The sequence below is a fragment of the Ascaphus truei genome, chromosome 10 (assembly GCF_040206685.1).
Source record: "Ascaphus truei isolate aAscTru1 chromosome 10, aAscTru1.hap1, whole genome shotgun sequence".
Lineage (NCBI taxonomy): Eukaryota > Metazoa > Chordata > Amphibia > Anura > Ascaphidae > Ascaphus > Ascaphus truei.
The window spans coordinates 56,723,631-56,795,719 of record NC_134492.1 but is presented as its reverse complement, the minus strand read 5'-3'; the positions used below and the strand labels follow the sequence as shown (position 1 = coordinate 56,795,719).

Below are 72,089 nucleotides of genomic sequence, written 5' to 3'. Positions count from 1 at the left end.
TGTATTAATGCACAGGTGTACATGTGTTATATGGGAAGGGCTCTGTGTATTAATGCACAGGTGTACATGTGTTATATGGGAAGGGATCTGTGTATTAATGCACAGGTGTACATGTGTTATATGGGAAGGGATCTGTGTATTAATGCACAGGTGTACATGTGTTATATGGGAAGGGATCTGTGTATTAATGCACAGGTGTACATGTGTTATATGGGAAGGGATCTGTGTATTAATGCACAGGTGTACATGTGTTATATGGGAAGGGCTCTGTGTATTAATGCACAGGTGTACATGTGTTATATGGGAAGGGCTCTGTGTATTAATGCACAGGTGTACATGTGTTATATGGGAAGGGATCTGTGTATTAATGCACAGGTGTACATGTGTTATATGGGAAGGGATCTGTGTATTAATGCACAGGTGTACATGTGTTATATGGGAAGGGCTCTGTGTATTAATGCACAGGTGTACATGTGTTATATGGGAAGGGCTCTGTGTATTAATGCACAGGTGTACATGTGTTATATGGGAAGGGATCTGTGTATTAATGCACAGGTGTACATGTGTTATATGGGAAGGGATCTGTGTATTAATGCACAGGTGTACATGTGTTATATGGGAAGGGCTCTGTGTATTAATGCACAGGTGTACATGTGTTATATGGGAAGGGCTCTGTGTATTAATGCACAGGTGTACATGTGTTATATGGGAAGGGGTCTGTGTATTAATGCACAGGTGTACATGTGTTATATGGGAAGGGCTCTGTGTATTAATGCACAGGTGTACATGTGTTATATGGGAAGGGATCTGTGTATTAATGCACAGGTGTACATGTTATATGGGAAGGGCTCTGTGTATTAATGCACAGGTGTACATGTGTTATATGGGAAGGGCTCTGTGTATTAATGCACAGGTGTACATGTGTTATATGGGAAGGGCTCTGTGTATTAATGCACAGGTGTACATGTGTTATATGGGAAGGGCTCTGTGTATTAATGCACAGGTGTACATGTGTTATATGGGAAGGGATCTGTGTATTAATGCACAGGTGTACATGTGTTATATGGGAAGGGATCTGTGTATTAATGCACAGGTGTACATGTGTTATATGGGAAGGGATCTGTGTATTAATGCACAGGTGTACATGTGTTATATGGGAAGGGATCTGTGTATTAATGCACAGGTGTACATGTGTTATATGGGAAGGGGTCTGTGTATTAATGCACAGGTGTACATGTGTTATATGGGAAGGGCTCTGTGTATTAATGCACAGGTGTACATGTGTTATATGGGAAGGGATCTGTGTATTAATGCACAGGTGTACATGTGTTATATGGGAAGGGCTCTGTGTATTAATGCACAGGTGTACATGTGTTATATGGGAAGGGATCTGTGTATTAATGCACAGGTGTACATGTGTTATATGGGAAGGGCTCTGTGTATTAATGCACAGGTGTACATGTGTTATATGGGAAGGGATCTGTGTATTAATGCACAGGTGTACATGTGTTATATGGGAAGGGATCTGTGTATTAATGCACAGGTGTACATGTGTTATATGGGAAGGGCTCTGTGTATTAATGCACAGGTGTACATGTGTTATATGGGAAGGGATCTGTGTATTAATGCACAGGTGTACATGTGTTATATGGGAAGGGCTCTGTGTATTAATGCACAGGTGTACATGTGTTATATGGGAAGGGCTCTGTGTATTAATGCACAGGTGTACATGTGTTATATGGGAAGGGATCTGTGTATTAATGCACAGGTGTACATGTGTTATATGGGAAGGGCTCTGTGTATTAATGCACAGGTGTACATGTGTTATATGGGAAGGGATCTGTGTATTAATGCACAGGTGTACATGTGTTATATGGGAAGGGATCTGTGTATTAATGCACAGGTGTACATGTGTTATATGGGAAGGGCTCTGTGTATTAATGCACAGGTGTACATGTGTTATATGGGAAGGGCTCTGTGTATTAATGCACAGGTGTACATGTGTTATATGGGAAGGGCTCTGTGTATTAATGCACAGGTGTACATGTGTTATATGGGAAGGGCTCTGTGTATTAATGCACAGGTGTACATGTGTTATATGGGAAGGGCTCTGTGTATTAATGCACAGGTGTACATGTGTTATATGGGAAGGGCTCTGTGTATTAATGCACAGGTGTACATGTTATATGGGAAGGGATCTGTGTATTAATGCACAGGTGTACATGTGTTATATGGGAAGGGATCTGTGTATTAATGATGCACAGGTGTACATGTGTTATATGGGAAGGGATCTGTGTATTAATGCACAGGTGTACATGTGTTATATGGGAAGGGCTCTGTGTATTAATGCACAGGTGTACATGTTATATGGGAAGGGCTCTGTGTATTAATGCACAGGTGTACATGTGTTATATGGAAGGGATCTGTGTATTAATGCACAGGTGTACATGTGTTATATGGGAAGGGCTCTGTGTATTAATGCACAGGTGTACATGTGTTATATGGGAAGGGATCTGTGTATTAATGCACAGGTGTACATGTGTTATATGGGAAGGGCTCTGTGTATTAATGCACAGGTGTACATGTGTTATATGGGAAGGGATCTGTGTATTAATGCACAGGTGTACATGTGTTATATGGGAAGGGATCTGTGTATTAATGCACAGGTGTACATGTGTTATATGGGAAGGGATCTGTGTATTAATGCACAGGTGTACATGTGTTATATGGGAAGGGCTCTGTGTATTAATGCACAGGTGTACATGTGTTATATGGGAAGGGCTCTGTGTATTAATGCACAGGTGTACATGTGTTATATGGGAAGGGCTCTGTGTATTAATGCACAGGTGTACATGTGTTATATGGGAAGGGCTCTGTGTATTAATGCACATGTGTACATGTGTTATATGGGAAGGGATCTGTGTATTAATGCACAGGTGTACATGTGTTATATGGGAAGGGCTCTGTGTATTAATGCACAGGTGTACATGTTATATGGGAAGGGATCTGTGTATTAATGCACAGGTGTACATGTTATATGGGAAGGGATCTGTGTATTAATGCACAGGTGTACATGTGTTATATGGGAAGGGATCTGTGTATTAATGCACAGGTGTACATGTGTTATATGGGAAGGGCTCTGTGTATTAATGCACAGGTGTACATGTTATATGGAAGGGCTCTGTGTATTAATGCACAGGTGTACATGTGTTATATGGGAAGGGATCTGTGTATTAATGCACAGGTGTACATGTGTTATATGGGAAGGGCTCTGTGTATTAATGCACAGGTGTACATGTGTTATATGGGAAGGGATCTGTGTATTAATGCACAGGTGTACATGTGTTATATGGGAAGGGCTCTGTGTATTAATGCACAGGTGTACATGTGTTATATGGGAAGGGATCTGTGTATTAATGCACAGGTGTACATGTGTTATATGGGAAGGGATCTGTGTATTAATGCACAGGTGTACATGTGTTATATGGGAAGGGCTCTGTGTATTAATGCACAGGTGTACATGTGTTATATGGGAAGGGCTCTGTGTATTAATGCACAGGTGTACATGTGTTATATGGGAAGGGCTCTGTGTATTAATGCACAGGTGTACATGTGTTATATGGGAAGGGCTCTGTGTATTAATGCACATGTGTACATGTGTTATATGGGAAGGGATCTGTGTATTAATGCACAGGTGTACATGTGTTATATGGGAAGGGCTCTGTGTATTAATGCACAGGTGTACATGTTATATGGGAAGGGATCTGTGTATTAATGCACAGGTGTACATGTTATATGGGAAGGGATCTGTGTATTAATGCACAGGTGTACATGTGTTATATGGGAAGGGATCTGTGTATTAATGCACAGGTGTACATGTGTTATATGGGAAGGGCTCTGTGTATTAATGCACAGGTGTACATGTTATATGGGAAGGGCTCTGTGTATTAATGCACAGGTGTACATGTGTTATATGGGAAGGGGTCTGTGTATTAATGCACAGGTTTACATGTGTTATATGGGAAGGGCTCTGTGTATTAATGCACAGGTGTACATGTTATATGGGAAGGGCTCTGTGTATTAATGCACAGGTGTACATGTGTTATATGGGAAGGGGTCTGTGTATTAATGCACAGGTGTACATGTGTTATATGGGAAGGGCTCTGTGTATTAATGCACAGGTTTACATGTGTTATATGGGAAGGGCTCTGTGTATTAATGCACAGGTGTACATGTGTTATATGGGAAGGGCTCTGTGTATTAATGCACAGGTGTACATGTGTTATATGGGAAGGGCTCTGTGTATTAATGCACATGTGTACATGTGTTATATGGGAAGGGATCTGTGTATTAATGCACAGGTGTACATGTGTTATATGGGAAGGGCTCTGTGTATTAATGCACAGGTGTACATGTTATATGGGAAGGGATCTGTGTATTAATGCACAGGTGTACATGTTATATGGGAAGGGATCTGTGTATTAATGCACAGGTGTACATGTGTTATATGGGAAGGGATCTGTGTATTAATGCACAGGTGTACATGTGTTATATGGGAAGGGCTCTGTGTATTAATGCACAGGTGTACATGTTATATGGGAAGGGCTCTGTGTATTAATGCACAGGTGTACATGTGTTATATGGGAAGGGATCTGTGTATTAATGCACAGGTGTACATGTGTTATATGGGAAGGGCTCTGTGTATTAATGCACAGGTGTACATGTGTTATATGGGAAGGGATCTGTGTATTAATGCACAGGTGTACATGTGTTATATGGGAAGGGCTCTGTGTATTAATGCACAGGTGTACATGTGTTATATGGGAAGGGATCTGTGTATTAATGCACAGGTGTACATGTGTTATATGGGAAGGGATCTGTGTATTAATGCACAGGTGTACATGTGTTATATGGGAAGGGCTCTGTGTATTAATGCACAGGTGTACATGTGTTATATGGGAAGGGCTCTGTGTATTAATGCACAGGTGTACATGTGTTATATGGGAAGGGCTCTGTGTATTAATGCACAGGTGTACATGTGTTATATGGGAAGGGCTCTGTGTATTAATGCACATGTGTACATGTGTTATATGGGAAGGGATCTGTGTATTAATGCACAGGTGTACATGTGTTATATGGGAAGGGCTCTGTGTATTAATGCACAGGTGTACATGTTATATGGGAAGGGATCTGTGTATTAATGCACAGGTGTACATGTTATATGGGAAGGGATCTGTGTATTAATGCACAGGTGTACATGTGTTATATGGGAAGGGATCTGTGTATTAATGCACAGGTGTACATGTGTTATATGGAAGGGCTCTGTGTATTAATGCACAGGTGTACATGTTATATGGGAAGGGCTCTGTGTATTAATGCACAGGTGTACATGTGTTATATGGGAAGGGGTCTGTGTATTAATGCACAGGTTTACATGTGTTATATGGGAAGGGCTCTGTGTATTAATGCACAGGTGTACATGTTATATGGGAAGGGCTCTGTGTATTAATGCACAGGTGTACATGTGTTATATGGGAAGGGGTCTGTGTATTAATGCACAGGTGTACATGTGTTATATGGGAAGGGCTCTGTGTATTAATGCACAGGTTTACATGTGTTATATGGGAAGGGCTCTGTGTATTAATGCACAGGTGTACATGTGTTATATGGGAAGGGCTCTGTGTATTAATGCACAGGTGTACATGTGTTATATGGGAAGGGATCTGTGTATTAATGCACAGGTGTACATGTTATATGGGAAGGGCTCTGTGTATTAATGCACAGGTGTACATGTGTTATATGGGAAGGGATCTGTGTATTAATGCACAGGTGTACATGTTATATGGGAAGGGATCTGTGTATTAATGCACAGGTGTACATGTGTTATATGGGAAGGGATCTGTGTATTAATGCACAGGTGTACATGTGTTATATGGGAAGGGATATGTGTATTAATGCACAGGTGTACATGTGTTATATGGGAAGGGATCTGTGTATTAATGCACAGGTGTACATGTGTTATATGGGAAGGGATCTGTGTATTAATGCACAGGTGTACATGTGTTATATGGGAAGGGCTCTGTGTATTAATGCACAGGTGTACATGTGTAATATGGGAAGGGCTCTGTGTATTAATGCACAGGTGTACATGTGTTATATGGGAAGGGATCTGTGTATTAATGTACAGGTGTACATGTGTTATATGGGAAGGGCTCTGTGTATTAATGCACAGGTGTACATGTTATATGGGAAGGGATCTGTGTATTAATGCACAGGTGTACATGTGTTATATGGGAAGGGCTCTGTGTATTAATGCACAGGTGTACATGTTATATGGGAAGGGCTCTGTGTATTAAAGCACAGGTGTACATGTGTTATATGGGAAGGGCTCTGTGTATTAATGCACAGGTTTACATGTTATATGGGAAGGGATCTGTGTATTAATGCACAGGTGTACATGTGTTATATGGGAAGGGCTCTGTGTATTAATGCACAGGTGTACATGTGTTATATGGGAAGGTATCTGTGTATTAATGCACAGGTGTACATGTTATATGGGAAGGGCTCTGTGTATTAAAGCACAGGTGTACATGTGTTATATGGGAAGGGCTCTGTGTATTAATGCACAGGTTTACATGTTATATGGGAAGGGATCTGTGTATTAATGCACAGGTGTACATGTGTTATATGGGAAGGGCTCTGTGTATTAATGCACAGGTGTACATGTGTTATATGGGAAGGGATCTGTGTATTAATGCACAGGTGTACATGTGTTATATGGGAAGGGCTCTGTGTATTAATGCACAAGTGTACATGTGTTATATGGGAAGGGGTCTGTGTATTAATGCACAGGTGTACATGTGTTATATGGGAAGGGCTCTGTGTATTAATGCACAAGTGTACATGTGTTATATGGGAAGGGATCTGTGTATTAATGCACAGGTGTACATGTGTTATATGGGAAGGGATCTGTGTATTAATGCACAGGTGTACATGTGTTATATGGGAAGGGCTCTGTGTATTAATGCACAAGTGTACATGTGTTATATGGGAAGGGATCTGTGTATTAATGCACAGGTGTACATGTGTTATATGGGAAGGGCTCTGTGTATTAATGCACAGGTTTACATGTTATATGGGAAGGGATCTGTGTATTAATGCACAGGTGTACATGTGTTATATGGGAAGGGCTCTGTGTATTAATGCACAGGTGTACATGTGTTATATGGGAAGGGATCTGTGTATTAATGCACAGGTGTACATGTGTTATATGGGAAGGGCTCTGTGTATTAATGCACAGGTGTACATGTGTTATATGGGAAGGGCTCTGTGTATTAATGCACAGGTGTACATGTGTTATATGGGAAGGGCTCTGTGTATTAATGCACAGGTTTACATGTTATATGGGAAGGGATCTGTGTATTAATGCACAGGTGTACATGTGTTGTATGGGAAGGGATCTGTGTATTAATGCACAGGTGTACATGTGTTATATGGGAAGGGCTCTGTGTATTAATGCACAGGTGTACATGTGTTATATGGGAAGGGGTCTGTGTATTAATGCACAGGTGTACATGTGTTATATGGGAAGGGCTCTGTGTATTAATGCACAGGTGTACATGTGTTATATGGGAAGGGATCTGTGTATTAATGCACAGGTGTACATGTTATATGGGAAGGGCTCTGTGTATTAATGCACAGGTGTACATGTGTTATATGGGAAGGGCTCTGTGTATTAATGCACAGGTGTACATGTGTTATATGGGAAGGGCTCTGTGTATTAATGCACAGGTGTACATGTGTTATATGGGAAGGGCTCTGTGTATTAATGCACAGGTGTACATGTGTTATATGGGAAGGGATCTGTGTATTAATGCACAGGTGTACATGTGTTATATGGGAAGGGATCTGTGTATTGATGCACAGGTGTACATGTGTTATATGGGAAGGGATCTGTGTATTGATGCACAGGTGTACATGTGTTATATGGGAAGGGATCTGTGTATTAATGCACAGGTGTACATGTGTTATATGGGAAGGGCTCTGTGTATTAATGCACAGGTGTACATGTGTTATATGGGAAGGGCTCTGTGTATTAATGCACAGGTGTACATGTGTTATATGGGAAGGGCTCTGTGTATTAATGCACAGGTGTACATGTGTTATATGGGAAGGGATCTGTGTATTAATGCACAGGTGTACATGTGTTATATGGGAAGGGCTCTGTGTATTAATGCACAGGTGTACATGTGTTATATGGGAAGGGCTCTGTGTATTAATGCACAGGTGTACATGTGTTATATGGGAAGGGCTCTGTGTATTAATGCACAGGTTTACATGTTATATGGGAAGGGATCTGTGTATTAATGCACAGGTGTACATGTGTTGTATGGGAAGGGATCTGTGTATTAATGCACAGGTGTACATGTGTTATATGGGAAGGGCTCTGTGTATTAATGCACAGGTGTACATGTGTTATATGGGAAGGGGTCTGTGTATTAATGCACAGGTGTACATGTGTTATATGGGAAGGGCTCTGTGTATTAATGCACAGGTGTACATGTGTTATATGGGAAGGGATCTGTGTATTAATGCACAGGTGTACATGTTATATGGGAAGGGCTCTGTGTATTAATGCACAGGTGTACATGTGTTATATGGGAAGGGCTCTGTGTATTAATGCACAGGTGTACATGTGTTATATGGGAAGGGCTCTGTGTATTAATGCACAGGTGTACATGTGTTATATGGGAAGGGCTCTGTGTATTAATGCACAGGTGTACATGTGTTATATGGGAAGGGATCTGTGTATTAATGCACAGGTGTACATGTGTTATATGGGAAGGGATCTGTGTATTAATGCACAGGTGTACATGTGTTATATGGGAAGGGATCTGTGTATTAATGCACAGGTGTACATGTGTTATATGGGAAGGGATCTGTGTATTAATGCACAGGTGTACATGTGTTATATGGGAAGGGCTCTGTGTATTAATGCACAGGTGTACATGTGTTATATGGGAAGGGATCTGTGTATTAATGCACAGGTGTACATGTGTTATATGGGAAGGGATCTGTGTATTAATGCACAGGTGTACATGTGTTATATGGGAAGGGCTCTGTGTATTAATGCACAGGTGTACATGTGTTATATGGGAAGGGCTCTGTGTATTAATGCACAGGTGTACATGTGTTATATGGGAAGGGCTCTGTGTATTAATGCACAGGTGTACATGTGTTATATGGGAAGGGCTCTGTGTATTAATGCACATGTGTACATGTGTTATATGGGAAGGGATCTGTGTATTAATGCACAGGTGTACATGTGTTATATGGGAAGGGCTCTGTGTATTAATGCACAGGTGTACATGTTATATGGGAAGGGATCTGTGTATTAATGCACAGGTGTACATGTTATATGGGAAGGGATCTGTGTATTAATGCACAGGTGTACATGTGTTATATGGGAAGGGATCTGTGTATTAATGCACAGGTGTACATGTGTTATATGGGAAGGGCTCTGTGTATTAATGCACAGGTGTACATGTTATATGGGAAGGGCTCTGTGTATTAATGCACAGGTGTACATGTGTTATATGGGAAGGGGTCTGTGTATTAATGCACAGGTTTACATGTGTTATATGGGAAGGGCTCTGTGTATTAATGCACAGGTGTACATGTTATATGGGAAGGGCTCTGTGTATTAATGCACAGGTGTACATGTGTTATATGGGAAGGGGTCTGTGTATTAATGCACAGGTGTACATGTGTTATATGGGAAGGGCTCTGTGTATTAATGCACAGGTTTACATGTGTTATATGGGAAGGGCTCTGTGTATTAATGCACAGGTGTACATGTGTTATATGGGAAGGGCTCTGTGTATTAATGCACAGGTGTACATGTGTTATATGGGAAGGGCTCTGTGTATTAATGCACATGTGTACATGTGTTATATGGGAAGGGATCTGTGTATTAATGCACAGGTGTACATGTGTTATATGGGAAGGGCTCTGTGTATTAATGCACAGGTGTACATGTTATATGGGAAGGGATCTGTGTATTAATGCACAGGTGTACATGTTATATGGGAAGGGATCTGTGTATTAATGCACAGGTGTACATGTGTTATATGGGAAGGGATCTGTGTATTAATGCACAGGTGTACATGTGTTATATGGGAAGGGCTCTGTGTATTAATGCACAGGTGTACATGTTATATGGGAAGGGCTCTGTGTATTAATGCACAGGTGTACATGTGTTATATGGGAAGGGATCTGTGTATTAATGCACAGGTGTACATGTGTTATATGGGAAGGGCTCTGTGTATTAATGCACAGGTGTACATGTGTTATATGGGAAGGGATCTGTGTATTAATGCACAGGTGTACATGTGTTATATGGGAAGGGCTCTGTGTATTAATGCACAGGTGTACATGTGTTATATGGGAAGGGATCTGTGTATTAATGCACAGGTGTACATGTGTTATATGGGAAGGGATCTGTGTATTAATGCACAGGTGTACATGTGTTATATGGGAAGGGCTCTGTGTATTAATGCACAGGTGTACATGTGTTATATGGGAAGGGCTCTGTGTATTAATGCACAGGTGTACATGTGTTATATGGGAAGGGCTCTGTGTATTAATGCACAGGTGTACATGTGTTATATGGGAAGGGCTCTGTGTATTAATGCACATGTGTACATGTGTTATATGGGAAGGGATCTGTGTATTAATGCACAGGTGTACATGTGTTATATGGGAAGGGCTCTGTGTATTAATGCACAGGTGTACATGTTATATGGGAAGGGATCTGTGTATTAATGCACAGGTGTACATGTTATATGGGAAGGGATCTGTGTATTAATGCACAGGTGTACATGTGTTATATGGGAAGGGATCTGTGTATTAATGCACAGGTGTACATGTGTTATATGGGAAGGGCTCTGTGTATTAATGCACAGGTGTACATGTTATATGGGAAGGGCTCTGTGTATTAATGCACAGGTGTACATGTGTTATATGGGAAGGGGTCTGTGTATTAATGCACAGGTTTACATGTGTTATATGGGAAGGGCTCTGTGTATTAATGCACAGGTGTACATGTTATATGGGAAGGGCTCTGTGTATTAATGCACAGGTGTACATGTGTTATATGGGAAGGGGTCTGTGTATTAATGCACAGGTGTACATGTGTTATATGGGAAGGGCTCTGTGTATTAATGCACAGGTTTACATGTGTTATATGGGAAGGGCTCTGTGTATTAATGCACAGGTGTACATGTGTTATATGGGAAGGGCTCTGTGTATTAATGCACAGGTGTACATGTGTTATATGGGAAGGGATCTGTGTATTAATGCACAGGTGTACATGTTATATGGGAAGGGCTCTGTGTATTAATGCACAGGTGTACATGTGTTATATGGGAAGGGATCTGTGTATTAATGCACAGGTGTACATGTTATATGGGAAGGGATCTGTGTATTAATGCACAGGTGTACATGTGTTATATGGGAAGGGATCTGTGTATTAATGCACAGGTGTACATGTGTTATATGGGAAGGGATATGTGTATTAATGCACAGGTGTACATGTGTTATATGGGAAGGGATCTGTGTATTAATGCACAGGTGTACATGTGTTATATGGGAAGGGATCTGTGTATTAATGCACAGGTGTACATGTGTTATATGGGAAGGGCTCTGTGTATTAATGCACAGGTGTACATGTGTAATATGGGAAGGGCTCTGTGTATTAATGCACAGGTGTACATGTGTTATATGGGAAGGGATCTGTGTATTAATGTACAGGTGTACATGTGTTATATGGGAAGGGCTCTGTGTATTAATGCACAGGTGTACATGTTATATGGGAAGGGATCTGTGTATTAATGCACAGGTGTACATGTGTTATATGGGAAGGGCTCTGTGTATTAATGCACAGGTGTACATGTTATATGGGAAGGGCTCTGTGTATTAAAGCACAGGTGTACATGTGTTATATGGGAAGGGCTCTGTGTATTAATGCACAGGTTTACATGTTATATGGGAAGGGATCTGTGTATTAATGCACAGGTGTACATGTGTTATATGGGAAGGGCTCTGTGTATTAATGCACAGGTGTACATGTGTTATATGGGAAGGTATCTGTGTATTAATGCACAGGTGTACATGTTATATGGGAAGGGCTCTGTGTATTAAAGCACAGGTGTACATGTGTTATATGGGAAGGGCTCTGTGTATTAATGCACAGGTTTACATGTTATATGGGAAGGGATCTGTGTATTAATGCACAGGTGTACATGTGTTATATGGGAAGGGCTCTGTGTATTAATGCACAGGTGTACATGTGTTATATGGGAAGGGATCTGTGTATTAATGCACAGGTGTACATGTGTTATATGGGAAGGGCTCTGTGTATTAATGCACAAGTGTACATGTGTTATATGGGAAGGGGTCTGTGTATTAATGCACAGGTGTACATGTGTTATATGGGAAGGGCTCTGTGTATTAATGCACAAGTGTACATGTGTTATATGGGAAGGGATCTGTGTATTAATGCACAGGTGTACATGTGTTATATGGGAAGGGATCTGTGTATTAATGCACAGGTGTACATGTGTTATATGGGAAGGGCTCTGTGTATTAATGCACAAGTGTACATGTGTTATATGGGAAGGGATCTGTGTATTAATGCACAGGTGTACATGTGTTATATGGGAAGGGCTCTGTGTATTAATGCACAGGTTTACATGTTATATGGGAAGGGATCTGTGTATTAATGCACAGGTGTACATGTGTTATATGGGAAGGGCTCTGTGTATTAATGCACAGGTGTACATGTGTTATATGGGAAGGGATCTGTGTATTAATGCACAGGTGTACATGTGTTATATGGGAAGGGCTCTGTGTATTAATGCACAGGTGTACATGTGTTATATGGGAAGGGCTCTGTGTATTAATGCACAGGTGTACATGTGTTATATGGGAAGGGCTCTGTGTATTAATGCACAGGTTTACATGTTATATGGGAAGGGATCTGTGTATTAATGCACAGGTGTACATGTGTTGTATGGGAAGGGATCTGTGTATTAATGCACAGGTGTACATGTGTTATATGGGAAGGGCTCTGTGTATTAATGCACAGGTGTACATGTGTTATATGGGAAGGGGTCTGTGTATTAATGCACAGGTGTACATGTGTTATATGGGAAGGGCTCTGTGTATTAATGCACAGGTGTACATGTGTTATATGGGAAGGGATCTGTGTATTAATGCACAGGTGTACATGTTATATGGGAAGGGCTCTGTGTATTAATGCACAGGTGTACATGTGTTATATGGGAAGGGCTCTGTGTATTAATGCACAGGTGTACATGTGTTATATGGGAAGGGCTCTGTGTATTAATGCACAGGTGTACATGTGTTATATGGGAAGGGCTCTGTGTATTAATGCACAGGTGTACATGTGTTATATGGGAAGGGATCTGTGTATTAATGCACAGGTGTACATGTGTTATATGGGAAGGGATCTGTGTATTGATGCACAGGTGTACATGTGTTATATGGGAAGGGATCTGTGTATTGATGCACAGGTGTACATGTGTTATATGGGAAGGGATCTGTGTATTAATGCACAGGTGTACATGTGTTATATGGGAAGGGCTCTGTGTATTAATGCACAGGTGTACATGTGTTATATGGGAAGGGCTCTGTGTATTAATGCACAGGTGTACATGTGTTATATGGGAAGGGCTCTGTGTATTAATGCACAGGTGTACATGTGTTATATGGGAAGGGATCTGTGTATTAATGCACAGGTGTACATGTGTTATATGGGAAGGGCTCTGTGTATTAATGCACAGGTGTACATGTGTTATATGGGAAGGGCTCTGTGTATTAATGCACAGGTGTACATGTGTTATATGGGAAGGGCTCTGTGTATTAATGCACAGGTTTACATGTTATATGGGAAGGGATCTGTGTATTAATGCACAGGTGTACATGTGTTGTATGGGAAGGGATCTGTGTATTAATGCACAGGTGTACATGTGTTATATGGGAAGGGCTCTGTGTATTAATGCACAGGTGTACATGTGTTATATGGGAAGGGGTCTGTGTATTAATGCACAGGTGTACATGTGTTATATGGGAAGGGCTCTGTGTATTAATGCACAGGTGTACATGTGTTATATGGGAAGGGATCTGTGTATTAATGCACAGGTGTACATGTTATATGGGAAGGGCTCTGTGTATTAATGCACAGGTGTACATGTGTTATATGGGAAGGGCTCTGTGTATTAATGCACAGGTGTACATGTGTTATATGGGAAGGGCTCTGTGTATTAATGCACAGGTGTACATGTGTTATATGGGAAGGGCTCTGTGTATTAATGCACAGGTGTACATGTGTTATATGGGAAGGGATCTGTGTATTAATGCACAGGTGTACATGTGTTATATGGGAAGGGATCTGTGTATTAATGCACAGGTGTACATGTGTTATATGGGAAGGGATCTGTGTATTAATGCACAGGTGTACATGTGTTATATGGGAAGGGATCTGTGTATTAATGCACAGGTGTACATGTGTTATATGGGAAGGGGTCTGTGTATTAATGCACAGGTGTACATGTGTTATATGGGAAGGGCTCTGTGTATTAATGCACAGGTGTACATGTGTTATATGGGAAGGGATCTGTGTATTAATGCACAGGTGTACATGTGTTATATGGGAAGGGCTCTGTGTATTAATGCACAGGTGTACATGTGTTATATGGGAAGGGATCTGTGTATTAATGCACAGGTGTACATGTGTTATATGGGAAGGGATCTGTGTACTAATGCACAGGTGTACATGTGTTATATGGGAAGGGATCTGTGTATTAATGCACAGGTGTACATGTTATATGGGAAGGGATCTGTGTATTAATGCACAGGTGTACATGTGTTATATGGGAAGGGCTCTGTGTATTAATGCACAGGTGTACATGTGTTATATGGGAAGGGCTCTGTTTATTAATGCACAGGTGTACATGTGTTATATGGGAAGGGATCTGTGTATTAATGCACAGGTGTACATGTGTTATATGGGAAGGGATCTGTGTATTAATGCACAGGTGTACATGTGTTATATGGGAAGGGCTCTGTGTATTAATGCACAGGTGTACATGTGTTATATGGGAAGGGATCTGTGTATTAATGCACAGGTGTACATGTGTTATATGGGAAGGGCTCTGTGTATTAATGCACAGGTGTACATGTGTTATATGGGAAGGGATCTGTGTATTAATGCACAGGTGTACATGTTATATGGGAAGGGCTCTGTGTATTAAAGCACAGGTGTACATGTGTTATATGGGAAGGGCTCTGTGTATTAATGCACAGGTTTACATGTTATATGGGAAGGGATCTGTGTATTAATGCACAGGTGTACATGTGTTATATGGGAAGGGATCTGTGTATTAATGCACAGGTGTACATGTGTTATATGGGAAGGGATATGTGTATTAATGCACAGGTGTACATGTGTTATATGGGAAGGGCTCTGTGTATTAATGCACAGGTGTACATGTGTTATATGGGAAGGGCTCTGTGTATTAATGCACAGGTGTACATGTGTTATATGGGAAGGGCTCTGTGTATTAATGCACAGGTGTACATGTGTTATATGGGAAGGGCTCTGTGTATTAATGCACAGGTGTACATGTGTTATATGGGAAGGGCTCTGTGTATTAATGCACAGGTGTACATGTGTTATATGGGAAGGGATCTGTGTATTAATGCACAGGTGTACATGTGTTATATGGGAAGGGATCTGTGTATTAATGCACAGGTGTACATGTTATATGGGAAGGGATCTGTGTATTAATGCACAGGTGTACATGTGTTATATGGGAAGGGCTCTGTGTATTAATGCACAGGTGTACATGTGTTGTATGGGAAGGGCTTGGTGTATTAATGCACAGGTGTACATGTGTTATATGGGAAGGGCTCTGTGTATTAATGCACAGGTGTACATGTGTTATATGGGAAGGGCTCTGTGTATTAATGCACAGGTGTACATGTGTTATATGGGAAGGGCTCTGTGTATTAATGCACAGGTGTACATGTGTTATATGGGAAGGGCTCTGTGTATTAATGCACAGGTGTACATGTGTTATATGGGAAGGGATCTGTGTATTAATGCACAGGTGTACATGTTATATGGGAAGGGATCTGTGTATTAATGCACAGGTTTACATGTGTTATATGGGAAGGGATCTGTGTATTAATGCACAGGTGTACATGTTATATGTGAAGGGATCTGTGTACTAATGCACAGGTGTACATGTGTTGTATGGGAAGGGCTCTGTGTATTAATGCACAGGTGTACATGTGTTGTATGGGAAGGGCTCTGTGTATTAATGCACAGGTGTACATGTTATATGGGAAGGGCTCTGTGTATGAATGCACAGGTGTACATGTGTTATATGGGAAGGGATCTGTGTATTAATGCACAGGTGTACATGTGTTATATGGGAAGGGATCTGTGTATTAATGCACAGGTGTACGTACATGTGTTATATGGGAAGGGGTCTGTGTATTAATGCACAGGTGTACATGTGTTATATGGGAAGGGCTCTGTGTATTAATGCACAGGTGTACATGTGTTATATGGGAAGGGATATGTGTATTAATGCACAGGTGTACATGTGTTATATGGGAAGGGCTCTGTGTATTAATGCACAGGTGTACATGTGTTATATGGGAAGGGATCTGTGTATTAATGCACAGGTGTACATGTGTTATATGGGAAGGGATATGTGTATTAATGCACAGGTGTACATGTGTTATATGGGAAGGGCTCTGTGTATTAATGCACAGGTGTACATGTGTTATATGGGAAGGGCTCCTTGTATTAATGCTCTGATAGCAGTGCTCTCTCCAGCAGTCTGATAGCAGCGCCCTCTCCAGCACTCTGATAGCAGCGCCCTCTCCAGCAGTCTGATAGCAGCGCCCTCTCCAGCACTCTGATAGCAGCGTCCTCTCCAGCAGTCTGATAGCAGCGCCTCTCCAGCACTCTGATAGCAGCGCCCTCTCCAGCAGTCTGATAGCAGCGCCCTCTCCAGCACTCTGATAGCAGCGCCCTGTCCAGCACTCTGATAGCAGCGCTCTCTCCAGCAGTCTGATAGCAGCGCCCTCTCCAGCACTCTGATAGCAGCGCCCTCTCCAGCACTCTGATAGCAGCGCCCTCTCCAGCACTCTGATAGCAGCGCCCTCTCCAGCACTCTGATAGCAGCGCCCTCTCCAGCACTCTGATAGCAGCGCCCTCTCCAGCACTCTGATAGCAGCGCCCTCTCCAGCACTCTGATAGCAGCGCCCTCTCCAGCACTCTGATAGCAGCGCCCTCTCCAGCACTCTGATAGCAGCGCCCTCTCCAGCACTCTGCTAGCAGCGCCCTCTCCAGCACTCTGATAGCAGCGCACTCTCCAGCACTCTGATAGCAGCGCCCTCTCCAGCACTCTGATAGCAGCGCCCTCTCCAGCACTCTGATAGCAGCGCCCTCTCCAGCAGTCTGATAGCAGCGCCCTCTCCAGCAGTCTGATAGCAGCGCTCTCTCCAGCAGTCTGATAGCAGCGCCCTCTCCAGCAGTCTGATAGCAGCACTCTCTCCAGCAGTCTGATAGCAGCGCCCTCTCCAGCAGTCTGATAGCAGCGCCCTCTCCAGCAGTCTGATAGCAGCGCCCTCTCCAGCAGTCTGATAGCAGCGCCCTCTCCAGCAGTCTGATAGCAGCGCCCTCTCCAGCAGTCTGATAGCAGCACTCTCTCCAGCAGTCTGATAGCAGCGCCCTCTCCAGCAGTCTGATAGCAGCGCCCTCTCCAGCAGTCTGATAGCAGCGCCCTCTCCAGCAGTCTGATAGCAGCGCCCTCTCCAGCAGTCTGGCTTATATTAGTTATGTGCCCCCCTCCCCCGCCCCCAATTCCTTCACTATATATATAATAATAATGTCGTTTTTCGTGAAAAGTACAGCGTGACCTCGTCGCGCGGGTGACATCACTGTCACGTGAGAAACATGTCCCTATTACCGCACTCCCTGCTACTGTATCTGCATGGTCTCCCCACTTAGATTGTAAGCTCTTCAGGGCAGGGACTGCTTATCCTATTGTTACTTTTATGTCTGACGCGCTTATTCCCGGTATGTGCTATATTATGATGTCACGTGTGCAGCTGCTGCAAAGCGCCGTAGAAATAAAGCCATACATACATTACAAACAAGTGACATTTCCTTTTTCTCTTCCCGTAGGGTCCCCCCGGCCCGTCGGGAGAAGCGGGTCCCCCGGGTCCTCCTGGAAAGCGGGTGAGTGGACATTGAATCTGCGCAGGTTTTTCCGTGTCTCTGGTCTCGGTGACAGCGCCACACGTGGTGCCGACACGTACGCCTCTGCATTGCCATTTGGGAGCGCAGAACGCATATTTAATGCGATCATCACGTTCTGTAAGTAAATACAGCGGGACAGAAGCAGAGATTGTAAGGTCAACAAGAAACAAACGTTGCTCCTCTCCCGGAGCATGATTTAAACGCCCGCCGCGGTGCGCAGTGTGCCCGCGAGATGAGTCATTATTGCAGTGGGGTAATGGGATATTGATTCAGTTTGACTTAGCGCAGGAAATGGACACGATAGGAACAACGGCAGGGAACGGACATATGAGCAAAGACACGCGTGTGTCACCTGGGAGCATTGTGTACCAGGGTACGTGTGGGTCTGTATGCGTGTGAGTGTCTGTGTATAGCCTTACACATGGAAGGGTGTCTGGGTTTAGACTTTGTGTATCAGGGTGTGTGTTACAGTGTGGACATCGGTGTGTCTGTATGTGCGTTTGTGTGTATACTAAACTACTATGTGTGTCTGTGTGTGCAACAGTGTGTGCAACAGTGTGTCTGTATGTGTGTCAGGGTATTAATTTTTTTCTGTATGTGTGTTTGTGTGTGCATCAGTGTGTTAATTTGTGTGTAATGTGTGCGTATGCGTATCAGTCTCTGATACACACTCAAATTAACACACTGACACAGACACTGATACGCATACAGACACATACATACTAATTAACACACGGACACTTAGAAACACTCTGTTTCAATATGTGTGTCTAGTCTTTGTGTGTTATTTTGAGTATGTTTGTATGTATCTGTATGCATATCAGAGTGCTAATTTTAGTGTCTGTGTGTATCAGTGTATGTTAATGTGTGCATTATGTGTTAAATTGTGTGTAATGTGTACGTCTGTGTATGTATTAGTGTCTGTGTGTCAGTGTGTTGATTGGTTTGTGTATCAGTGTGTTATTGTGTCAATGTGGACATTTTTCTGTGTGTACAGTATATTTATGTTTGTCAGTGTGTCTGTATGTGTGTCAGTGTGTCAGAGTGTGTATCAGGCACTGGGGGAGTTACTAAGGAGGTGTTACCTGCCTCTCATAGGATAAAGAAGGGACCTCATATTCTGGGATTCATCTTCTGTTCCATCAACACCACAAGCCCGCTGCAGTGTTTCACATCACAGGAGGCAGATAATAATAGCAAACATGTGTATGTTTAACAGTCCCATGCCGTCACCACCACACGCCCGCTGCAGTGTTTCACATCACAGGAGGCAGATAATAATAGTAATAATGTGTATACATGTGTACGTTTAACAGTCCCATGCCGTCACTGTGACGCTGTATTTAGCGATAACTGTATGTATGTTTCCACCTTCTCTCAGGGACCACCTGGAGCTGCCGGGGCAGAAGGAAGGCAGGGAGAGAAAGGCACCAAGGTAAGAGTTCGGGGGTCGTAGTCTGGGGTCCACAAACCATCTCAACATCTCGTTCCCACAGGAAGTGCCTCGAATTAAGTCCTGTGCGCTTGGTTTCAGGGAGAGTCTGGGTCGGAAGGACCTCCAGGAAAGACTGGTCCGGTTGGAGCGCAAGGCCCCGCAGGGAAGCAGGGTCCAGAAGGGTTGAGAGGAATTCCAGGTCCCGTGGTGAGTGAACAAGAACCTTGCACCACCCTAAACCTGCTGTCCATAAATAGGTTTCATCCCTTGGCATTTTAGCGTAGGCCTGTGTCCATGTGTTCAATGGGAATATTCCTTGAAGATGTCTTGCTGCTGTGTAGAAGAGTGCAGAGTATCTTGTTACATTTACCATCCTTTGGCAATCTGTAAAATGTTTCATATGTAGGCGGGTCAGAGTTGCCATCCGTTTTCTTTAGGGACCAATAACAGACATTATATAGCGATAGTGACATTCCTATTCATGGGGCTGAATACGGACTCGGGAGAAGCCTTTTCTAGAAGACTTCTTTTACCGGAAGTGAAATTATTGATGGTGATTTTCAATGTCTTTGCTCAGGCTTCCAATGGCTTCTTTTCATTCCAAAAAGACCTGGTTATGACTTAACTTTCTGATATTAGTTTCATAATGATACACCAATCCTCCGACCGCTCTCTCATGGGGGCCCAGAATTACAGTCTTGACCTGGACCCAACAAATTGTAGGTGATGGGGGGGTGGGTGTTCTTAACCCGGCACCCCCCTCGACCGGCGACCCCGATCCTTGTTTTATTGTAAAATGCATCTGGGAATTCTCTGGCCAGTGAGATGGAATTGCGATCAATTCTTGTGTTTGTCAAAATAAAATGAACAATCGGCCTACGTGAAATGACCCCAGAACATTGCTGGGAACTGGACTAGAAAATCAGCGGGACGTTTGTGCGACTCCATCCCGAATTCCGTAGATGAACATACCAGAAATCACCATGGATGCCGAAAATGTAGAAGGAAGTCCCAAATGGGCACGTGTTTCTCGGGTCTCGTAGAGAAGCAGCGATGGACGTTGGAGGGCTGCGTGTATCTCATTCTAATTTTCTGATTTGTAGGGAGAACAAGGGCTTCCAGGAGCTCCGGGGCAAGATGGTCCACCAGGTCCTATGGTGAGTGGATAATATACATGATGTACAACAGTAATATCACTAGATCCAATGTCTTCATCGAGCAATGCGTTGCTTGCCTGTATGGCAGTGAGGGGTTGATGGTTCACATAGCTCATGTTTGTTAGGTATGAGTTCTTTGCATGTGAAAGTTGCAGCTAAAGGCAAATCTCTCTTGATACTTGTATTTATTTTTAGGGGTACGTTAATTCTGTGTTTGTGTCTTTCATTTGTAGGGCCCACCAGGCCTGCCAGGGCTGAAGGGAGATCCGGGTACCAAGGGTGAAAAGGTAATGTTACACACGGACGCCAAATAAATCTCGAGATACTTTGTACATGGTGCTCTATGGTGAGAAGTAATTGGGTGGGAGTTATAGGGAGCGGTTATATGGGGTAATAGGAGGAGTTATAGGGAGCGGTTATATGGGGTAATAGGAGGAGTTATAGGGAGCTGTTATATGGGGTAATAGGAGGAGTTATAGGGAGAGGTTATATGGGGTAATAGGAGGAGTTATAGGGAGCTGTTATATGGGGTAATAGGAGGAGTTATATGGGGTAATAGAAGGAGTTATAGGGAGCGGTTATATGGGGCAATAGGAGGAGTTATAGGGAGGGGTTATATGGGGTAATAGGAGGAGTTATATGGAGCGGTTATATGGGGTAAAAGGAGGCGTTTTAGGGAGCTGTTATATGGGGTAATGGAGTTATAGGGAGCGGGTATATGGGGTAATAGGAGGAGTTATAGGCAGCGGTTATATGGGGTAATAGGAGGAGTTATAGGGAGCGGTTATATTTGGTAATAGGAGGAGTTATAGGGAGCGGTTATATTTATTTATTTATAAAATGTTTTACCAGGAAGTAATACATTGAGAGTTACCTCTCGTTTTCAAGTATGTCCTGGGCATAGAGTAAGACAAATAATACATGGTTACAAATACAGTTGCATAAATGAACAGGGTAAACATTATATACAAGACATTGCATGCACAGTTAAAGAAAATATATATTATGGGCGTATGAAACAGTTACAGACCAGATTAAAATGTGAGACAGCCTTAGATTTGAAAGAATTTAAACTGGTGGTGGATGTGAGAGTCTCTGGTAGGTTGTTCCAGTATTGGGGTGCACGGTAAGAGAAGGAGGAACAGCCGGATACTTTGTTGAGCCTTGGGACCATGAACAGTCTTTTGGAGTCTGATCTCAGGTGATAGGTGCTGCTTGTGGTAGGCGTGAGGAGCTTGTTCAGATAGGCGGGTAGCTTGCCCATAAAGAATTTAAAGGCAAGACAGGAAAGGTGAACTTTGCGCCTAGACTCTAGTGATGACCAATCTAGTTTGAGCATTTCGCAGTGATGTGTGTTGTAGTTGCATTGGAGAACAAAACGACAAATTGAATTGTAGAGGGTATCAAGTTTGCTAAGGTGGGTTTGAGGTGCCAAGCCATATACTATGTCTCCATAGTCAATAATTGGCATTGTATTGTATTGTATGTCTTTATTTATATAGCGCTATTAATGTACATAGCGCTTCACAGCAGTAATACATGGGGTAATCAAATAAATAACAGATAATATAAATAACAGATCATGGGAATAAGTGCTTTAGACATTAAGGAAGAGGAGTCCCTGCTCCGAGGAGCTTACAGTCTAATTGGTAGGTAGGGAGAACGTACAGAGAAGGTAGGAGGGAGTTCTGGTAAGTGCATCTGCAGGGGGCCAAGCTTTATGTGCCATGTGTTCAGAATAGCCACAGTGCTATTCATATGCTTCTTTAAGCAAGTGTGTCTTAAGGTGGGTCTTAAAGGTGGATAGAGAGGGTGCTAGTCGGGTACTGAGGGGAAGGGCATTCCAGAGGTGAGGGGCAGTCAATCAAAAAGGTTTAAGGCGGGAGAGGGCTTTAGATACAAAGGGGGTAGAAAGAAGACATCCTTGAGAAGAACGCAAGAGTCTGGATGGTGCATAACGAGAAATTAGGGCTGAGATGTAAGGAGGGGCAGAAGAGTGTAAAGCTTTAAAAGTGAGGAGAAGAATGGAGTGTGAGATGCGGGATTTGATCGGAAGCCAGGAGAGGGATTTCATGAGGGGAGATGCTGAGACAGATCTAGGAAAGAGTACAGTGATTCTGGCAGCAGCGTTAAGGATAGATTGTAGGGGAGACAGGTGAGAGGCAGGAAGGCCGGACAGCAGGAGGTTACAGTAATCAAGACGGGAGAGAATGAGGGCCTGAGTCAGAGTTTTAGCAGTCGAGCAACAGAGGAAAGGGCGTATCTTTGTTATATTGCGAAGGAAAAAGCAACAGGTTTTAGAAATGTTTTGAATGTGAGGGGCAAATGTGAGAGAGGAGTCGAGTGTGACCCCAAGGCAGCGTGCTTGGGCTACTGGGTGAATAATCGTAGTTCCAACAGTAATGTGGAAGGAGGTAGTAGGGCCAGGTTTGGGAGGAAGTATGAGGAGCTCTGTTTTAGCCATGTTGAGTTTAAGGCGGTGGAGGGCCATCCAGGATTGATATAGCAGAGAGACATTCAGAAACTTTGGTTTGTACAGCAGGTGTAAGGTCGGGTGTTGAGAAATATATTTGTGTGTCATCAGCATAGAGGTGATAATTAAACACAAAAGATGTTATTAGGTCACCTAGAGAGAGTGTATACAGAGAAAATAGAAGCGGTCCCAGGACAGAGCCCTGGGGTACCCCCACAGAGAGATCAATAGAGGAGGAGGAGGTATTAGCAGAAGAGACAATGAAAGTACGATGGGAGAGGTAGGATGAGATCCAGGATAGAGCTTTGTTCCGAATGCCAAGAGTATGGAGAATGTGAAGGAGAAGAGGGTGGTCCACGGTGTCAAATGCTGCAGAGAGGTCGAGTAATATGAGCAGAGTGTAATGACCTCTGTCTTTGGCAGCATGGAGGTCGTCAGTTATTTTAGTGAGGGCTGTTTCGGTGGAGTGAGCAGTGCGGAAGCCAGATTGTAGAGGGTCTAGCATCTGCTGTGCGATACGCTTTCTGACCAGGAGATTTAGGGAGGATTTGTTCCTATAAAGTACCCCTAGTTTGGCATAGGTCTTGGTTGTCAGGGTATCAATGTGCATCCCGAATGTTAAGTGGGAGTGAAACCTTAAGGCCAGGTATTTAAAACTAGTGACCGGGGTTAGGGTGGTGTTAGCGTTGGTTCTAATCAGGAGCTCAGTTTCTGGAAGCTTTAAAAATTTAGTCTTGGTCCCAAATACCATTGTTAGTCTTGTCAGTGTTTAAAAACAGTTTGTTTTGGGAAATCCAGTTTTCGAGTCTCAAAAAGTCAGACTGAAGTATGTGTTGAAGGTCAGAGCGGCTATGGCTGTGTGCATATAGGATTGTGTCATCTGCATACATGTGTATTGAGGCTTTCTTACAAGCTGTGGGAAGATCATTAATGAACACTGAGAAGAGTAGGGGCCCCAGAACAGAGCCTTGCGGGACACCACAGGTGATATCCAGGGGGTTGGTGTTAGAGCCTGAGATGGACACATGTTGGGATCTTCCTGATAGGTAGGACTGAAACCAGTTTAAAGCATGCTTCCCTATTCCAGAGCTCTGGAGTTTGTTCAGCAGGATAGCATGATCAACAGTATCAAAAGCCTTTGCAAAATCTAGGAATACTGCACCAGTGAGATGTCCCCGTTCCATTCCACACTGGATTTCATTGCAAACTTTTAGCAGGGTAGTTATGGTGGCGTGTTTGGGACGAAAGCCAGATTGGAATTGTCTTGGTATAGTAATCGCTTAATTGGGAGTGGACACATTTTTCCATGACTTTGGATAGAATTGGGAGAAGTGAGATTGGCCTGTAGTTTGAGACAGTGTTTTTGTCCACACTTTTGAAGATTGGGACAACACTGGCAGATTTCCAGGTCTTAGGGATATGGCCTGCAGACAGGATAGAATTGACTATGGAAGCAATTGGTTTGGCAATGGCTGGGGCACCAAGTCGTAGGAACCTAGATTGTAGTAAGTCAGGTCCGCATTGGCTGCTTAGTTTTAGTTTGAGGAGCGCTTGTGTAATCTCCTCTTCAGATACTGAGCCAAATTGAAAATCGTGGGCAGTGTTGGGAGTGGGTGGGGCTATATGGGTACTCTCAGGATGAGATTCAGGTTTGTGGTTTGGGCTGCGTTTCGCTAATAAGTTAGTAGCACACCCCACAAAGTAATCATTGAATGCATTTGCAATGTCAGTGGGGTTTGTCAGAGTAATATCCCCCTTAGTGATATTACTTGGTTGTTGATGGTTAGGAGGCTGGAATATATTGTTGATAACCTTCCAGAAGTTAGCTGGGTTTGATGTATTTTGGTGGAGATTGTCAGAGTAATTTAGTGCTTTTGCGTGCCTTGTTTGCCTTGTGCACATGTTCCGCAGGCATCTGTAGTGATTGAGATCCTTGGTAGTGCCAGTTACTTTGTAGCTTTTCCACAAGGTATCCCTGAGCTGGTAGAGCGCTATAAGGTCAGTTGTAACCCATGGAAGGTGGGCCCCCCGTACCCTTATTTTGCGTAGTGGAGCATGGGTATCGCAGAGTTTTAAGAACTCGGATTGGAAATAGTCGAGCGCAGAATCAGGGTCGGGAATTACATCGATTCTGTGCCATGGGCAGTTAGTAAAGTCATCCAGAAACTGTTGTGGGTTAAAGTTTTTAATTGTTCTAGTGAGGAGAACTTTAGGGCTTGAATGGGCGGTTTAATTTTCCTTACACAGTACACTATTGCATGGTCACTGAAAATATCAGGAAGGATGCCAGAGGATTGGATTCTGCTGGGGTTTGAGGAGAGAATCCAGTCTAGCAAGGAATGGTTATGCGATTTCAGGTTTGTCCGTGTGGGTTGGGAAATTAGTTGCGATAGGTTAAGTGACTTGAGTTGTATCTGGATTTTGTGGTTTTTAGGGTCAAGCCAATTGAAGTTGAAATCCCCAAGAACTAGCAGCTCACTCTTCTCATTCAGAGAGGAAATGGAGCCAAGAAACTGGGTGATATCAGTCAGGGATTGTAGAGGGGCTTTAGGGGGGCAGTAGATGCCAGCGAGCAAGATGGGCTTAGAAAAGGGGAGGCAGATTTTGCCAACTAGAATTTCAAAAGTGGGTGGGCTTGTGGGGCAATTTAACAGTGTAAATTGTAATGTGTCTGCAATATAAAATAACACCCCTCCTCCTCTCTTTGACCTATCTCTCCTAAAAATGGAGTATCCCTGAATGGCAATATTTGCATCAGCGGTTTTAGGGGTTAGCCATGTTTCTGTAAGAATGATGGCTTTGGGTTTATGCATAAGGCACCATGCCCTTATTTCGTCCAGTTTGGGCAGCAGGCTCCGGATATTTATATGGGCGACAGTAGCCCTTTTTGGAATTTAAAGGTGGAATTCTCAGGGGCATGGGACAGAGCTGAAATGGGAGGACCTGGGTTAAGTTCAATATCACCTGCTAAAGAGAGTAATAGTATGAGTAGAAATGTGGGTAGTTGTTTGCAAGTTGTAAATTTGTGGTGTTTGCCATTAGAGTGAGAAGTGGTTGGTGTGCTGGTTTTTAGAGTTCTCCACCAACATTCAGTAGATAGTGCAAGGCTTTTGAGTAGTCCAGGGTGTATGGTGATGTTGGGTGTGGGCCAGGATGGAGGAGTTTGGAGTGTATAGAGAGAGTAACATCTCCATGAGGCCAGGAGAAAGAAAAAAGTTAAGATACATAGCAGGTTCATTATGCCAGAGGTAGGCAGTGCTGCATGGAGCTGTTGTGAGCTAGTGAGTGTGTGCAGACTAAACAGCAGGGGTGTGCCTGTTCCTTGTCAAATGTTTTGCTGCATTGCAATGCTAGAGTCAATTCAGGGTTTCAGTGGGCTGAGTGGGTGTGGGAGATATTTTGTGCAGTCAGTTTTGGGAGAGGCTGCAGTGAAATAAGTTGTAAAGGGGTGGGGGTTAAAATATGCAGGTTAACAAGCATGGGATCAAAGTGTGGTCATATAAGCTCACTTTTTGTTGCCTTGAGTAAGAGAGTTTGCAGAAAGATGCAGTCATCAGTCACCTCTAGTCAAACTATAGTCTAACTATATATTGTCACTTAAAATGATCACTGACTATACAGTATATTGTCACTTAAAATGAACATTGACTATATATTGTCACTTAAAATGATCACTAACTATATATTATCACTTAAAATGATCACTAACTATATATTGTCACTTAAAATGATCACTAACTATATATTGTCACTTAAAATGATCACTAACTATATATTGTCACTTAAAATGATCACTAACTATATATTGTCACTTAAAATGATCACTAACTATATATTGTCACTTAAAATGATCACTAACTATATATTGTCACTTAAAATGATCACTCTTAAGATGCCAATGCTACCCTGCCAATGCAGGGGGGATATTTGTTTTATACTGTACATCTAAAGCAGTCACATGACCCTCCTCCCACGCCCTAATAAATCAGCTTGTTCCAGTTGGTCAATTAGCAGCACAGAGTTAACAGGGAGGGGGGGGGGAAATCCACCTTTTGATATACAAGCATACCAAGAGAGATCAATAGTACAAGCCGGGAGGGTAATTCTTTTAAAACAGGACATATATATCCTATTATATGGGGTAATAGGATAAGTTATAGGGAGCGGTTATATGGGACAATAGGAGGAGTTATAGGGAGGGGTTATGTGGAGTAATAGGAGGAGTTACAGGGAACGTTTATGTGGGGTAATAGGATGAGTTATAGTGAGTATTTATATGAATTAATGGAATTACCATGTTATAGTTTGATTACATAGTAATAATACAGTGAGGGTTAGCTAATACCTTGAAGAAATCCCCATTATATATCATGATATTGGATGATAATGATATATTAACAATACACTGGCATGGAATAGGAGACCTGTATGAATTCTCTGTGTCCCGGGATTAATACGTCCGTTATTTCCTTCTGTCACTGATCATAGGGTCACCCAGGTCTGATCGGGCTCATCGGTCCCCCCGGAGAGCAGGGTGAGAAGGGAGACAGGGGACTTCCAGGCCTGCAGGGAGTACCCGGGTCCAAGGGTGATGGGGTGAGTAACCTAAGACTGTCCCGTCCTGGTTCAGCACGGCTCACCGTGGGCACATGTGTGGCGGTCCTGCACGTCTCTCCACGATCACGTGTGTGGCGATCCTGCATGGCTCTCCACGATCATGTGTGTGGCGGTCCTGCATGGCTCTCCACGATCATGTGTGTGGCGGTCCTGCATGGCTCTCCGCGGCCATGTGTGTGGCGGTCCTGCATGGCTCTCCACGATCATGTGTGTGGCGGTCCTGCATGGCTCTCCACGGTCATGTGTGTGACGGTCCTGCATGGCTCTCCACGATCATGTGTGTGGCGGTCCTGCATGGCTCTCCACGGTCATGTGTGTGACGGTCCTCCATGGCTCTCCACGATCATGTGTGTGGCGGTCCTGCATGGCTCTCCATGATCATGTGTGTGACGGTCCTCCATGGCTCTCCACGATCATGTGTGTGACGGTCCTGCATGGCTCTCCACGATCACGTGTGTGGCGGTCCTGCATGGCTCTCCGCGGTCGCATTTGTTATGGATAATATAGGTATTTTTTATATAATATATAACACAGGTACTGATATAGAATGTTGTATATAATGTACAGTAGGTATTTTTATATAATACATGATATACAGTAGGTATGATATGAATATGTATAATATGTGTAGTTATATATAATATTATTAAACACACAATATCCCAGCAACCTCAAGAACCCCAAAACCCACCACATCATTTATAAAGCATATATATTATGTCAAACAGGAGAGCTACTGAGCGTGGCCAGATGCATACAACAAAATACCAGAATGCCCAACGCTACATCCAATGTGACAAAATACACACTGCAATACTTCAGTGCTGATATTCTCGTGAGCAAGGGTCATTTAGTTAAACCCTTTGGCCAAAGCGTCCAAGTTGCAGTTTTTTTCATGTTCCTGGTATGACAGACCCAATGTGGTTATTCTCCCTCACAGAGAGGCACATGAGGATTTTACCAGGTAGTGTTAGGACCTGCATACTGGTCATGCCGTGACGTGGCTGCAGACTGGTCATGCCGTGATGTGGCTGCAGGCTTATAACGCTTTGGCCAAAGGGATTAACTAGATGACCCTTACTCATGAGAATATCAGCACTGAAGTATTGCAGTACAGTATGTATTTTGTCACATTGGATGTAGCATTGGGCATTTTTGTATTTTGTTATATAATATTATTATAACGGACAATTTCAATGTGAGCGGACTCATATCATAGATATATGACAACAAGACATACTGTATATTCCCCATTTATGGAAAAAAAACAACATACAGTATTATAGTATTTGAGCCCTGTGCACCTGGCTGCACCTCCTATCTCATTCCTGGGACTATATCCCACATGCCCCAATGACCTCTTCTCTTGGTTCTTGGTGGCCCAGCCCATGTGCCCTGCACACTCACACAGATAGTTCTGTTTTTTCCAGCCGTTCTAGAGATACTCCTTTCTACCCTATCATTTCCCTCCACACTTCCTATTTTAGGGATGTCTCCAGAGATTTCAGAATAACACCAGCTTTATACGCTGTTATTGTAGGGCAGTGAGACGGATCCGCATTTGACCAAAGCTCATAATTGCTTGTACTCTGTCTCAGTGTTCACCCTGTCACCCCCTTCTTGTTTTTCTTTTTAGGGTGTCACAGGACCCGCGGGACCTCTGGGTCCCCTTGGCTTCCCTGGTTTACCGGTAAGTATTTTAGAATACTTCCACCCTCGGCTCTGCAAGTGGCAGAATACCAGGTCTTGTCCCGTAGAGGTCACGAGTTACTTGTGCGGAGACCCAGATGAGGTCCTCCCAATGAGTATATTCATTTATATTAATTCATACTCTGTACCGTTGAGTGAAACGCGCTAATACTGGTTAACAATGACTCCCATTGAGTGAGACTCACTGTCAGTGAGGGACACAGCCTCACGTTGAGTGACACTCACTGCCTGTGTGTGTGATGCAGCCTCCCATTGAGTGAGGCTCACTGAAGGTGAGGGATGCAGCCTCCCATTGAGTGAGATTCACTGCCGGAGAGTGATACAGCCTCCCATTGAGTGAGACTTACTACCAGTGAGTGATGCAGCCTCCCATTAAGTGAGACTCACATTAAGTGACACAGCCTCCCAACGCCTTCCGATGAGTGAGGTGGGAGCCCAGTATCTCACGCCAGGCGCTATGATGCAGATACCGCCTCACACAGTAACTCCTTCCTCTGCACTGTTACACACATGATATCCTTGCATAGGAGCACTCCCTATACAGAGGTATACAGTGCCTCGCGTGTACAACCAGAGGTATACAGTGCCACGCGTGTACAACCAGAGGTATACAGTGCCTCGCGTGTACGACCAGAGGTATACAGTGCCTCGCGTGTACGACCAGAGGTATACAGTGCCTCGCGTGTACGACCAGAGGTATACAGTGCCTCGCGTGTACGACCAGAGGTATACACTGCCTCGCGTGTACGACCAGAGGTATACACTGCCACGCGTGTACGACCAGAGGTATACAGTGCCACGCGTGTACGACCAGAGGTATACAGTGCCACGCGTGTACGACCAGAGGTATACAGTGCCACGCGTGTACGACCAGAGGTATACACTGCCTCGCGTGTACGACCAGAGGTATACACTGCCACGCGTGTACGACCAGAGGTATACAGTGCCACGCGTGTACGACCAGAGGTATACAGTGCCACGCGTGTACAACCAGAGGTATACACTGCCTCGCGTGTACGACCAGAGGTATACACTGCCACGCGTGTACGACCAACGAAGTCCAGGAAGGGATCACAGCAATGTTGGCACTCATGGGGTCTTTAAGAAGAATATCAATGTATTAAATGAAAAGATCCACACTTTGCCCGTTCTTGGACAATTGTCACGGCAAAGGTCCAAGAGCGGAGAGCGAGGCATTGATCTTTTTATTTAATACGTTGATATTCTTCTTAAGGACCCCGTTTTTGTGATTCATTGCTGCCTACACCGCTACAAAGATTGCCCATTATCACGCAGAGCCCCCGCAGTGACCCGGGAGCAGAGTATATAGTGAATAAGAACCTGTAACGGTTAATGGGCCATATGGACCAAGAAGTCCTCTGCCGTCAGGCACCTCCCGGCGCTGGAAGACACCTGACAGACTACGGGCTGTGTAAATATGGCCCAACGTGTCCCTGGCAGAATACACAAGTTTAGGGCGCAGTTGTGTTCCCTTCTCTCTCATTGACCTGCGCTGTAGAATATGTCTAAGCCATGTGCGCATCAACGTCACACGTGTTATCACTGTATTAAACATCATCTGTGGGTTTTTTTGTAGGGTCCACAAGGTCCTAAAGGTTCAAAGGGATCATCAGTAAGTATCGTGTTCCTGCCTCCTTCCCTCCTCCCTCTCCTTCCCCCCCTCACCTGCTTCCTTCCCCCGCCTGCCTCCTTCCCACCCCGTCTCCTTCCCACCCCGTCTCCTTCCCACCCCGTCTCCTTCCCACCCCGTCTCCTTCCCACCCCGTCTCCTTCCCCCGCCTGCCTCCTTCCCACCCCGTCTCCTTCCCACCCTGTCTCCTTCCCACCCCGTCTCCTTCCCACCCTGTCTCCTTCCCCCGCCTGCCTCCTTCCTACCCGTCTCCTTCCCACCCCGTCTCCTTCCCACCCCGTCTCCTTCCCCCGCCTGCCTCCATCCCACCCCCCCCCCTCCTTCCCACCCCCCCTCCTTCCCCCCTGCCTCCTTCCCTCCCCCCCTCCTTCCCACCCCGTCTCCTTCCCCCGCCTGCCTCCTTCCCTCCCCCCCTCCTTCCCCCCTGCCTCCTTCCTACCCCGTCTCCTTCCTACCCTGTCTCCTTCCCAACCCGCCTCCTTCCCTCCCCCCACCACCTTCCCACCGTCTCCTTCCCCCCTGCCTCCATTCCACCGTCTCCTTCCCCCCTGCCTCCATTCCACCGTCTCCTTCCCCCCTGCCTCCTTTCTTCCCTCCCCCGCGTCTCCTTCCCATCCCGTCTCCTTCCCTCCCCCGCGTCTCCTTCCCACCCCCTGCCTCCATTCCCCCGTCTCCTTCCCCCCTACCTCCTTCCTTCCCTCCCCGCCTTCTTCCCACCCCCTGCCTCCATTCCCCTGTCTCCTTCCCCCTTCCTTCCCTCCACCCTGCCTCCTTCCTTCCCCCCGCCTCCTTACCACCATCTGCCTCCGTTCCCTCCTGTCTCCGTTCTCTCCTGCCTCCTTCCCACCCCATCTCCTTCCCCCGCCTGCCTCCTTCCCTCCCCCCCTCCTTCCCCCCTGCCTCCTTCCTACCCCGTCTCCTTCCTACCCCGTCTCCTTCCCAACCCGCCTCCTTCCCTCCCCCCACCACCTTCCCACCGTCTCCTTCCCCCCTGCCTCCATTCCACCGTCTCCTTCCCCCCTGCCTCCATTCCACCGTCTCCTTCCCCCCTGCCTCCTTTCTTCCCTCCCCCGCGTCTCCTTCCCATCCCGTCTCCTTCCCTCCCCCGCGTCTCCTTCCCACCCCCTGCCTCCATTCCCCTGTCTCCTTCCCCCTTCCTTCCCTCCACCCTGCCTCCTTCCTTCCCCCGCCTCCTTACCACCCTCTGCCTCCGTTCCCTCCTGTCTCCGTTCTCTCCTGCCTCCTTCCTTCTCCTCCTTCCCCATCTCCTTCCCCCCTGCCTCCGTTCCCTCCTGTCTCCGTTCTCTCCTGCCTCCTTCCTTCCCCCCCTTCCTCCTTCCCCATCTCCTTCCCCCCTGCCTCCGTTCCCTCCAGTCTCCTTCCCCCTGCCTCCTTCCCCCCTCCCCTACCTCCTCCCCCCCTCCTGTCTCCGTTCCCTCCTGCCTCCTTCCCCCCCCTGCCTCCCCCGTCTCCTTCCCCCCTCCCCTGCCTCCTTCTCCCCTCCCCTGCCTCCTCCCCCCCCCCCGCCTCCGTTCCCTCCTGTCTCCGTTCCCTCCTGCCTCCTTCCCCCTTCCCCTGCCTCCTTCCCCCCTCCCCTGCCTCCTTCCCCCTCCCCTGCCTCCTTTCCCCCCCCCCTCCTTTCCCCCCTCCCCTGCCTCCTTTCCCCCCCCTTCTTTCCCCCCCCTCCTACTTCCCACCCCCTGCCTCCTTCCATCCCGCCTCCTTCCCCCCCGCCTACTTCCCACCCCCTGCCTCCGTTCCCTCCTGCCTCCTCCCCCCCTGCCTCTTTTCACGTCGACTCCTTTGCCTCCTTCCCCCCCTGCCTCTCGACACCTTTCTCCCTGCCTCTTTTCCCCCCCGACTCCTCCGCCCCCTGCCTCCTTCCTCCGCCACCTTTCCCCCCCATTCCTTCCCCTGCCTCCCCCCCCGCCTCCGTGTTCTTTGTTTCTATGAGTGTCTCCTCACCGTGGGTCACCTCTCCTCTTCTTGCAGGGTCCATCTGGCCAGAAAGGAGATGGTGGTATGCCCGGACCCCCTGGTCCACCTGTGAGTATTACCCCAAGTTCTAACAGTCTTACAAGTGTGTGAGTGTATGCTTGTGTACTGTATGTATATTTATGTGCGTGTAATGTATGTATATTTATGTGCGTGTACTGTATGTATATTTATGTGCGTGTACTGTATGTATATTTATATGCATGTGAATATGTATGTGTGTATGTGTATTTATGCGCATGTGAATATGTATGTGTGTATGTGTATTTATGCGCATGTGAATATGTATGTGTGTATGTGTATTTATGTGCGTTTGTATGTATATTTAATGTGTGTCTGTATATTCATGCGTGTATGTGTATTTATGCGCGTCTGTCAGTATATTTATGCATGTTATGTATATTTATGTGTGTGTATATTTATGTGTGTGTATGTGTATTTATGCGCATGTATGAATATTTGTATGTTGTATATTTATGCGCGTGTGTATATTTATGCGCGTGTGTATATTTATGCGCGTGTGTATATTTATGCGTGTGTGTATATTTATGCGTGTATGTGTATTTATCCGCTTCCGTCTGTATATTTATGCATGTGTATGTATATTTATGCGCATGTGTATATTTATGTGTGTGTATGTGTATTTTTGTGTGTGTGTATATTTATGTGTGTGTATGTGTATTTATGCTCATGTATGAATATTTGTATGTTGTATATTTATGAGCGTGTGTATATTTATGCGTGTATGTGTATTTATGCGCTTCCGTCTGTATATTTATGCATGTGTATGTATATTTATGAGCGTGTGTATATTTATGCGTGTGTATGTGTATTTATGTGTGTGTATATTTGTGTGTGTATGTGTATTTAGGCTCATGTATGAATATTTGTATGTTGTATATTTATGCGTGTATGTGTATTTATGTGTGTACTGTATGTATATTGAATACGTGTGTGTGTGTGTGTGTGTGTGTGTGTGTGTGTGTGTGTGTGTGTGTGTGTGTGTGTGTGTGTGTGTGTGTGTGTGTGTGTGTGTGTGTGTGTGTGTGTGTGTGTGCATTGTATAAAAGGTTTATCTTCAAGTGGCGGACACACGAGTTTGGTCTGAGGGAATGATGGTAGATTCAAATGTTTATACATTATGGCATTTTACACTGGGTACTACACTGGGTATTACACTGGGTACTACACTGGGTACTACACTGGGTATTACACTGGGTACTACACTGGGCATTACACTGGGTATTACACTGGGTATTACACTGGGCATTACACTGGGCATTACACTGGGCATTACACTGGGTATTACACTGGGTATTACACTGGGCATTACACTGGGTATTACACTGGGCATTACACTGGGCATTACACTGGGCATTACACTGGGCATTACACTGGGCATTACACTGGGCATTACACTGGGCATTACACTGGGCATTACACTGGGCATTACACTGGGTACTACACTGGGCGTTACACTGGGTACTACACTGGGTACTACACTGGGCGTTACACTGGGTATTACACTGGGCATTACACTGGGCATTACACTGGGCATTACACTGGGCATTACACTGGGCATTACACTGGGTATTACACTGGGCATTACACTGGGCATTACACTGGGCGTTACACTGGGTATTACACTGGGCGTTACACTGGGTACTACACTGGGTACTACACTGGGCGTTACACTGGGTATTACACTGGGCGTTACACTGGGTACTACACTGGGTATTACACTGGGTATTACACTGGGTATTACACTGGGCATTACACTGGGTATTACACTGGGCATTACACTGGGTACTACACTGGGCGTTACACTGGGTACTACACTGGGTATTACACTGGGTACTACACTGGGTACTACACTGGGCATTACACTGGGTATTACACTGGGCATTACACTGGGTATTACACTGGGCGTTACACTGGGTATTACACTGGGCGTTACACTGGGCGTTACACTGGGCATTACACTGGGCATTACACTGGGTGTTACACTGGGCACTACACTGGGCGTTACACTGGGCGTTACACTGGGCGTTACACTGGGCGTTACACTGGGCGTTACACTGGGCGTTACACTGGGCGTTACACTGGGCGTTACACTGGGTGTTACACTGGGCGTTACACTGGGTATTACACTGGGCATTACACTGGGCATTACACTGGGCGTTACACTGGGCATTACCCTGGGCATTACACTGGGCGTTACACTGGGCATTACACTGGGTATTACACTGGGCATTACACTGGGTATTACACTGGGTATTACACTGGGCATTACACTGGGTATTACACTGGGTATTACACTGGGCATTACACTGGGCATTACACTGGGCATTACACTGGGCATTACACTGGGCATTACACTGGGCATTACACTGGGTATTACACTGGGTATTACACTGGGCATTACACTGGGTATTACACTGGGTGTTACACTGGGCGTTACACTGGGCGTTACACTGGGCATTACACTGGGCGTTACACTGGGCGTTACACTGGGCGTTACACTGGGCGTTACACTGGGTGTTACACTGGGCGTTACACTGGGCGTTACACTGGGCGTTACACTGGGTATTACACTGGGTGTTACACTGGGCGTTACACTGGGCGTTACACTGGGTATTACACTGGGCATTACACTGGGCATTACACTGGGCGTTACACTGGGCATTACCCTGGGCGTTACACTGGGCGTTACACTGGGCATTACACTGGGTATTACACTGGGCATTACACTGGGTATTACACTGGGTATTACACTGGGCATTACACTGGGTATTACACTGGGTATTACACTGGGTATTACACTGGTGTAGCGATATCGCTTTGTTCTCAGGTTGGCTGACAGTAGGATGTTCAGAGCCCATTGTCTTTCTCTGAATCTTACTGGTGAAAGCTCAGAACCTCCAGCTAATTGGTACAGACAGGGGATTGATGAGCTGCGCATACTACCTGTTATAGGTGTTACCGGCACGTTATGCGTAAACCGGATCTATACATTCACAACACGTATAACTATGTTTATCTCATGGAGTTCATCAGCACTCCCAACTAATGAGGACTTACCACTAAGTGAGTTAGTGTCACTCCAGATGAATGAGACAGCCTTCCATTAAATGATACACCCTCAATGAGCGAGAGTGTCTGCCAGTGAGTGAGACGCCCTGCATGAGGGAGAGTGTCTGCCAGTGAGTGAGACGCCCTGCATGAGGGAGAGTGTCTGCCAGTGAGTGAGACGCCCTGCATGAGGGAGAGTGTCTGCCAGTGAGTGAGACGCCCTGCATGAGGGAGAGTGTCTGCCAGTGAGTGAGACGCCCTGCATGAGGGAGAGTGTCTGCCAGTGAGTGAGACGCCCTGCATGAGGGAGAGTGTCTGCCAGTGAGTGAGACGCCCTGCATGAGGGAGAGTGTCTGCCAGTGAGTGAGACGCCCTGCATGAGGGAGAGTGTCTGCCAGTGAGTGAGACGCCCTGCATGAGGGAGAGTGTCTGCCAGTGAGTGAGACGCCCTGCATGAGGGAGAGTGTCTGCCAGTGAGTGAGACGCCCTGCATGAGGGAGAGTGTCTGCCAGTGAGTGAGACGCCCTGCATGAGGGAGAGTGTCTGCCAGTGAGTGAGACGCCCTGCATGAGGGAGAGTGTCTGCCAGTGAGTGAGACGCCCTGCATGAGGGAGAGTGTCTGCCAGTGAGTGAGACGCCCTGCATGAGGGAGAGTGTCTGCCAGTGAGTGAGACGCCCTGCATGACTGGTATTGTCCTCTCATTGATTGTCGCTTTAATCCTTTTTGTGAATATCCTCCCACACCTTAAAATTTGTATACAAAAATCTGTCTGCGTCATAACAGGGTCCACCTGGCGAAGTCATCCAGCCACTGCCCATCCAGTCACCCAAGAAGACCCGGAGGTCCTCAGACGGCATGATGGCGGACGCAGGAGACAACATCTTGGAGTACACCGACGGGATGGAGGAGATCTTCGGCTCCCTCAACTCCCTGAAGCAGGACATTGAGCGCATGAAATATCCCATGGGTACCCAGAATAACCCGGCCAGGACCTGCAAAGACCTTCAGCTCTGCCACCCGGAACTCCCGGACGGTAAGCGGAACGCGGCAATTTGCAGGTGTTGGACATTCACCAACTGTGAAGATTTTACTTAAGGGGGAAACATTCGCCAGCCTCCCAAACTGGTTATCACAGCGATTCTGCGTTAACCGCCAGTGCCACAAAACACGGGATGTGGGTGAGATAACCTGTATCGGAGGTTAGTGACCAGGGCCGGATTGATGGCAGTGCCAACGATGCCACTGCACAGAGCCCGTGGTTACATGGGCCCTGCGCTCTTCCCCACAACATTTAAACTAATTTCCTGGGGAGAGCGCAGGGCGCCCGTGTCTCTTACCTTCTCTTCCGGAGCCGTCATCTTCTCCTGCAATCATGTGATCACGCGTCGCCATGACAACACGACGTCACATGGCAACATGTCGCGGTGACATCACATGACACCGCGTTGCCATGACAGTGCGGCATAGCAGGAGTAGATGCCGCTCTGGAGAAGGTAAGAGGCACTTACAGAGGCCCCCGTGATTTCCCCCGGCAACACCCCACTGCAGCGAGCCCCACAAAACTGCCAGCCGGCCCTGGTGAGAGCCCACGTTACTATGTCATGGTGTCTGGCACTCCGCGATTTGCACTGTGCCGGAGAGGTGGTGGCACTCCGGTACCGTGGCCCTGCCGGCACTCAAAGGGTTAAGAGAAAATGCCGGGGAAACTCTAATGGCGAATTCCACGTCTATTCGCCTAACTTAATTCAAACGGCTCATTTGGTAAGTTGACAGAAACAGGCAACATTGCTCAAATTCGCCCAGCTCTTCCAATGTAAATTCACTGGTGGTGAAAAGGTTACGTCCACAATAAACTCAATGAATTCCACCTCACCGCCTCCACGCGCTGCCGCAGAGAAAGCAGAGATCATTTTCTTCCCTGACTGATAACACGTCGATTTAAGCGAATACAATTCCATCCCCAATGCATAGCCTGTTTATATTCATTATTCCCCTCGGATCCACAGCTCTGCTCTGCCCGAGGAAAGAGGGAGGGGAGGAAAATGCTCAGATAACATTTCAAAATCGGTATTTATTCTGAAATTGAATAACTAGCTGGATACCCTAACCCTGTGAGTGCCAGAGAGCCTGCTCTACAACACTGCGGAGCGGTGTATGGACTGGAGACTCGGTCCTTCTCACAGTAATACCTGCTTCACATAAATGTACACTCACAAAGATATTGCAGCCGCAAAGTAAGTTGTACCGGAGCCATAGATATTCCAGGAGACAAACTAACCTTGACAGTCCCATTAGGATGTACCTGGAACGCAGGAGGTCCCTTATGTTCTAGGTATGTCATGCGCACATGCTCGTTTTCTAGAGGGTGATCGGACTCCAACGGAGCGGCCAGCCCGATCCAAATGGAAATGGAGTCCTCTCTGCTGCCGATTCCGGCACCCGGGCGCCAGTCCCGGTCCTGTGATTGCATGTCACAGAAGTGGCGGAGGTCTGCAGCCTGACCTCAGGCACGCTGAAAATGAAGGGAGCAGCGCAAGATCTTCCATCTGTAGCCAATCTCACAATGGATTTCTTTGACTATAATATTGCCGTATAATTATGCAATATCTCTGTGTGCTAGCTGACACTGGGTTTAACAACTTCAAAAACATTAACACTGAATGGCTTCTTCCACTTCAGGATGTTTAATAACTTCCTGTTTCTCTGATGGTTTGTTTTTTTTTGTCCAGGTGAATATTGGATCGATCCCAACCAGGGCTGCTCTGGAGACTCGTTCAAAGTGTACTGCAACTTCACCGCAGGAGGGGAGACCTGCATATCTGCTGACAAGAAATCCGAAGGAGTGAGTACGACTCAGCTGACTGGCCTTGTGTTTACCCTGTGTGTGCTCCATGGCGTGGCTACCACGCCATGAGGTCTGGCACTCCAAGGGCCACAGAGTGAGAGCAGCTCTCAGACAGGCAAGGTGATTGGACAGGAGGCAGCAGCAAGGCACTGACTCCTCCCCCACCCTGCCTGCAGCCAGGCCCTGACTCCTCCCCCGGCCTGCAGCCAGGCACTGACTCCTCCCCTTATCAAAGCCAGGCACTGACTCCTCCCCCACCCTGCCTGCAGCCAGGCACTGACTCCTCCCTCCTCCCTGCCTGCAGCTTGGCACTGACTCCTCCCCCTCCCTGCCTGCAGCCAGGCACTGACTCCTCCCCCCTCCCTGCAGCTAGGCAGTGACTCCTCCCCCACCCTCCTGCAGCCAGGCACTGACTCCTCCCCCTCCCTGCCTGCAGCCAGGCACTGACTCCTCCCCCTCCCTGCCTGCAGAGAGCTCCGCACAGGAGAGTGAGGAGAAAGGGGTCTGTCTGTCTGTCTGTCTGCAGTGTGTTTTTGGGGTCTTGAAGTGGGCAGCAGTGTTTTGTTGGTGTGTGTGTCTGCGGTGTGTCTTCTGTTGGTGAATGTTTAGTGGGTGTAGAGGAGGGCCGCAGATTGTGTTTTGTTGGTGTGTGTGGGTTTACAGGGGGCTGCAGTGTGTGTTTGTGGTTGTGGGGTCTGCTGTGTGTGTTGTGTGTGTTTTGTGGGTGTAGAGGGGGAGCTGCAGCATGTTTGTGTATATAGAGGGGGTTGCAGAGTGCGTGTGTTTGTGTGTATAGAGGGGGTGGGGGGACTGCAGAGTGTGTATATAGAGGGGGGTTGCAGTGTGTATTTCTGTGTATAGAGGGGGAACTGCAGTGTGTATATATAGAAGGGGGGTAGCAGAGTGTGTGTATTTGTGTGTATAGAGGTGGGACAGCAGAGTGTGTGTATATAGAAGGGTTGTTGCAGAGTGTGTGTATAGAGGTGGGACAGCAGAGTGTGTGTATATAGAAGGGTTGTTGCAGAGTGTGTGTATAGAGGTGGGACAGCAGAGTGTGTGTATATAGAAGGGTTGTTGCAGAGTGTGTGTATAGAGGTGGGACAGCAGAGTGTGTGTATATAGAAGGGTTGTTGCAGAGTGTGTGTATAGAGGTGGGACAGCAGAGTGTGTGTATATAGAAGGGTTGTTGCAGAGTGTGTGTATAGAGGTGGGACAGCAGAGTGTGTGTATATAGAAGGGTTGTTGCAGAGTGTGTGTATAGAGGTGGGATAGCAGAGTGTGTGTATATAGAAGGGTTGTTGCAGAGTGTGTGTATAGAGGTGGGACAGCAGAGTGTGTGTATATAGAAGGGTTGTTGCAGAGTGTGTGTATAGAGGTGGGACAGCAGAGTGTGTGTATATAGAAGGGTTGTTGCAGAGTGTGTGTATAGAGGTGGGACAGCAGAGTGTGTGTATATAGAGGGGGCTGTGTGTATGTACAATTTCATTTTAATAAACATGTGCAGTAAAAGCAAAAGGATGTAGACGATCATGCTGCTAAAAATCAATATGACTACAAAAGTGTAATAGTAATAATCCCCTCAGAACAGGGCATTACTGGCCAATAATGCCCTGGCTGGGTTACCTCGGATTCGCTTCGGGCCTTCATCTCTTCCAGTAATGTTCTTTGGAGCGGGGTGGGGGGGGGGGGGAGAGAAATCCCTATTGGTGCAATGAAAAACCTCCTACCGGAAGGATATCCTTCTGACACTATTGGACTGTTCAGAACCCTTAAAATAGATGGACCTGTCTTGGGAGAAGGAGCTGCTCAGTGAGTAAAGACTCTGACAACATTCACACTGTGTGAATCAGCGGTGTCTGGTTCAATTCCCGGTATCCTCTCCTTGTGACCTTGGGCAAGTCACTTTATCTCCCTGTGCACCAAAAACATAGATTGTAAAGTCATCTAGGCAGGAACTGTGTCTGTAAAATACTGTAATTGTGACCCATTTTGAGTCCCAATTGGGAGAAAAGTGCTATATGAAAGAAAGCTGTTATAATTATTAGAGGGGGTGTATGACGGTCATCGATCTCATCTGTTGATCGATGTCAACCTTGGACTGAAGCCTAAAAATGAAGGGGAGGGAAGGAGTTAAATTGGAGGGAAACCAGTGATCCCTAACCCCGTAGGGCCAATTGAGAGTAAGGGTGCACTGGCCTGGGCACTTCCACATGTGTAATTCAATCACATAGCGGGTAAGAGTGTACTCACAGTACCAAATGTTTCTCCAGGTGTGCTTCTGCCATATCGATTGGCATGGAAGAAAACAAAATGGCGGAGCACTGCAGTGAAAAATTGTACGGGCTGGAGGCAAACAATATGATAAAGTTGTATTTAAGATGCACAAAGCTGACACATACAGGTTAAAAAGTCTTCCAATAACCCCATGAAGATGTATATTGGATGTATAAAAGGATTAGGAATGAAGGGGCGGACCAGTAGTGTGTGTCGGTGGCTGACCATATTGGAGGATTCTGATTGGTTAAGGCCACGTCCCTAATGTATTCCAGCAGGTAAAATAAACTCTGTTTCACTCTCATCACAAACAGGTCCGAATTTCATCCTGGCCCAAAGAAAGTCCGGGCTCGTGGTTCAGCGAATTTAAGAGAGGGAAGCTGGTACGTGTGGGAAGATCACGGATAATATTCTCTGTATGATTGTGTCGTCTCTGTATAGCACAGGGTCGCTGCTACTAATCGCCCCATCCTTTTTACTCCTCGCCCTTCCAACAGTTTTATGGGAAGGGAGTAACAAAGGGGTGGTGGATTCTTGGAATAGACTCCCAGCAGAGGTGTAAAATGATACAGAGTATCTCAATATACTTCCACCCCTGATAGTAAACATGCTGCACTGTACAATGATGCTGAGTATCTCTGCACTTCCAGTCCCTTATTATAAACGTGCTGTGCTGTATAATGATTTAGAGTATCTCTCTATACCCCATGATAATGAACAAGCTGCATTGTACAAATGTGATGAGTATCTATACACCGATAATGAAAACGCTGCGCTGTACAATGATGCTGAGTACCACTATACACTGATGATGAATACACTCGCTGTATAATTCTGCTGAGTATATATACACTGATAATGAACACACCAGACTGCATAATGGTGCGGAGTATCTCTATACATTGATAATTAACACGCTGCACTGTATAATGATATTGAGTATCTATACACAGATAATGAACACACTGCACAGTATAATGATACTGAGAATCTATACACTGATGATAAACACGCTGTGCTGTATAATGATGCAGAGTATCTATACGCTGATAATGAACACGCTGCGCTGTATAATGATACTGAGAATCTATACACTGATGATAAACACGCTGTGCTGTATAATGATGCAGAGTATCTATACACTGATAATGAACACGCTGCGCTGTATAATGATACTGAGAATCTATACACTGATGATAAACACGCTGTGCTGTATAATGATGCAGAGTATCTATACACTGATAATGAACACGCTGCGCTGTATAATGATGCAGAGTATCTATACACTGATAATGAACACGCTGCGCTGTATAATGATCCTGAGCATCTCTGTACACATCAAGCCCCTGATAACGAACATGCTGCGCTGTATAGTGGTGATGAGTATCTATACAATAATAACGATCACACTGCGCTGTATAATAACGATGAGCAACTCTATACACTTCCATCTCTCGATCATGCACATGCTGCGCTGTATAACGGTGTTGAGTATCTCAAGGCACTTCCAGCAGGGGAATGAGCGCACATTTTGTGGGGTTCTCCTAACACGTCTCTCCCCCCCCCCCCCCCCCCCCAAGCTCTCCTACGTGGACATCGAAGGTAACGCCATTAACCAAGTTCAGATGACATTCCTGAAGCTGCTCAGCGCCTCCGCCCGGCAAAACTTCACCTACAGCTGCCACCAATCAGTGGCCTGGCACGATGCCGTCACCGACAGCTACGACAAGGCCCTGCGGTTCCTGGGCGCCAACGACGAGGAAATATCCTACGACAACAACCCTTTCATCAAAGCTCTGCACGACGGCTGCGCGGTGAGTGTCCCTCCGCCGGGAGCCCTCCGGGGCCACAGGAGCGGTTACAGGGAGCAGGTATAGGGGGTAATAGGAGGAGTTATAGGGAGGGGGTATAGGGGGTAATAGGAGGAGTTATAGGGAGGGGTTATATGGTGTAATAGGAGGAGTTATAGGGAGCGGTTATATGGGGCAATAGGAGGAGTTATAGGGAGGGGGTATATGGGTAATAGGAGGAGTTATAGGGAGCGGGTATATGGGGTAATAGGAGTTATAGGGAGGGGTTATATGGGTAATAGGAGAAGTTATAGGGAGGGGTTATATACAGGAAAATAAATAGTTAAGGCTTTCTTTGACTGATCTTCTCACTGCGTATTTGAAAGGGGCCTTAGTTCATCATTAAAACTGATGGATAAACGGCAACGAGTGATTTCCAAACCCGCACGCACACATCCTGGCTGCGAACGCGCTGAAATAATTGTTTCACCTCTGCCGCTGATAGACTTGTGTATTAACTTGCTCGGAAAGGTGTAATAAATATTACAGCAAAACATGAAGCAATTAGATATCTTTCCAATGACGATGTCAGCCCCTTGACTTATGAAAGCGTTTTCCAAATGCCGAATGCTTTTACCAATCAATACCGGCTCTGAATCAACAACAGGGCTGTTAATATCCATTGTGAAGGTACGTTCTTGTACGAGCAAGATATTGTATTGACATATTGTGAGGAATGATCTGAAGGATAGGAAAAAAAACCACGCCTGAGGCGAGGGGATATGATGGAGGCTTAAGCTACATATGTAAAAGTAGAATATTCTTCAACAAGCTCTCGCCAACCCATGAGTTATAAAGAGGAAGAGAACCAGGAAGGGCTTTGTTACAGATACCGGTGGAGTGACCTATTTGGAGGAGTCGAGGTTGGCCAACGGTGTCTAGAGAGTGGTCCAGCAAAAGTAGAAGGGAGTGGGAGCCGTTGAGATTTGGCGAGCGCCCGTTTCTGTGGAATGAGCGTTAAGGAAATTGAGTCATCACGAATGGTCGAGACATTGAAGAAGCTTGGGTGCAGAAAGCAGGAGAGAGACCGGGGAGATAGTTAAAAGGGCGGAGGGGGGGAAGAAGATCAAGCGTGGTGATTTGATGGGTGGTCGTGACTATTGCATGTTTGAAAGGAGCAGTGTCTAGTATAGGGAGCAGAGTGGGAGTAGGGGGTCAGGTGAGGTGATAGAATGGAGTCAGGGCTCTAAGGTACGTAGTCGATGGAGAGTATAGCAGCCGAGACCAATCCAATTCTGTGACTGGTGAGGGTAGAAAGAGGGGTGTTAGGAAGGACTATTAACCCCCTACCCTAAACAGTAATAAAACTTACATTAGAAGCGGCCGTAGGCAGGAATTCCAGCGGCGTATCGTCTGCGACGGTGGGTCAGTATGCGACCAAACGCCCAGCGGCCGTTTGGAAGTGGCAAAACGGCCGCAACCAAATGTCCCATTCCGCGAGTGCAGGTGTGTGTAGAGGTGGTAATTCAAGATTGCAGGTTGGAGCGGTTTGTGCGTCTGAGAAGAAGAGAGTCATGCTTGTTAAGGGAGGAGGAAAGGATACAATGAAATGTATCAGAGATTAGAGAATAGGGTGGGTTCACGGTCAGAGAGGTCAAAGGAATGTAGGTTACGTGTGTAGCCAGGGGGAGGTCCGAGAAATAATGGGGAGGAAATGATGATCCGATAGTGGAAAAGAGGAGACGCTGAAGTCACAAAGTGAGTCGTTTCTATTAAATACAAAGTCCAAGAAGTGGCCGTCCTTGTGTGTACTGGAAACCAATTCACTGGCTAAGGCCCAGGAAACAGTGGCCTTATCGATGTATCCGTTGACTTTTCCCAGGAGAAGGGAGAAGCTGTCTGAAGCCTGTGTTTCCTCCTTTCTTCAAAGTCCGGTGGAACAATTGAAGGAAAGCATGTAGTTAGGTGGTTCATAGATGACGACCAACTACTGAGCGAGGGAAAAGTCAGACAGTGCTTCAAAAGGAGACTGGGAGAGGAGGAATAGGGAGCTGTTGCTACCTGCAGTGAGATGACAGGAGGAACCCTACACTCCCAGACCTGCCAACAAGGTGGAGGTGTGGGGGTGACGGCACCCGTACAAAATGACAGCCTGCAGTAGTAAAAGGATATATAGAAATAGTCAATATATATCATCAGTGAATGGCCTAACTGTAATATACACCTTACTAGTAAGATAGATGGTATACTAATGTGGAGTATTACTCATTTCATGGAATACCGCTTTCCAAACATCACAGATCTAGGGATGAGAAAAACGGGGGGTGTGAAACCAGAACCGTACTCCTCAAATACAAAGCCTGTAAGATTTTTAGAACCAAAACACACAAATGATTTAGGAACAGAACCATATTTTACTGTTTCACGCTTGAATGTGCTATTTCTCTGCTTATTTATTTACAAAACTAGAACATTTTCCCATCCTTAGTCTTTTCTGCACGTATACAGAGCTTTCTAAACCACACAGGTCTCTTCTTTATGTGAACAGAGCATTCTAAAACTCACGGGTCTCTCCTTCACATGTACAGAGCTTTCCCAAACCTCACAGATCTCTTCTTCACATGCACAGTGCTTTCCAAACCTCACAGATCTCTTTTTCACATGCACCGTGCTTTCCAAACCTCACAGGTCTCTTCTTCACATGTACAGAGCTTTCCAAACCTCACAGGTCTCTTCTTCACATGCACAGAGCTTTCCAAACCTCACAGGTCTCTTCTTCACATGCACAGAGCTTTCCAAACCTCACAGGTCTCTTCTTCACATGCACAGAGCTTTCCAAACCACACAGATCTCTTCTTCACATGCACAGAGCTTTCCAAACCTCACAGGTCTCTTCTTCACATGCACCGAGCTTTCCAAACCTCACAGATCTCTTCTTCACATGCACAGAGCTTTCTAAAACTCACAGGTCTCTTCTTGACGTCCCACAACCAACAGCAGCTTTGTGCCACCATATAAGATCTTGAATTCATTTATCTGATTTCTCTCTTCCAGTCAAGAAAAGGCTACTCACGGACAGTCATTGAAATCAACACCCTCAAGATAGATCAGCTCCCGATCGCCGACGTGATGATCAGTGACTTTGGAGACCAGAACCAGAAGTTCGGATTTGAAGTCGGCCCGGCCTGCTTCTTGGGTTAAGACATTAACGGCTTTAAAGAAAACAAAAAAAAGTGTATTAAATAAATAAATCATTTTTTTTTTTTTTTTTTTTTTAAGGCGTCACGCTTGAATACGACCAAAGGCGCGTCTCGCCACGTGCAAGTTTTGAAAGCAGATGGAAAGATAAATAAAGTGGAAAAATCTTGCTGTGTATGAATTGCCTAGAAATTACTTGTCCACCTCCTTTTTTTTTTTGTAGCAGAGTCGCATGACTTTCGCAAAAGGCATGGGCCAAAAATATGAAGGACTTAGACGCGCGATTACCGGGAAGCTCTTTTTGGTGCTGGAAGAGATGTCAGGCTGCGTCCATCATAGGTGCTATTAACCCCTCCGCCGAACGACGAGTCGGTTAACAATATGCGAAGTTCTAAGTGGTCTATTCTACGGCTTGCATAACCATTTCCAAAACTTGCATGTGCCTCTGATTATGGGGCCTTACGGGAAGAAAAAAAAAAGAGAACCCCAAACCTTACAAGGTGACCCCATTGTTGTTGAATGGATACAGCGTAATGTATTATGAAAAATAACATTTGTAATTTCCCGCGGATCTCCAACCCTTCTCTCTGACTCCTAATAAAATCCCTTTGTATATATTGATGTGGAAGACCTCTCTTATTTGCAGTTTGTAACAACAAAATAAATATATATTTACAGTCTAATATATATATATATATATATATATATATATATATATATATATATATATATATATATATATAGCGCCTCAGGTGGCCAAACTGGAAGGCAAAGGGTAGGGACATTTCTTTTTTTTCAACTGCCGATTTTATCTGTGTTCTATTTTTGCAACAGGAACCCATGTTTGGTGCAATATTTTATGGTGCTAATACCTCATTCCAGAATGTCATCAAATGCATGTATATACCTAAAATAACTTTTTTAATTATTATTATTTGTGGTCGGGGGGAAATATGTATTAAGAAGAAATATTTCTGTATAAGATGTTTGTCGATTCTATGTGAAGTCCGTGACCAAAAAAAAAAAACGTGAATTTGTTCTTGAATTATTCTGTATCATGGAGGGTTGTGCATCTTCCCTCACTTCATATTAAAACTGGACTCCAAACAGTTATTGATGTATTTGTTCGGTGTTTTGCGCAGTACTTTTTGACTCGTTCAGAGAAGTACGTCTTGAAGTGTTGACATTTTCATGAACCCTTTTCAATGGTGGTTGCTCCTCTCCTGTCCTCGGGGGCCACCGACCAGTTTTAAGGATAGCCCTGCGTCAGCACAGGTGACTCAAATCAGTGGCTCAATGACTGCACCACCTGTGCTGAAGCAGGGATATCCTTACAACCTGATCTGGTGGTGGCCCCTGAGGACTGGACTTGGCCTCCCCTGATATATAATATAATATATATATATATCCCTGCAGAAAAACATCAATATGTCTAGGTCGTGTGATTGTACCTGGTTGCTTAGCAAAATGGCGGGGCTGCTAAATACACAGGTAAACGTGTCACCCATATAATTTTTAACTAGCCCCCTAAACCCGGTTCATCGGTCTTTCCACCCAATTTCCACTGAAAGTAAAGATAATGATTTTCACGTCCAGAAAATAAAAAATAAAAACAAATTCCTTTTGTAATTATTTTTTCATAATATATGTAAGATTTGAAATTGTGTGTTACTCTTTCTTTAAATAAACTGTTAAATTAACTGGTTTCGGATCCCACCAGCTCATTTCCACCCCGGTATTTTTCCTCTGGCCCTCATTTAATGACCAGACGGAAACCATTTTTTTTTTTTTACTTTTTCTTCGCTGTTGAAAATGGTTTCTTTTTTCCTTTTCTTTCATTTGAATGAAAGTTTGTAATTGTCAGCGCGAAGAAGATATGAGAATGTTATCAATAAATTCCAGTCTTGTTCACTTTCAGCGCGCTTCTCATTTCTTCACAAGTTTATTACCTAAAGTGTAGGCCCAAACCCTGCTCCAGACATCGCCATGACAACCTCCAATGGCGGAGCTGTAAACAGGAGGCAGCCATTTTGAGGAAGGGTATGTGGCATAATTTTAGAGCCTCTGGATTAGAGGTAATACTCCAATACAGAAGTTTCTCTTTCTGCAAAAGAGAACAATTTAGAGGAATATAAGGATGTTGTTATTAACCCCTATAAATATGATACTATAATGGGATTATCTGTACCCAAAACACATACACCCTATAACCATCACATACCAATAAAGGGATTATCTGTACCCAATATACATATACCCTATAATCATCACATACCTATAAAGGGATTATCTGTACCCAATACACATATACCCTATAATCATCACATACCTATAAAGGGATTATCTGTACCCAATATACATATACACTATAAACATCACATACCAATAAAGGGATTATCTGTACCCAATATACATATACCCTATGATCATCACATACCAATAAAGGGATTATCTGTACCCAATATACATATACCTTATAATCATTACATACCTATAAAGGGATTATCTGTACCCAATATACATACACCCTATAAACAGCACATACCAATAAAGGGATTATCTGTATCCAAGATACATATACCCTATAATCATCACATACCAATAAAGGGATCATGTGTACCCAAGATACAAATACCCTATAATCATCACATACCTATAAAGGGATTATCTGTACCCAATATACATATACCCTATACATACCTGTGATCGCACACATCCTTTTGGACCATTTGAAGCCCTTTTAGTTACAATCCCCCTCCCGAGTGCATGTCTCGTGTATGCACTGATCACAGTGAGAAACCCATTAGTCCCAAAGCGGCCCCCACACTACTATACTCAGTGAAGCAAAGCGACACATCTAGCATTGCATTAACTGCTTTAGGATTTGATAGTGGAGGTATAGTTATACACAGCTGAAGCACCAACCATATATATAAATTTACATCGTTAATATGGCTGGATTAAGACATATATACTGTACACATCGAGTTCAACCTTTATTAAATTCCAATTGGGTGAGACACGCATGCTACAGTATATTTGTACTTGTTAATGAAAACTACACACTACATATACATACACTATATATATATATATATAAATAAATAAATAAACAAAAAGAAATGCCTGCTACAAACTACATTATAATAAATAGTACTTAAATCAGTGTAATGAACAATGATATAACAGCCACTGACGGTGCTTCGGACAAAATATATGAAGACACAAAGGAGAATATATCTTAGAGAGAGGGTTACAATAATCCCTGTACCAAGTGAGGACGGCTGGTCTGTGTGCAAATCCTACTGTAGGAGAATACGAGTGGGAATGAGAGCTACATTAGCACACACACATATCAAGGGCACATCGAATCCTGAGTGACAAGCAGCATGTAAACGAATAAACATGGACTAAAGGAATTAGTATAAAATCCCCAGAGAAGTCTACATTTAAGTACCACAGATAAGTGATACAGAAATACCCTGGGCTAAGAGGACTGGAACATAAATGTCCTGTGATGAGAACTAGCAGACACCATATTCTGAAGCCAGGGTCACGTGTGATGTGTGAATTGCCCCAGATAGCATTAACTCAGCTCCCTTTCCAAATCACTCCAAGTCCTATAATATTTCCTTCACTTTATTGGAAAAGCGGCAGTAAATACAGGCACTTGTGGATGGTGTGCAGTAGTGATTTGTAGTTTGAAACAGGTAGAAAGAGATGGCCTTGCCATGGGAGAGTAACAGAGATGGGTGCTGTACTAACTGTCTCCAGGGTGGAAAAGGAAGTGAGGAGCAAGGGTCACACTAGAAGTGAGATGGGACAAACTACTGTCAGCAAAGACAGGGGGGAGGGCAGAATAGCCCATTCTGAGAAGAATGTCAGAGGTTGCTGTAGCAACTCACTGGTAACATGCTCAGAGGCAGAAAGGGCAACATATTGATACATCACACAGGCACGGTGTGTGTGGAACAAATACATGCAGCTGAACTGAAGGAGCTGACAAGCAGAAGCTGCAAACAATGGGGGGGGGGGGGTGAACAGTGGGAGCAAAAATGGGCTTACTTGTTCCATGATTCTCCCCGTCTGGTATCTGGAGATACCACTATATAACTTGAATATGTGGAACATATGTGCAATGCAAACAAACATAAAATAATAATGCAAAGTCCATGTCCACATAACGAGGCGATACCGGCCGGTACCACTTGCATCGAAATCCTTTGGCAAAGTCTTTTAGCAAAGGATGTTGGGTGGATGCACTGGTCCAGGTTAGCTGGGTGCACCACATTGTCTCTCTGTGAAAGTCTCTGGCACTGTTTTTTTTTAAACTTATGGAAGAACAGTCCTTTTGTCTCTGTAATTTTATCTACAGGATGCATCCCCTTGTAGGTATGCCAGTCGTGGTAGCCTGTCACTCTATCACCTGGCGTTTGGCAGGAGATGGCTTTTGGCTCTTTGCGGAAGCGGATCAACACTCCTGGAAGACTGGTTGTCAAGTCTGGTTCAGTGGAGAGTGCGTAGTTCAGGGAGACTCCCTGGTGCTGAGCGCTGGAGCTGAACACTACCCAGAGTTGATTGGGTTTCTGAGGGTGGTAGACACCAGACGATTGGAGGTACCAGCATTCTTCACCTTCCTTCAGTGGAGGTGCTGGCTTTGCGTGGCTGCTAAGGAATATCTTCTGGATGAAGGCCACAAAGTTATTTTTGGACTCCGGTTTCATTTGTAGGTCGCAGCGGAGTGAGGTGAGCCTAGAGATGGCATGCTCTTTGTTGTTTGGGAGGCGTCTTCTTGATGAACGAAATGGTAGAGGGATGACCCAACTGCCCGGTCCATCTTTGAAGAGCTCCTTGACCATTAACCTCAGGAATTCTCTATCTTCCACCGATGGTGTTTGCTTGTCGTCGTCCTTTTTTATCCAGAACGCTGTGCACCCTAGGTCATTGGTGCATTTCTCTTGCACGAGAACGTCTCCACACATTTTGGCGATACGCCTTTGTGTCTCTTTGTTAACTGCCCTCAGGAGGTTGTTTTCTCCCTGGACATGACGAAGAACAGTCTCTTTTGTCCTTGTAAATCCTTTTGTGGAATGTCTCTGCGACTGTCTCTTTTTAGGCTTTGTGATAGGACAGTCTTTTTGCCCCTGTGGTTTTGCTTTGCCACTTGGTATTTTGCGGAGAGGAATGACTGTACGTCTTAGCAGTGCCATTGCTCGCAGGACGACCGTCCGATTGTTTCTTTTCCTTTGGACGATCCTTTTGTCAATCACCTTCAGGAGGTTACTTTCTTCCTTGAGTGGAGTCGACTCATCATCCTTAGTGGTCTGGACTACTGAGCATCCTAGGCGATTATCACATTCCCCTGATGCGAAGATGGTTTTGTTGATCTCAGGGGTATGACCTTGTCTCTTCTCCTCACTTGGCCTTCCTGTCACATGGAGATGGCCAAGACATGGTTCGGAGAGGGATGTGTGTCCGCATTCTGTTATCACCGTTCTGCGGGTGTTAACATAGTCGGGTTCGTGTCCTTTATCAGTACACACGTTGCCCACTATCACCCATCCTAGGTCAAGTCTTTGGGCGAATGGTGCGTTGTTGGGTCCGTTGCGCTGTTTACGGACTTTGTGCACCCTCAAGATGTCCCTACCGAGCAGCAGCAAGACCTTGGTGCCTTGTTCTACTGACGGGATGTAGTTGGCTATTCCTCTGAGGTGCGGGTGATGGCGTGCCACGTCTGGTGTGGGAATCTCGTCCCTGTTTGCAGCCATGTAGTTGCACTCGATGAGTGTGGGGAGAGCTATCTTCACTCTGTTATCCACTGAATGTACAACGTAGCCGCTTGCTCTTCTCCCTGTTGTCTCAGTTGACCCTGCACAGGTTCTGAGGGTGTAGGGTGAGGCATTGTCTTGTGCGTTGAATAAGTTGAGGAATTCCGTCTTCGCCAATGATCTGTTACTTTGATCATTGAGGATTGCATACATCTGGATAGTCCACTCAGGTTGTCCCTGGGGGTGCACTGCGACAGGGCATATTTTAGAGCAGGATATTTTGTCACTTCCTTTTCCGCAAACCTCGGTGCACTGAGACGTGACAGATGTTGGCTCTCCTTCTCCTTCCTCCCCACCATGCTCCGCTACGGAGGATGGGTTGTTGAGTTGGTGAAGTGTCAGTGCCTCTGGATGTAGAGATGTTACGTGCTTGTCACTTTTGCACACTGCACATTTGATGGCCTCTTTACAGTCCTTGGCTAGGTGAGTCGTGGAATCGCAGCACCTGAAGTAGACTCCGAATTCTCCGAGTAACTTCTTGCGTTCCTCTAGGGACTTTATCTTGAACCCAAAGCATTTGTTAAGTGGGTGTGGCTTCTTGTGTATGGGACATTCCCTGTTTGGGTCCCTTGGTTTCTCGTCTCCGGCGACCGACTGATCGTGAGTAGTTTGGGTCGTGGGGGACACGTTCGTCCTGTGGACCGAGATGGGTGTTCGAGTGTTACCGTATCTTGAAACTGGTCTCTCATTCCTCAGGTCTCTTACACTTTGTATGGTCTGCGCACCCAAGATGAAACTGGGATCATTCCTTGTCCTCGCCGCTTAGCGGATGAACCTCAAGAAGAATGAGAAGGGAGGGAAGGCGACTTGCTTCTCCCTTTTGTATTTGGAGCCTTGCGAAATCCATCTTTGTTGGAGGTTGTAAGGTAGCTTCTCCAAGGTGGGTCTCACTCCACGAGCTGAGTCTAGGACGTTGAGACCTGTTAAGGAATGGTCTTTTCTTGCAAACTCCAGCTCTTGCAGCAGGTCCCGAGCTCTCGTAACTTGGAGTAGTCTTTAGCTGTGATCCTGGGAAAGCTGTCGACTCTCTTGAAGAGCGAATCTTCGACTGCTTCGGGGCTACCGTAGCACTCTTCTAGCCTTTCCCATACTAGGTCGAGACCTACTTGGGGGTGGTTCGCGTTTGCCGTCCCGAGTCTCTTCGCGTGCTCCTTGGATTCTTTTCCCAGCCATTTGGATAGCAGACTGAGCTCTTCCCTTGCTGAGAAGCCCAGGCTCTTGATTGCGTCCTTGAACGTGAACTTCCACATTTGGTAGTTCTCAGGACGGTCGTCAAAGTTGGTAAGTCCTGTTTGCACCATGTCACGCCGGATCATGTACTTGGCCATGTCTGTCAGGCCTGAGGCATCAGCGTGTTGGTCGCGTTCTGAGGTAGTTACCGGGGGGGGGGGGCCTTGCGGTCGCCTCTTCCTTGGCGTGGACACGTGAAGACTGCTGGTCAGCGTGAGGGGCTGTGTTTTCCCGTGTGGGTGTACTTGGATTGCGAGCCTGTTGTATTGCATCCATTTGCGCTCTGGCGTGTGGATCACTGTTGCAGCTGTAGCTATCCCAGGTAGCGTGTACCCTTAAAGGAACAGCGTCTTCTCCTCGTGGACCTAGCAAGTCTTCGGTGTCTGTGGAGTCATTCCCGTCATGTTGAGATGGTGCGCTGGTATTTACACTGAAGAGGCTCCTTACATAGTCCTCAGTGCGTGGGACTGGGTCCTCTGAGGGTATCCGTCTGTACGGTTGCTCCCCGCCATCCTGTCGCGCGGCTGCTTCTAAGACTTCAGCTTGGGCCATGGCGGCAGCAGCTTCCCTCTCTTGATTTATGGCCTCTAGGTTGACATCCACCTCTGTCTTTCTACGCGCAGCGGCGACAGCAGTGGCTGTCTGCTCCTCCTCTTCTATGCGGGCCCTTTATAGTTTCATGGCTGCCTTTTTCTGAGCGTATGCGGCCCTTGTCCGTGCGGCCTCTGCGGTGGCTCGCGCCTTAGTAGCGTTAGCGCTTGCGCTGGACATATTGGATTGCACTGATTTAGCTGACCTTGATGAGTGTCTGGATGTGCTTGAGCGCTGCGGTCTCCAAGAGGAGCTCTTTTCTCTCGCTTTGGGTGTCCGTGATGGCGGTTCACACGCGGCTATCACGTGTCAAGTCAATATTATGCTGTAAGTCCCTTTCTTGCAGGCTTTCGACGGTGTTAGCCCTGGCCAAGTAAGTTACGTATGCTTCTGACAGCCCTTGGTAGCATGAGTGATCTATCTTTAATTGAGTTATTGCCTGCTCCAGCTGTTGTACAGAATTGCCGGCGCCGGCGACATTGCGTATTCCAAGTGTGGTTGTTTCCCAGGCCTCAGAGGTTGCTGTAGCAATTTACTGGAAACATCCTCATAGGCAGAAAGGGCAACATATTTATACATCACACAGGCACGGTGTATGTGTATGTGTGGAACAAATGCATGCAGCTGAACCTAAGGAGCTGACAAGCAGAAGCTGCAAACAAGGGGGGGGGGGTGAACAGTGAGAGCAAAAATGGGCTTGCTTGTTCCATGATACACCAATGTGTCAGTACTTAGCTTTCGGGTAGGTGAGGGTAGTCCGTAGTTATGTAAAGTCGCTGCTTGCAACACACAAGAAGCCAGAGTCCTTGAAAAAACTGAAAGTATATGTAATGGCAGTCAGTGGTAGCTCATCAAAAGACGGGCAGGCATCAGGGAGTACACACCAGAGGATAGCCCGACATACGTTTCGCCCCTTTTGGCTTCGTCTGTTCCAGTCCTCTTAGCCTGGGGTATTTCTGTATCACTTATCTGTGGTTCCTATATATAGACTTCTCTGGGGATTTTATACTAATTCCTTTAGTCCATGTTCATTCGTTTACATGCTGCTTGTCAATTAGGATTCGATGTGCCCTTGGTATGTGTGTGTGCTAATGTAGCTCTCATTCCCACTCGTATTCTCCTACAGTAGGATTTGCACACAGACCAGCCGGCCTCACTTGGTACAGGGATTATTCTAGCCCTCTCTCTAAGATATATTTGTATGTGAGGTTCTATTATCACTATTGTGCTGCAGCCAGTGGGTGTCTATTCATCACTAAGGGTTTATTCCCTTGTTATTATAGGGCAGGGTTAGGGACTGTTTTAACCATTGTTATATGTCATTTCCATGTGACGGTGGTCATTAATAAACTTTGTTTATTTTTGTCTATAATAGAGGATTGAGAGAGAGAACCCAATGTTGCACTCAAGTTCACCCTCTGGTAATTTATGATTGAATTAAAACATAAACTTTATTAAGAGCAGTTGTTAAAATAATGGGTATTAAAACGACGTACTGCAGGTAGGTGGATCAGTAATACTGATAGCGTTAATCAGAGGATGGTAAATCTGATACTGAATTGCAGGAATGGTAAGTTATACTTACAATTTCGCCTTGAGACAGCCTCTCGCGAAACGCGCGCGTCGGCTCCTCCTCCTACGTGCACGCGCAGACTAGGGACTGCCCCCGCATTCATGTTTCAGACCGCGATCTCATGCGGTTGTTTGCTCTTGCTATAATACACAGGCTAGAAGTGCCCCGACGGACACTACACGCCTCTCTAATAGGAATCTCTGTGGGGAGAGTGCTCTGAACGAGTAGTAGTATTCAGCACAGTTTCTGGGGGCTGCACTCGTGTATAAACTGTATTGAACAGCAGCCCCACGGTTACACTTTCTCTGTGCACAACGCAGCAATACAGTAGAGGCAACGTTTATTCTAACATTTGCCGTAAACTAGCCGGGTTACATTCTGGGTGTGTGCTGAGTATGTGCTGGGTGTGTGCTGGGTATGTGCTGGGTATGTGCTGAGTATGTGCTGGGTGTGTGCTGGGTGTGTGCTGAGTATGTGCTGGGTGTGTGCTGGGTGTGTGCTGGGTGTGTGCTGGGTGTGTGCTGGGTGTGTGCTGGGTATGTGCTGGGTATGTGCTGGGCTAGTTTGAGGCACGTTTAAGGTATTTCTGCATTGACTAACGACCCATAGGATTAACACAGCAGGGATCCCTGGCAGTCCAATTCAGTTTGAATGGGACTGCCAGGGACCCCCCCTGTTAATCTGATAGGCCATTAATCAATGCAGAAATGCTGGGGCTAGTTTAAGGAAAGTTTAAGGCATGTATTCAGAATGTACCTGGGTGTTTCCTGGGTCTTTTGGGGAATTGCCACTGTTTTTTGTTAGAATAAGAGTTGCCTCTACTGTATAAACTCCTCTGAAGTACACCATGCTCACTATATGTCCTTAGGTGTCACAATCCTCTGGATAAGGCTTACTTATCATTCCTGCAATTCAGTATCAGAGTTACCATCCCCTGATTAATGCTATTAGTGTGAATAGAGGACTTAACACTCTTGCAGAGTAGGTTACCTTAGGTCACTTTGACACCGTGCAAGGTACACTATCATTCATTAAAGGAGTTTCAGCTGATTACACACTTTACTGATATCTATAGTTTATTTGTTTTTATATATATTAGTCACTACTAGTCATATTACCTATCTCTACCTTGGTTTATGCAGACCCTGCCATAGGTGACTAGAAGTTTAAGTATCTACCTGAACACACCCTATAGTATTCCTTATACACAGGTCCACATTAGGATTTCTGTGTTTGTCTCGTCAGGTTTGTGTGATCTGGATATCCCAAACACACACTACCATTTTTGATCCTGAGCCTATACAGCTGTCAGTATTACTGATCCACCTACCTGCAGTACGTCGTTTTAATACCCATTATTTTAACAATTGCTCTTAATAAAGATTATGTTTTAATTCATTCATAAATCACCAGAGGGTGAACTTGAGTGCAACATTGGGTTCTCTCTCTCAATCCTCTATTATTGTATACATACCCATTGCACCGTTCACAGCCTTATTTCATTGTGGCCGCAACAGGGGCTCCCCTATTGTTCCTTATTTTTTTCTATACTTGAGTGCTATTTATGGGATCCTTTCTCCTTTGTGTCTTTATATCTATATATATAAATTTGAAAATCTTGGTTGTGAGTCTCTGGAGACCATTTGATTGGTCCGTCGGTCCGCCCGCCCTCCCACGGCTCTCATTGGCTGGTGTCTCGCCCCTCCCGGATTGCCCGCCCCCCCACGGCTTTCATTGGCCGGTGCGCTCTAACCCAGGGGTCCCAAACCCCGGACCACGCTGCTGCTGCCTGAGGTGAGGAAATGCTCCCTGGTGGTGGTGTCGCCGGCTGTTGACCCCCCCAGCTCCGTTTTTGACCCCCCCAACTCCGTTTTTGATCTCCCCAACTCCGTTTTTGATCCCCCAGCTCCGTTTTTGACCCCCCCAAGCTCTGTTTTTGACCCCCCCCAGCTCCGTTTTTTACCACCCCAAGCTCTGTTTTTTACCCCCCAGCTCCATTTTTGACCCCCCCAGCTCTGTTTTTGACCCCCCCCGCAACACACACAGTTTCAGACACACTGACACACAGTGACAGACACACACAATGACACCCCCCTTTGCCCCCCGCCCCTGCCTTCCCCACCCTGCCCTCCCTCTCCCCTGCCTCCCCTCCTGCCCCTGCCTTCCCCCCTGCCCCTGCCTTCCCCCCTGCCCCTGCCTCCCCCCCTCGCCTTCCCCCCGGCCTCCCCCCCCGCCCCTGCCTTCCCCCCCCCCCGGCCTGGCTCTGCCTTTCACCCACCCGCCGCCCGTACTCCCGTCACCTCCTGCCTCTGCCTTTCACCCACTCACCGCCCACACGCCCGCCGCCCTCCCGCCTTTCACCCACCCGCCGCCCGTACTCCCGCCTCCTCCCGCCTCTTCCTTTCAGCCACCCGCAGCCTCACACCCCTGCGCCCCACTGCCACCGCCCTCACTCGACACACACCCGCCGCCTCCCACCCCTACGCACCGACATAACACGTGACATGCAGCCTCTTCCATTCCACGTACATTATAAAACGCGACATGCAGCCTCCTCCATTCCATGTGCAATGTAACACGTGACATGCAGCCTCTTCCATTCCATGTACAATGTAACATGCGACATGCAGCCTCCTCCATTCCATGTACAATGTAACACGCGACATGCAGCCTCTTCCATCCCATGTGCAATGTAACACGTGACATGCAGCCTCCTCCATTCCATGTGCAATGTAACACGTGATATGCAGCCTCTTCCATTCCATGTACAATGTAACACGTGACATGCAGCCTCTTCCATTCCATGTACAATGTAACACGTGACATGCAGCCTCCTCCATTCCATGTACAATGTAACACGTGACATGCAGCCTCCTCCATTCCATGTACAATGTAACACGTGACATGCAGCCTCCTCCATTCCATGTGCAATGTAACACGTGACATGCAGCCTCCTCCATTCCATGTGCAATGTAACACGTGACATGCAGCCTCCTCCATTCCATGTACAATGTAACACGTGACATGCAGCCTCTTTCATCCCATGTACAATGTAACACGTGACATGCAGCCTCTTCCATTCCATGTACAATGTAACACGTGACATGCAGCCTCCTCCATTCCATGTACATTATAACACGTGACATGCAGCCTCCTCCATTCCATGTACAATGTAACACGTGACATGCAGCCTCCTCCATTCCATGTGCAATGTAACACGTGACATGCAGCCTCCTCCATTCCATGTACATTATAACACGTGACATGCAGCCTCCTCCATTCCATGTACAATGTAACACGTGACATGCAGCCTCCTCCATCCCATGTACAATGTAACACGTGACATGCAGCCTCTTCCATTCCATGTGCAATGTAACACGTGACATGCAGCCTCTTCCATCCCATGTACAATGTAACACGTGACATGCAGCCTCTTCCATCCCATGTACAATGTAACACGTGACATGCAGCCTCTTCCATTCCATGTGCAATGTAACACGTGACATGCAGCCTCCTCCATTCCATGTGCAATGTAACACGTGACATGCAGCCTCTTCCATCCCATGTACAATGTAACACGTGACATGCAGCCTCTTCCATTCCATGTGCAATGTAACACGTGACATGCAGCCTCTTCCATTCCATGTGCAATGTAACACGTGACATGCAGCCTCTTCCATCCCATGTACAATGTAACACGTGACATGCAGCCTCTTCCATCCCATGTACAATGTAACACGTGACATGCAGCCTCTTCCATTCCATGTACAATGTAACACGTGACATGCAGCCTCTTCCATTCCATGTACAATGTAACACGTGACATGCAGCCTCCTCCATTCCATGTGCAATGTAACACGTGACATGCAGCCTCTTCCATCCCATGTACAATGTAACACGTGACATGCAGCCTCTTCCATTCCATGTGCAATGTAACACGTGACATGCAGCCTCCTCCATTCCATGTACAATGTAACACGCGACATGCAGCCTCCTCCATTCCATGTACATTATAACACGTGACATGCAGCCTCTTCCATTCCATGTACAATGTAACACGTGACATGCAGCCCCCTCCATTCCATGTGCAATGTAACACGTGACATGCAGCCTCTTCCATCCCATGTACAATGTAACATGTGACATGCAGCATCTTCCATTCCATGTGCAATGTAACACGTGACATGCAGCCTCTTCCATCCCATGTGCAATGTAACACGTGATATGCAGCCTCTTCCATTCCATGTACAATGTAACACGTGACATGCAGCCTCTTCCATCCCATATACAATGTAACACGTGACATGCAGCCTCTTCCATCCCATGTGCAATGTAACACGTGACATGCTGCCTCCTCCATTCCATGTACAATGTAACATGTGACATGCAGCCTCTTCCATCCCATGTACAATGTAACACGTGACATGCAGCCTCTTCCATCCCATGTACAATGTAACACGTGACATGCAGCCTCTTCCATCCCATGTGCAATGTAACACGTGACATGCTGCCTCCTCCATTCCATGTACAATGTAACATGTGACATGCAGCCTCTTCCATCCCATGTACAATGTAACACGTGACATGCAGCCTCCTCCATTCCATGTGCAATGTAACACGTGACATGCAGCCTCTTCCATTCCATATACAATGTAACACGTGACATGCAGCCTCCTCCATTCCATGTACAATGTAACACGTGACATGCAGCCTCTTCCATTCCATGTACAATGTAACACGTGACATGCAGCCTCTTCCATCCCATGTACAATGTAACACGTGACATGCAGCCTCTTCCATCCCATGTGCAATGTAACACGTGACATGCAGCCTCTTCCATCCCATGTGCAATGTAACACGTGACATGCAGCCTCTTCCATCCCATGTACAATGTAACACGTGACATGCAGTCTCCTCCATTCCATATACAATGTAACACGTGACATGCAGCCTCTTCCATCCCATGTGCAATGTAACACGTGACATGCTGCCTCTTCCATCCCATGTACAATGTAACACGTGACATGCAGCCTCCTCCATTCCATGTGCAATGTAACACGTGATATGCAGCCTCTTCCATTCCATGTACAATGTAACACGTGACATGCAGCCTCTTCCATTCCATGTACAATGTAACACGTGACATGCAGCCTCCTCCATTCCATGTACAATGTAACACGTGACATGCAGCCTCCTCCATTCCATGTACAATGTAACACGTGACATGCAGCCTCCTCCATTCCATGTGCAATGTAACACGTGACATGCAGCCTCCTCCATTCCATGTGCAATGTAACACGTGACATGCAGCCTCCTCCATTCCATGTGCAATGTAACACGTGACATGCAGCCTCTTCCATCCCATGTACAATGTAACACGTGACATGCAGCCTCTTCCATCCCATGTACAATGTAACACGTGACATGCAGCCTCTTCCATTCCATGTACAATGTAACACGTGATATGCAGCCTCCTCCATTCCATGTGCAATGTAACACGTGACATGCAGCCTCTTCCATCCCATGTACAATGTAACACGTGACATGCAGCCTCCTCCATTCCATGTACAATGTAACACGTGACATGCAGCCTCTTCCATTCCATGTACAATGTAACATGTGACATGCAGCCTCCTCCATTCCATGTGCAATGTAACACGTGACATGCAGCCTCTTCCATTCCATGTGCAATGTAACACGTGACATGCAGCCTCTTCCATTCCATGTGCAATATAACACGTGACATGCAGCCTCTTCCATTCCATGTGCAATGTAACACGTGACATGCAGCCTCTTCCATTCCATGTACAATGTAACACGTGACATGCAGCCTCTTCCATCCCATGTACAATGTAACACGTGACATGCAGCCTCTTCCATCCCATGTACAATGTAACACGTGACATGCAGCCTCCTCCATTCCATGTGCAATGTAACACGTGATATGCAGCCTCCTCCATTCCATGTACAATGTAACACGTGACATGCAGCCTCCTCCATTCCATGTACAATGTAACACGTGACATGCAGCCTCCTCCATTCCATGTACAATGTAACACGTGACATGCAGCCTCCTCCATTCCATGTGCAATGTAACACGTGACATGCAGCCTCCTCCATTCCATGTGCAATGTAACACGTGACATGCAGCCTCTTCCATCCCATGTACAATGTAACACGTGACATGCAGCCTCTTCCATCCCATGTACAATGTAACACGTGACATGCAGCCTCTTCCATTCCATGTACAATGTAACACGTGACATGCAGCCTCCTCCATTCCATGTGCAATGGAACACGTGACATGCAGCCTCTTCCATCCCATGTACAATGTAACACGTGACATGCAGCCTCCTCCATTCCATGTACAATGTAACACGTGACATGCAGCCTCTTCCATTCCATGTACAATGTAACACGTGACATGCAGCCTCCTCCATTCCATGTGTAATGTAACACGTGACATGCAGCCTCTTCCATTCCATGTGCAATGTAACGCGTGACATGCAGCCTCTTCCATTTCATGTGCAATGTAACACGTGACATGCAGCCTCTTCCATTCCATGTGCAATGTAACACGTGACATGCAGCCTCTTCCATTCCATGTACAATGTAACACGCGACATGCAGCCTCTTCCATTCCATGTACAATGTAACACGTGACATGCAGCCTCCTCCATTCCATGTACAATGTAACACGTGAAATGCAGCCTCTTCCATCCCATGTACAATGTAACACGTGACATGCAGCCTCTTCCATCCCATGTACAATGTAACATGTGACATGCAGCCTCTTCCATTCCATGTACAATGTAACACGCGACATGCAGCCTCCTCCATTCCATGTACAATGTAACACGTGACATGCAGCCTCTTCCATTCCATGTACAATGTAACACGTGACATGCAGCCTCTTCCATTCCATGTACAATGTAACACGTGACATGCAGCCTCTTCCATCCCATGTACAATGTAACACGTGACATGCAGCCTCTTCCATTCCATGTACAATGTAACACGTGACATGCAGCCTCTTCCATCCCATGTACAATGTAACACGTGACATGCAGCCTCTTCCATTCCATGTACAATGTAATATGTGACATGCAGCCTACTCCATTCCATGTGCAATGTAACACGTGACATGCAGCCTCTTCCATTCCATGTACAATGTAACACGTGACATGCAGCCTCTTCCATTCCATGTACAATGTAACATGTGACATGCAGCCTCCTCCATTCCATGTACAATCTAACACGTGACATGCATCCTCCTCCATCCCATGTGCAATGTAACACGTGACATGCAGCCTCTTCCATCCCATGTACAATGTAACACGTGACATGCTGCCTCCTCCATTCCATGTGCAATGTAACACGTGATATGCAGCCTCCTCCATTCCATGTACAATGTAACACGTGACATGCAGCCTCCTCCATTCCATGTACAATGTAACACGTGACATGCAGCCTCCTCCATTCCATGTACAATGTAACACGTGACATGCAGCCTCCTCCATTCCATGTGCAATGTAACACGTGACATGCAGCCTCTTCCATCCCATGTACAATGTAACACGTGACATGCAGCCTCTTCCATTCCATGTACAATGTAACACGTGACATGCAGCCTCCTCCATTCCATGTGCAATGGAACACGTGACATGCAGCCTCTTCCATCCCATGTACAATGTAACACGTGACATGCAGCCTCCTCCATTCCATGTACAATGTAACACGTGACATGCAGCCTCTTCCATTCCATGTACAATGTAACACGTGACATGCAGCCTCCTCCATTCCATGTGTAATGTAACACGTGACATGCAGCCTCTTCCATTCCATGTGCAATGTAACACGTGACATGCAGCCTCTTCCATTTCATGTGCAATGTAACACGTGACATGCAGCCTCTTCCATTCCATTTGCAATGTAACACGTGACATGCAGCCTCTTCCATTCCATGTACAATGTAACACGCGACATGCAGCCTCTTCCATTCCATGTACAATGTAACACGTGACATGCAGCCTCCTCCATTCCATGTACAATGTAACACGTGACATGCAGCCTCTTCCATCCCATGTACAATGTAATACGTGACATGCAGCCTCTTCCATTCCATGTACAATGTAACACGTGACATGCAGCCTTTTCCATCCCATGTACAATGTAACACGTGACATGCAGCCTTTCTATTCCATGTACAATGTAACACGTGACATGCAGCCTCTTCCATCCCATGTACAATGTAACACGTGACATGCAGCCTCCTCCATTCCATGTGCAATGTAACACGTGACATGCAGCCTCTTCCATTCCATATACAATGTAACACGTGACATGCAGCCTCCTCCATTCCATGTACAATGTAACACGTGACATGCAGCCTCTTCCATCCCATGTACAATGTAACACGTGACATGCAGCCTCTTCCATCCCATGTACAATGTAACACGTGACATGCAGCCTCTTCCATTCCATGTACAATGTAACACGTAACATGCAGCCTCCTCCATTCCATGTGCAGTGTAACACGCGACATGTAGCCTCTTCCATTCCATGTACATAATAACACGTGACATGCAGCCTCTTCCATTCCATGTACAATGTAACACGTGACATGCAGCCTCCTCCATTCCATGTGCAATGTAACACGTGACATGTAGCCTCTTCCATCCCATGTACAATGTAACATGTGACATGCAGCCTCTTCCATTCCATGTACATAATAACACGCGACATGCAGCCTCTTCCATTCCATGTACAATGTAACACGTGACATGCAGCCTCCTCCATTCCATGTGCAATGTAACACGTGACATGTAGCCTCTTCCATCCCATGTACAATGTAACATGTGACATGCAGCCTCTTCCATTCCATGTACATAATAACACGCGACATGCAGCCTCTTCCATTCCATGTACAATGTAACACGTGACATGCAGCCTCTTCCATTCCATGTGCAATGTAACACGTGACATGCAGCCTCTTCCATTCCATATACAATGTATCACGTGACATGCAGCCTCCTCCATCCCATGTACAATGTAACACGTGACATGCAGCCTCTTCCATTCCATGTACAATGTAACACGTGACATGCAGCCTCCTCCATTCCATGTGCAATGTAACACGTGACATGCAGCCTCTTCCATTCCATATACAATGTAACACGTGACATGCAGCCTCCTCCATTCCATGTACAATGTAACACGTGACAGGCAGCCTCTTCCATCCCATGTACAATGTAACACGTGACATGCAGCCTCTTCCATCCCATGTACAATGTAACACGTGACATGCAGCCTCTTCCATCCCATGTACATTATAACACGTGACATGCAGCCTCTTCCATCCCATGTACATTATAACACGTGACATGCAGCCTCTTCCATCCCATGTACAATGTAACACGTGACATGCAGCCTCTTCCATCCCATGTACAATGTAACATGTGACATGCAGCCTCTTCCATTCCATATACAATGTAACACGTGACATGCAGCCTCCTCCATTCCATGTACAATGTAACACGTGACATGCAGCCTCTTCCATTCCATGTACAATGTAACACGTGACATGCAGCCTCCTCCATTCCATGTGCAATGTAACACGTGACATGCAGCCTCTTCCATCCCATGTACAATGTAACACGTGACATGCAGCCTCTTCCATTCCATGTACAATGTAACACTCGACATGCAGCCTCCTCCATTCCATGTGCAATGTAACACGTGACATGCAGCCTCTTCCATTCCATGTGCAATGTAACACGTGACATGCAGCCTCTTCCATTCCATGTACAATGTAACACGTGACATGCAGCCTCTTCCATCCCATGTACAATGTAACACGTGACATGCAGCATCTTCCATTCCATGTACAATGTAACACGTGACATGCAGCCTCTTCCATTCCATGTACAATGTAACACGTGACATGCAGCCTCTTCCATTCCATGTACAATGTAACACGAGACATGCAGCCTCTTCCATTCCATGTACAATGTAACACGCGACATGCAGCCTCTTCCATCCCATGTACAATGTAACACGCGACATGCAGCCTCCTCCATTCCATGTGCAATGTAACACGTGACATGCAGCCTCTTCCATTCCATGTACAATGTAACACGTGACATGCAGCCTCCTCCATTCCATGTACAATGTAAAACGCGACATGCAGCCTCCTCCATTCCATGTACAATGTAACACGTGACATGCAGCCTCCTCCATTCCATGTACAATGTAACACGCGACATGCAGCCTCCTCCATTCCATGTACAATGTAACACGTGACATGCAGCCTCTTCCATTCCATGTGCAATGTAACACGTGACATGCAGCCTCTTCCATTCCATGTGCAATGTAACACGCTACATGCAGCCTCCTCCATTCCATGTACAATGTAACACGTGACATGCAGCCTCTTCCATTCCATGTACAATGTAACACGTGACATGCAGCCTCCTCCATTCCATGTGCAATGTAACACGTGACATGCAGCCTCCTCCATTCCATGTACAATGTAACACGCGACATGCAGCCTCTTCCATCCCATGTACAATGTAACACGTGACATGCAGCCTCCTCCATTCCATGTGCAATGTAACACGTGACATGCAGCCTCTTCCATTCCATGTACAATGTAACACGTGACATGCAGCCTCTTCCACTCCATGTACAATGTAACACGTGACATGCAGCCTCTTCCATCCCTTGTACAATGTAACACGTGACATGCAGCCTCTTCCATTCCATGTACAATGCAATATGTGACATGCAGCCTCCTCCATTCCATGTGCAATGTAACACGTGACATGCAGCCTCTTCCATTCCATGTACAATGTAACACGTGACATGCAGCCTCTTCCATTCCATGTACAATGTAACATGTGACATGCAGCCTCCTCCATTCCATGTACAATGTAACACGTGACATGCAGCCTCCTCCATCCCATGTGCAATGTAACACGTGACATGCAGCCTCTTCCATCCCATGTACAATGTAACACGTGACATGCAGCCTCCTCCATTCCATGTACAATGTAACACGTGACATGCAGCCTCTTCCATCCCATGTACAATGTAACACGTGACATGCAGCCTCTTCCATCCCATGTACAATGTAACATGTGACATGCAGCCTCTTCCATCCCATGTACAATGTAACACGTGACATGCAGCCTCTTCCATCCCATGTACAATGTAACACGTGACATGCAGCCTCTTCCATTCCATGTACAATGTAACATGTGACATGCAGCCTCTTCCATTCCATGTACAATGTAACACGCGACATGCAGCCTCCTCCATTCCATGTACAATGTAACACGTGACATGCAGCCTCTTCCATTCCATGTACAATGTAACACGTGACATGCAGCCTCTTCCATTCCATGTACAATGTAACACGTGACATGCAGCCTCTTCCATTCCATGTGCAATGTAACACGTGACATGCAGCCTCTTCCATTCCATGTGCAATGTAACACGTGACATGCAGCCTCTTCCATTCCATGTGCAATGTAACACGTGACATGCAGCCTCTTCCATTCCATGTACAATGTAATATGTGACATGCAGCCTACTCCATTCCATGTGCAATGTAACACGTGACATGCAGCCTCTTCCATTCCATGTACAATGTAACACGTGACATGCAGCCTCTTCCATTCCATGTACAATGTAACATGTGACATGCAGCCTCCTCCATTCCATGTGCAATCTAACACGTGACATGCAGCCTCTTCCATCCCATGTACAATGTAACACGTGACATGCAGCCTCTTCCATCCCATGTACAATGTAACACGTGACATGCAGCCTCCTCCATTCCATGTGCAATGTAACACGTGATATGCAGCCTCCTCCATTCCATGTACAATGTAACACGTGACATGCAGCCTCCTCCATTCCATGTACAATGTAACACGTGACATGCAGCCTCCTCCATTCCATGTACAATGTAACACGTGACATGCAGCCTCCTCCATTCCATGTGCAATGTAACACGTGACATGCAGCCTCCTCCATTCCATGTGCAATGTAACACGTGACATGCAGCCTCTTCCATCCCATGTAAAATGTAACACGTGACATGCAGCCTCTTCCATCCCATGTACAATGTAACACGTGACATGCAGCCTCTTCCATTCCATGTACAATGTAACACGTGACATGCAGCCTCCTCCATTCCATGTGCAATGGAACACGTGACATGCAGCCTCTTCCATCCCATGTACAATGTAACACGTGACATGCAGCCTCCTCCATTCCATGTACAATGTAACACGTGACATGCAGCCTCTTCCATTCCATGTACAATGTAACACGTGACATGCAGCCTCCTCCATTCCATGTGTAATGTAACACGTGACATGCAGCCTCTTCCATTCCATGTGCAATGTAACACGTGACATGCAGCCTCTTCCATTTCATGTGCAATGTAACACGTGACATGCAGCCTCTTCCATTCCATTTGCAATGTAACACGTGACATGCAGCCTCTTCCATTCCATGTACAATGTAACACGCGACATGCAGCCTCTTCCATTCCATGTACAATGTAACACGTGACATGCAGCCTCCTCCATTCCATGTACAATGTAACACGTGACATGCAGCCTCTTCCATCCCATGTACAATGTAACACGTGACATGCAGCCTCTTCCATTCCATGTACAATGTAACACGTGACATGCAGCCTCTTCCATCCCATGTACAATGTAACACGTGACATGCAGCCTTTTCTATTCCATGTACAATGTAACACGTGACATGCAGCCTCTTCCATCCCATGTACAATGTAACACGCGACATGCAGCCTCTTCCATTCCATGTACAATGTAACACGTGACATGCAGCCTCTTCCATCCCATGTACAATGTAACACGTGACATGCAGCCTCTTCCATTCCATGTGCAATGTAACACGTGACATGCAGCCTCCTCCATTCCATGTGCAATGTAACACGCGACATGCAGCCTCTTCCATTCCATGTACAATGTAACACGCGACATGCAGCCTCCTCCATCCCATGTACAATGTAACACGTGACATGCAGCCTCTTCCATCCCATATACAATGTAACACGTGACATTCAGCCTCCTCCATTCCATGTGCAATGTAACACGTGACATGCAGCCTCCTCCATCCCATGTACAATGTAACACGTGACATGCAGCCTCTTCCATTCCATGTACAATGTAACACGTGACATGCAGCCTCCTCCATTCCATGTGCAATGTAACACGTGACATGCAGCCTCTTCCATTCCATGTGCAATGTAACACGTGACATGCAGCCTCTTCCATTCCATGTGCAATGTAACACGTGACATGCTGCCTCCTCCATTCCATGTACAATGTAACACGTGACATGCAGCCTCTTCCATTCCATGTACAATGTAACACGTGACATGCAGCCTCTTCCATCCCATGTACAATGTAACACGCGACATGCAGCCTCTTCCATCCCATGTACAATGTAACACGTGACATGCAGCCTCTTCCATCCCATGTACAATGTAACACGCGACATGCAGCCTCTTCCATCCCATGTACAATGTAACACGTGACATGCAGCCTCTTCCATCCCATGTACAATGTAACACGTGACATGCAGCCTCTTCCATCCCATGTACATTATAACACGTGACATGCAGCCTCTTCCATTCCATGTACAATGTAACACGTGACATGCAGCCTCTTCCATTCCATGTACAATGTAACACGTGACGTGCAGCCTCTTCCATTCCATGTACAATGTAACACGTGACATGCAGCCTCTTCCATTCCATGTACAATGTAACACGTGACATGCAGCCTCTTCCATTCCATGTACAATGTAACACGTAACATGCAGCCTCCTCCATTCCATGTGCAGTGTAACACGCGACATGTAGCCTCTTCCATTCCATGTACATAATAACACGTGACATGCAGCCTCTTCCATTCCATGTACAATGTAACACGTGACATGCAGCCTCCTCCATTCCATGTGCAATGTAACACGTGACATGTAGCCTCTTCCATCCCATGTACAATGTAACATGTGACATGCAGCCTCTTCCATTCCATGTACATAATAACACGCGACATGCAGCCTCTTCCATTCCATGTACAATGTAACACGTGACATGCAGCCTCTTCCATTCCATGTGCAATGTAACACGTGACATGCAGCCTCTTCCATTCCATATACAATGTAACACGTGACATGCAGCCTCCTCCATCCCATGTACAATGTAACACGTGACATGCAGCCTCTTCCATTCCATGTACAATGTAACATGTGACATGCAGCCTCCTCCATTCCATGTGCAATGTAACACGTGACATGCAGCCTCTTCCATTCCATATACAATGTAACACGTGACATGCAGCCTCCTCCATTCCATGTACAATGTAACACGTGACATGCAGCCTCTTCCATCCCATGTACAATGTAACACGTGACATGCAGCCTCCTCCATTCCATGTGCAATGTAACACGTGACATGCAGCCTCTTCCATTCCATATACAATGTAACACGTGACATGCAGCCTCCTCCATTCCATGTACAATGTAACACGTGACATGCAGCCTCTTCCATCCCATGTACAATGTAACACGTGACATGCAGCCTCTTCCATCCCATGTACAATGTAACACGTGACATGCAGCCTCTTCCATCCCATGTACATTATAACACGTGACATGCAGCCTCTTCCATCCCATGTACATTATAACATGTGACATGCAGCCTCTTCCATCCCATGTACAATGTAACACGTGACATGCAGCCTCTTCCATCCCATGTACAATGTAACACGTGACATGCAGCCTCTTCCATTCCATATACAATGTAACACGTGACATGCAGCCTCCTCCATTCCATGTACAATGTAACACGTGACATGCAGCCTCTTCCATTCCATGTACAATGTAACACGTGACATGCAGCCTCCTCCATTCCATGTGCAATGTAACACGTGACATGTAGCCTCTTCCATCCCATGTACAATGTAACATGTGACATGCAGCCTCTTCCATTCCATGTACATAATAACACGCGACATGCAGCCTCTTCCATTCCATGTACAATGTAACACGTGACATGCAGCCTCTTCCATTCCATGTGCAATGTAACACGTGACATGCAGCCTCTTCCATTCCATATACAATGTAACACGTGACATGCAGCCTCCTCCATCCCATGTACAATGTAACACGTGACATGCAGCCTCTTCCATTCCATGTACAATGTAACACGTGACATGCAGCCTCCTCCATTCCATGTGCAATGTAACACGTGACATGCAGCCTCTTCCATTCCATATACAATGTAACACGTGACATGCAGCCTCCTCCATTCCATGTACAATGTAACACGTGACATGCAGCCTCTTCCATCCCATGTACAATGTAACACGTGACATGCAGCCTCCTCCATTCCATGTGCAATGTAACACGTGACATGCAGCCTCTTCCATTCCATATACAATGTAACACGTGACATGCAGCCTCCTCCATTCCATGTACAATGTAACACGTGACATGCAGCCTCTTCCATCCCATGTACAATGTAACACGTGACATGCAGCCTCTTCCATCCCATGTACAATGTAACACGTGACATGCAGCCTCTTCCATTCCATGTACAATGTAACACGTAACATGCAGCCTCCTCCATTCCATGTGCAGTGTAACACGCGACATGTAGCCTCTTCCATTCCATGTACATAATAACACGTGACATGCAGCCTCTTCCATTCCATGTACAATGTAACACGTGACATGCAGCCTCCTCCATTCCATGTGCAATGTAACACGTGACATGTAGCCTCTTCCATCCCATGTACAATGTAACATGTGACATGCAGCCTCTTCCATTCCATGTACATAATAACACGCGACATGCAGCCTCTTCCATTCCATGTACAATGTAACACGTGACATGCAGCCTCTTCCATTCCATGTGCAATGTAACATGTGACATGCAGCCTCTTCCATTCCATATACAATGTAACACGTGACATGCAGCCTCCTCCATCCCATGTACAATGTAACACGTGACATGCAGCCTCTTCCATTCCATGTACAATGTAACACGTGACATGCAGCCTCCTCCATTCCATGTGCAATGTAACACGTGACATGCAGCCTCTTCCATTCCATATACAATGTAACACGTGACATGCAGCCTCCTCCATTCCATGTACAATGTAACACGTGACATGCAGCCTCTTCCATCCCATGTACAATGTAACACGTGACATGCAGCCTCCTCCATTCCATGTGC

General features: G+C 46.0%; 1 protein-coding gene across 1 annotated transcript; it reads left to right on the top strand.

Moving 5' to 3' along the window:
* The first annotated feature begins 18,195 nt into the window (after positions 1 to 18,195).
* LOC142503339 (collagen alpha-1(XI) chain-like) lies at positions 18,196 to 48,496 on the top strand. Its single transcript, XM_075615493.1, has 15 exons — positions 18,196 to 18,225; positions 18,287 to 18,340; positions 19,743 to 19,796; positions 19,896 to 20,003; positions 20,900 to 20,953; positions 21,187 to 21,240; positions 27,915 to 28,022; positions 29,680 to 29,733; positions 31,351 to 31,386; positions 33,397 to 33,450; positions 37,256 to 37,505; positions 39,202 to 39,314; positions 41,906 to 41,974; positions 43,172 to 43,405; positions 46,436 to 48,496. The coding sequence occupies exons 1-15, from the start codon at positions 18,196 to 18,198 to the stop codon at positions 46,580 to 46,582; spliced, it is 1,419 nt and encodes a 472-aa protein (XP_075471608.1). The 3' UTR covers positions 46,583 to 48,496.
* Positions 48,497 to 72,089: the final 23,593 nt, after the last annotated feature.

Coding starts and splice junctions, on each gene's coding strand:
- LOC142503339 (XM_075615493.1), top strand. CDS start 18,196: ATGTCACGTGTGCAGCTGCTGCAAAGCGCC. Junction 33,451..37,255: donor CCGGACCCCCTGGTCCACCT/GTGAGTATTACC, acceptor GCGTCATAACAG/GGTCCACCTGGCGAAGTCAT. Junction 41,975..43,171: donor AATTTAAGAGAGGGAAGCTG/GTACGTGTGGGA, acceptor CCCCCCCCCAAG/CTCTCCTACGTGGACATCGA.